This window comes from Equus caballus, chromosome 20 (genome assembly GCF_041296265.1).
Source record: "Equus caballus isolate H_3958 breed thoroughbred chromosome 20, TB-T2T, whole genome shotgun sequence".
Lineage (NCBI taxonomy): Eukaryota > Metazoa > Chordata > Mammalia > Perissodactyla > Equidae > Equus > Equus caballus.
Genome location: NC_091703.1, coordinates 52,110,742 through 52,182,584, shown reverse-complemented (window position 1 = coordinate 52,182,584; position 71,843 = coordinate 52,110,742). Strand labels below are relative to the sequence as shown.

The window sequence follows — 71,843 nt, the reverse complement described above, 5'->3', positions numbered from 1 at the left end:
TGTCAGTATTTCCACGGATTCCTTGGAAGGTTATACTTTGGTTGTACAATCTCATTTTAGGATAAGACCTTAACAGGAAAACATCGCACATGAGTGCACACGTGTGTGCGTGTACACACACACACAATCTTTGATTATTCAATGCAGAGGAGAACATAAAAATATACAAAAAAATCTAAGATTTTAGAGCCAAGATGGGTCATAACAAATTATCTAGAATGCTCTTTTTAAGAACATTATTAGCCCTATTTTACAAAAGAGGTTTTGAGGCTTGTCCCAGTTTACAGATCTCTAGGATATTTATAAGTAAATATACTTATTTTCTTTTATTTACATTATGAATATATTTAATACTTTGAAGAATTTTTCACTATTTATACTTACCATATACTTATAAAAGTTAAAATGGCTCAGGGACCAGCCCCGGGGCCAAGTGATTAAGTTCGCACTGTCTGATTCGGCGGCCCAGGGTTTCCACTGGTTTGGATCCTGGGCACAGACATGGCACCACTCATCAGGTCATGTTGAGGCAGCGTGCCACATAGCACAACCAGAGGCACTCACAACTAGAATATACAACTATGTACTGTGGTGCTTTGGGGAGAAGAAGAAGGAAAAAGGAAAAGAAGAACAAGATTGGCAACAGACGTTAGCTCAGGTGTCAATCTTAAAGAATAAAATAAAATGGTTCAGGCATAATTTTTGTCAACCTACTTTTTCTTTTACTTTCATAACTATTTCCCTCCTGTTTCTCTCTAAATATGGAACTACTCGTTTCTCACATGACTTCTGAATTCAAATAAATTCAATGTAGCCAATATTTAATGAATAATTATGTTAAGCCTTAAAAAATGCTCATTCTATAGATTTTAAATCCCTCGGTCTAAAAGATTCTGGGGAATAAAGAGTTGATGATTTGTAACTGAAAGTAAAGATGCATATAGTCATTCTGAATGGTGCAGGGCATGGCTCTACTTACCAGCTGGTCTGAGATCCATGCATTAATAATGATTAATGCATTAAGAGTGCTTTTGAAGATTGTACAATATGTAGGCATTACCAAAGAAATATAAACATAGATGGCCCCAACCCCTCTGATCACTACACTCTGGAAACTTACATTCCACTTATGGAGACAAGATCAAATTACTTTAAATAGCAGCAAATAGTAATAGACAGATATAATTAAATATAACATTGAGGGCTACAGACTGTCAAGGGTTACATCAATACAGAAAGAATGACATGGATAAGGTCTTGGGCTTCTCAGAAGGCTTCAAGGAGTCAAGGGGACTGGAGTTTAATGCCAGAGTGGACAGAAGGAAGAGTAACACGCAAGAAAAACTACGTGGCTGAAATGAGGAAGTTTGAGAGGCTACATTTCTATGCACAGTCCCATCTGAGGAGGCTACTTTTCCATGGATAGTCCCTGGATCCAAGCATGTTTCAAATTCCAGAATTTCTCTTTAGAAAAAAATAATTGCTTCAGTGCTTTATTTATCCTAAAGGGTCATAACTAAAGTATCTATGGAGCTCTCCATGGACTTAAAATCTAAATTAGGGTGAGAATCTTTAAAAAAGAGAGAGAGAGCACCACAATGGGAAGCTCAATATAGACTCCATAGGCTTTAAAGATTTTTAAAGGGGTTCTTTTAGGAAAGTGGAATTATTCTGTATGATGCTGTAATGGTGGATACATGTCATCATACTTGTGTCAAAATCCATAGAATATACAATACAAACAGGGAACCGTAATGTAAACTATAGACTTTTGTTAATTATATTGTATCAATATTGGATCATCAGTGGTAACAATTGTACCACACTAATGTACGATGTTAACAGGGGATACTGTGTATGTGTGGAGGGGTGAGGGGCTATATAAGAACTCTCTGTACATTCCACTCAATTTTTCTCTAAATGTAAAACTGCTTTAAAAAATAAAGTCTATTGATAGACTCTTTTACTATTTCATCATCAATACTCACTAGTCAAAATTTTGGACTCCTTTCATCCCCATGCCTAATGTCTGAAGAAGCAGAAATCCCCTGGCTTTTTCCTAGAGTCTTCTAGTCTTTCAAACAGAGTGTTCCTGACAGCAAACAGAAGTCATTCTTACAAAGAGTTTGCACTAAAATGTTTGTCCATTATTACACTGCTTATATTCAAGAGGTAAATAATTGTCCCGACTTAGTTAACTTAGCAGTAAGTGATGCCGTGAATAGGGCAGTGGGCTCACAAACGTTAACATGCACAGTCTAGCTGCATCTCTCCCATCCATAGGAAATGTGTAACTATAGCAAAGCTTTTTTCTAATTGTTCATTATTCTATGTTTTGATATATTACCTTCTAGAATTTCTTCCTATGTATTTTAATATATTAATATTTTTAAATATTATTAATATATTTGTGATCATGATTGGCAGAGTTGTGATTTTTTTAACTTACAATAATCCAAATAAATTGCTTAAATTTCCATTTTTCCTGATCTTGTCTCCAGTTTCCCTGACACTGTGTCCAAGTTTCACTTATGAGTAAAACAGCACAAGGCAAATCACAAGATATTCTACGATTAAAAAGCTTTTTGCAAATATGACATTTATCCAGAACTGCTAATGCCAGCTTTTCAGCAATATACAAAGTCTACAGCTGAAACCACACCTGTATTACAAGGAACTGGCTTCTTGTACAGCTGAAAAATACTGTTTTGTGACTAAAACATTTCTTTAATATATAAAAGCCGTTTGGACCAGAGCACAAATTGGGAACATGTCATTATTTCATTATTAGCTGTTACCATATATTTTAAACCTCTAACAAAGTATATAACCAGCATATTAAATATGATACAGTGAACACATTTCAAAGGAGCCAGTAGTGTCATGCTGCAGAAACTGAAATGGAAATGCAGCAAGAGCACGAGGTGCCACAGGTTCAGGTTCCAGAACAATTCTTGCCAAACTGCCTGCACTGAAGGCCACTGGTGAGGACTCAGCCAGGAGCAAAATTCTCCCCCAGTTAGGCCAGTTTTGACTCAGGTGGAGGCCTAAAAAGCGAAGCTCATAAGCATATAAGAAACAAAAGATTCCAATGATCAAAAATGTTAAATAATATAAAAGGCCATGGAAGACAAAAAAAAAAAAAAGTGAATTCTGTCCACACAGCCCAAATATTCCCTTCTGAATGGGCTTTGTCTGCAGAACATTCCCTCAGAAGGCTACTACTTAGGAAAATGTGGAAAAATGCCCTTTCCCCATGGAGTCTCTGGGTGAAGGAATGAAAGGAGCCAGACTCTTTGCCGGCCTTTCTCTCTCATTAGTGCCGGTAAAGAGGCACGATGGCTCGGAAGTGTGGCATGGTGTGAGCTCAGTGAAGCAGGCAAGGGACAGAGAAGCACCTTGTTCTAGCTGTACTGCATTATGGGAAAGCGATGCAAACTCTTTGAGGCTCCATTTCTTAATTTTCAGAGTACGTGTTGTGTCCCATTTTCCTCCATTCCTCTCGTCAACTGCCTTCACTTTTCTCCCAGCCCTAGTGAACTACCTGTAGTTCCCAAAGAGCACCATGCTCCATTTTTTGCTTCTGCATCTCCTCTCCCCATTGCCAGAGACGCTTTCTGGACCCTGCCCACTCCTCCTCACCCGCTTAGCTAATGCCTCTCTATGATTCATGTCTCGCATTAGACATTACTTCACCCAGGAAGACATCCCTGATGCCCTGACATGACCCACATGCACCTCCTATGCATCCCCATCACAGTATTCCCTGTACTAAAACCCTACCTCGTCCTCCACAGAAAGCCCCTGTGAGTTTGACACAGACTAACCACTCAAAAAAATACAGGAGAGGAAATAAAAACAAAGGGAAGGAAGGGACAAAGAGCAAGGAAGGGAACGGAAGCCAGGGGAAAGGTGAACTGCCCTTTTTTCTTCACAAGGTTCTTCTCACAATCAAAGGAGACAATGTTTATGAAAGCACTACAAGAACTCTATGTATCAGGATATTAAATGGGACTTTTCCAGTTCTCCAGGAATTTGGAAATTTCTGCTGAGGCTCTAAGCCGAAGACAATGGATGACCTAATTGCCCATGAATCATTCTTTCATTGTATCAACTCTCTTATATGTGAAGCACTATTCCAGACACTTGGGACACATCAGTGAACAAGACCACCGCCGCAGCCCTTGCAGAGCCTCCATTCATAAGAAGAAGACAAACAATAAAAATAAACATGATTAATAGGACAATTACATAGTTCATGAAATGGGATAAGAGTGTTGGGGAAAAATAAAAGAAGAGGAAAATAAGAGCAGCATTAAGACTAACAGGAGTGACAGGAGTCCGTAAGTTTGTAATTTTAAGGGATGACCAGGGCAGTCTTCAATGGGAAGACAGCCTTTGAGAAAAAGCCTGAAGAAGAAAAGAGAGTTGACCACATGAATAACTGGGGGGAAGATCACTCCTGGCAGAGAAAATAGCCAGTGCAAAGGTCCTAAGGAGGCTACTTGGCTGTCACGATTGAAGAACAGCAAGGAGGCCGCTGGGGCTGGTTCAGGGGACTGAAGGCTTACAGAAGTAAGAGATGAAGTCAGACGGGCAAGAGGAAGAAACGCAATCTTTGTAATGATTTGCAAGCCATTGTAAGAATTTCCTCTTTTACTGTGAAATAGAGAACCATTCCAGAGTTTAGAGCAGAGAAGGATCATTTTCTGAGGTATATTTCAAAAGGGCCACTCTGATCACTCTATTGACAATAGACCCTAGAAGGGCAAGGGCAGAAGCAGGCAGCCAGAGGAGGCCATTGCAGTAATTTAGGTAAAAGATGGTGGTGACTTGGATCAAAGTGACAGCAGCAGTGGTGGTGACAAGGTTAGATTCTAAATATATTTGGAGGGTGGAGCTAACAAGATTTCTTGATCTAGTCAGAGTCTTTAATGCTGCTGAGTGTGAAAGACCTGAAACATCTTGAAAGGAGTCTACCCAAGATGGCTACCTGGCAGACTGCAGAGTTATGTAGCTAGAGGGCAAGGGGTCAGTCTTAAAATGGTACCTCCAGAGTCCTCCAGCAGGGGACTCTTCAAAGAACCCACAAGGCCCCTGTATGAGAGCAACAGCATTAGACTCCTGAAGTGACAGAGGGTATACAGAAGCCCAGAGAATCTATAAATAGCACAGGTGAATTAAAAGGCATTTGCCCCTTTCCTATCACCTCTTCTTGCTGCTCTGCAAAAGTCAGAAGCAGCTTAATGACAGGGGGAAGAGAAATGGATAGTAAGGTGGAGCAACAGTGGAAGAAAACTCAATTTCTGGTCTGCAAACTCAAGGATCAGCCCTGAATTGGGAAGCAGGGAAAAGTGTGAATTGGATGAGAGACTGATGTTTTAGATGGGACTGAACTTTTCAATACCTGAAAATTAGATGCTTTAGTACATATGAAAGACTGGGAAAGGAAATGAATCTACCCAAGATACAGACAAGGTGTAAAGAAGGGAAATTCATCAGAGCATGTTTGAAAACAATGGTGGAAGGAGAAAACATTTTCTATTTATACTTCTATTAAGTCAACCTGGTTTACTAAATGAATTGGATATATACATACAAATGAAAACCAGTAACAATGAACACATACTGAAAAATTACTATGTGCCATCATGTCCTTTTCTAAGCACTTTTATGTACTTTCGTTTTTTTACCCTATCAGGCGGGTACTATTGTTTTTCCTAGTTTATAAATAAGAAAACTGAGGAACTGATAAATTAAGTAATTTACCCAAGGTCACACAGCTAGTAAGTTACATTCTCTAGGTAGATGCCTCTGGTTGATGCCTGTCCTAATCAGCTTGAGCTGCTACAACAGAATACCCTTAAATAGGTTCTGGGACCAATTGCAATGGTGGGGGCTTCCCCCACACCAACAAGTAATTCTCAGTACATTAGCAAAGTGTCCTATAATTCAACTCAATCCAACTCAATTCTGGCACTATCTACTGGGAGATAGCATCAGATTCCACAGGTTAAGGCCTCAGTCCTACAAGACTGCTCCCCAACCCCTCACTTCAGATAACAATCACAAACCCAGGTTGTTATCTGTGCTTCTGACCAACGAGCTACAGACTGGAGGTTCCTAAGACCTCCTCTTTGGGTTCGACTAATTTGCTAGAGTGGCTCACAGAACTAGGAAAGAGTCTAATTACTAGAACAGCTGTTCATTATAAAAGGCGATAACTCAGGAACAGTCAAGTAGAAGAGCAGCGTAGAACAAGGTATGCAGAAAGACTCCTTTCCCCACATCTCCACGTGTTCCCCAACATGGAAGCTGTCTGAACCCAGTCCTTTTGGATTTTTACGGAGGTTTCATTACACAGGCATGACTGATTAAATCATTGGCCACTGACAACTGATTGAACCTCCAACCCCTCAGAGGTCAGGGGGTGGGACTGAAAGATTCAACCCTCTATCACTTAGTTAGCTCCCCTGGCAACCAACCCCCATCCTTAGGTTACCTAAAGGCTTTCCAAAACTAGCTTCATTAACATAACAAAAGACACCTTTACCATTCTTATCGAAGGAAATTACAAGGGTTTTCGGAGCTGTGAGCCAAGATGGCCATTTCTTGCTGTAACCTCACATGGCAGAAGGGGACAAGAGAGTACCCTGGGATCTCTTTTATAAGGGTACTAATCCTATTCATGAGGGCTCCACCCTCATGATCTAATCACCTCCCAAAGGCCCACCTCCAAATATCATCACACTGGGATTAGGTTTTAACATATGAATTTGGGGGGAGAGGGGCACAAATTTTCATTCTATAACAGTGCCCCCAGTATATTTTGTTTGGCTCAAACAGTGTTTTCTGTCTGTCTGTTTTAATTTGAGTAACACTAAACTGAGTACAACTCTTCAGGTCAGCACAGCCCCACCACTCCTAACTCCTTAGATGCCTGCCAGCTTCACTAACTCACAGCACCTGCCTAGCTCTTACAGACAATAGAGCTTGCAACTCCTGCCAATCAGGCTAATCTCATTCCTGTCCCTTACCCTTGCTCTTTACCCACCTGCCTAGACTCATCCTTCTCAATCTGGAACATTCTCCATAGCCTCTTTTCCAGATCAATTACCATTCCCAAATCTAGCTCAAGACCTAATTCGAACCCTTCCCAGATGAACTTCAGTAAACAAGAACGTTTCAAATCTTTTGAATTCCAAAGCATTTGTTTGTTGTGGATTATCCTTTTGCTAAACAGCTTCATTAATGCATACTTTATCTTACCCCGCCCTCCAAATCAAAATGTAAATATACTGTGATTACTTTTTTGGTGTGTCAATTTTGCTAGGCTACAGTCCCCAGTTATTCAATCAAACACTAATCCACGTGTTTCTGTAAAGGGATTCTGCAGATGTTTTTGGTACCCCAATCAGTTGAGTTCAAGTAAAGGCAACTATCCTGGATAACCTAAATGGGCCTGAGTTAATCAGTTGGGGGTCCTTAAAAGAAGAGCTGAAGATTCAGAGAGAGAGAGTCAGAGACAGAGAGATCCTACCTGTGGACAACAGTGGCCTGTTCCATCCTGCCCATGATCTTCCCTTCCCGACTGCCTGCCTGCCCTGCAGATTTTGAATTTGCTTAAGCCAACCCTCCCATTCACGTCAGCCAATTCTTTGTTTTACACACACACACATTTCCATCCTACTGATTCTACTTCTCTGGTTGAACCCTGAGCAATAAACACAGTAAGTGGAAGGAACCATCTCTTCTTTTCGATGCTCCCATCATAGATAACATACATACACACAGACACATAAACTCACATTTGGATACCTAGTTAATACCACTGAATAAACCTAAGGCATTAAAATCATGACAAAGTATTATATGCACAGGAAAACATGCAGGATAAACAAATGCTGAGTAACAGAAAAAATCATAAAAGTAAGCCAGGATAAATCATGGACCTTGCAGAAAGAAAAAATTTTGAAATGAAGTCACTGAGTAAGTTTTGAATGTAGACTGGTAGTGATAACGATGGAGAACAAAATGAGAAAAATACTTCTGAAACAGTGGCAGTGCAAGTCAACTATGAACCATATGTATATCCACATATTTATTTTAACCCACTTCCAAATAATTAAAATGCAACAAAATATGCATTTTATCTGTCTAGATCCCCAGTTTTTTAGTTCATTCTAACAAGCTGTCATGATAATAGCAATAATTGATGTTTACCATTTTAATATTAAAGATTTCTCACTAACGGTATTAGATATAAATGACTTTGATTTGTGATTTCCCCCAACACTGTGCTTTTAGAATGCATGACATGATTATGTATGAAATGGGAATTGAAAATTCCCTTAATATCCGTGAGCACGTATTTATGAACTCTTTAAAATTTAGAATTATGTAGGTTGCCTAAGCACTAGATTCGAACATTCAAATATAAACGATTACATATATATGGTAATCGCCCCGTATATGAAGGAATTGCAAGGAGCAGAGAAGGAGGACTGAGTACCGAAGTTCAAGGTTATAACCCTCTGGACATCCCACTATCTACGGAGCATGCACATTTTTAAAATACTCTAAAGCTTCTAGTTAGCCATGCAATGACTCAGAATTGGCATTCAACGTCACAAAAACCAAAGGATATGTTTTTGGTTTGAAAATTGGTTTCTCGTGTCAGTTTAAATTCAGAAACATATTTGCTACTCCATGCCAACCTCATTCTACTCCCCCCACTATTATATAAAATTAGTTTAATCAAATGAAACTATGTAGATCAAGCTTAACTTTTCACCAAGTTATAAACCCTGAATGTGAAATGTTATAGAATGGAAATGTTGATATTCCATCAGGGAAAGTGTTATTTTAGGAGAAAAAGAAAGAACTGCCCCAAAAATATTAAATTTAGTTAAAATTCAATTTAGCAGACACATACGAAGTGCCTACTATTTACTTGGTGTTGAGTTGACAAATGTGAATAAAACACAGTTGTTGCCCTCAAAATGATCAGTGTGTAATGGAAACAACAGCCATGAAACAATGTGATAAGCATAATAAGAGACTTATACAGAACATTATAGGACAGAAAAGAGGATATCCTAAGCTTCTGGAAAGGACAGGAGTGTCAGGACAGGATAACCACTTCTCAAGTGGTTATCCCTGAGCTGAGTCTTAAAGGATGAGCTGGAGACCGTCAAGCAAGAGAAGGGAGGAGGACTTACAAGGGGGGCTGCCCAAGTACTGCAAAGAGCAGAGCCAGCACTTTGGGTTTAGTTTACCATAGATAATTCAGGGGTGGTGGAGCATAAGAGGTGAGACAAGGGGGCACACTGATTTTTAAGTCGAGACTGAACTATAAATAAGATGGATAACAAAGCCTTTCTTTATAGATAGCATCTGAGAGTAGGGAGAAAGAGAAAACCAGTACCAAAAGAAGCTTAAGACATTAAAGACAGACGTTGCGCCTTTGTAATTTTGGTTAGGCGGATCCTAAGCAGTTGTAGAGACAGATAAACAATTTCCCCACTAACATCAAAAAACACCATCCACAGAGGATTAAGCTTGCCTACAACCTAAACAATGAAGCCACAAATACACTCTTAGACATTCTCAAAAATATCAGCAGTTATGACTAACCAAAATATTATTTTGACGGCTGTATTCATTTTCATTACAGACAAATTGTCCAAGGTGTATAATATCTCATATAGTCTTAAGTCATTATAGTGACATATCTCCCTAGGCATTAGATTCCCTAATTGTTTTGCATGTAAACAAATGAAAACAAATGACAGTACATGTAACGAGTAATGTTTTCCTTCAAGAGACCTTAACTGGTACATTTGATGTTTACTAGTCTGGGAATCACCAGTGGCAGGAAAAATCTATTTGTTATCATCTCAAATTCTGGTAACGGTCTGATGATATATAGAACTGAATAGACATAATGATCAATCTTTACAAAAGATTCTATTGGAGACCAAATCTTTTCCTGATCATTGAGAATGTACGATAACTTGGCTCTTACCTACCTTCTAACTATCTTTCAGAAAGGTGGGTTTTGAATACGCTTGAGATTATCATAAGGAGAATATGCAATACAGGCCAGCATTATAGCCTGGTAGTTAAGCAGAAGTCTCACAGACCTGGATTAAAATCCATCCTCTGCCACTATTAGCCCTGTGACCTAAACTGTACTTAACTTCTCTAAGCCTGGGGGACAATGAAAGAGACACATTTCATAAGGCTGCTCAAAAGTTCCGGCAGGATCAAGACCCAGCCGCCCCTGAGGTGACCAAACAATAATGCATCCTAACCTATCTTTGAATTCGCTCTCCTGTTCCCCGTATCAATTCCCTCTTCTGAACTCCAGCCCTCTGAGATGAAAATGTCCAAATAAACTACTACCTCCAGCCAAATTTTCGTCGCAGGCTCTGCCCTCGGGTGAACCCAGCAAAGGCAGCATCCTAAAGTAGATGTAGCCTGTGGACCTTAACTGTAGAATGAAAAGTCTCCCGTTTCTCACCAAACTAGACAGGTCCCCAAGGAAACCAGGTCCTTCTTCAACTGGCTGGAAGGGAAAGAGCACTTCTGGATTAGATACTTCTGCCTTTTGGGACATTTTGTTTCCTCCAGATGTTCCGTAGGTGGCCAGGAAGAGCGGCTTCCAGCTGCACCCGGAAACATCCTCTCTCCGTGCCCTCTCCCACAAGGGGTGCACACGCAGCCACTCCCACACATGCACATACCGGGAAACACAAGGCAATAAATGCTCCGTAGGCAACTCAAGATCCATGGGGTCAGGACCTAGAGGGTGCGCTCTCCTTTCTTTTGTCTAGATTGTGCACAGTTGTGATTCGTTCCATAATGCACCTTTTGATTGGCTTTCACTTCTTTCTGGTTTTGCACCACACAGTCCCTTGCTCCTTTTTCTTGGGTTCATTTCCCAAGACAAATGACCAGCATCAAACCTTTTTCTCAGCCTCTCTAAGGGGGACCTGGGCTAAGAAAATGCCTGTCAGCAGATTACAGAGTACAACAAACACTCCCTGGAAGTAGGTCGTGCCTCAGGCTGTCCCATAGGGTTGGCCTGTTAGTCAACTGGATGGAGCCCTAAGATGGCCAGGCCCATGAAGTGTCACTATCCCTTTAACGTATATAGCAAAAAGCCACATATAAGCAAAACTCACACTTATATTTCAAGCATAGCTTTGGAATCATATTCAAACTGTTGTGTTTTATAATTAAGTTATATAAGCCAGATTTATATTGAAGGCCTCTATTCTCCAACTATGTTAGGGGCACTCTGTTGACCAAAGTAAAAAAGTCACAGCATAAGTGGCATTAGTTTGGAGACTCTCATCCTCAGTGATGTGTTATCCCTCCCACCTATCACCAAGTCAAATGCCTACCCGGGGGCCTATGTTTAAACAGAGCAAACAAGAAACATAACTAAAAAAAAAAAAAAAAAATTGATACCAATATAATTCTACAGGTATTATAGTTTGCATGGAGTTTTATATATTTATAATTATTATCGAAAATATACAAAGGACTAATAAAATCTTCAATTAAATGAGTTAGACAACAGAGTGGAACACTAATATTGAAGTTTAAGTACAAAAAAGGGTATGGTTTAGCAGATAGTGTGTTCTATGTTATCCCTCTTAACTACTAATTGAAGGCCACTTGGAAAGAGTACTCCATGGTCATTTATAAGCCATAACCAACAGAAGTTGAATTAGTTTACACACCTCAGGACAGAGATCTGTGGTTCTGAGGAAGAAAACTAGAAGAGGAAGGTGCTAATAAGAAAAAAAAAAGGCGGGAGAAGTTAGAGGCTCTGCCCACCAAGATGGGAACGCCCAACACAACTACACAACACAACTACATTGCTAATTCACTACTTGATTCAACAATTGGTGAGGCACATAACTCTTAGAACACATTTCCTTTAAAGTGAGTGCAGTGTTTTTTTGGGGGGTGGGGGGGACGGTTAGAGTAGGAGCGATTTGCTAAATTAATATTGATTTGAATTCTGTACTTTGCCAAGCATGTGCTAAGTGACTTACACTGCCTGCTCATTTAACCATTTGGAATATTCCTCCAAGTAAATATTATAAACCCATTTTACAGGTGAGAAAGCTGAAGCTTTGGTTTTAAGCAACTTTCCCCAAGAACAATTATTAAATGGTAGAGCCAGATAGGTCAGAGTTGCTGGGTTTTTTGTTGTTTTTTTTTTTTTTTCACTACACAAAGCTGCTCATCTTTGCTTTTGTTTGAGTCAGGGCAAATTATTGCTAAACTTATTTACATCACAATTTTCATCCATGGATACGTACAGTGTTTTCTCTACAAGGATGCCACAAGTGTTATATGTAGCATCCTTCTAGCTTAGTAACAAGAAGAACAATTTTCCTATCTTCCAATATTAACACCTACATTTAGAAATAGGTTTCAGCCCCATGGCCAAGTCCTTAAGTTGGCGCACTCCACTTCAGTGGCCCAGGGTTTCACCGGCTTGGATCCTGGGTACAGACATGGCATGCTCATCAGGCCATGCTGAGGTGTTGTCCCACATGCCACAACTAGAAGGACCAGCAGCTAGAATACGCAACTGTATACTGGGGGAATTTGGGGAGAAAAAGCAGAAAAAAAAAAGAGGAGAGAAGATTGGCAGCAGTTGTTAGCTCAGGTGCCAATCTTAAAAAAAAAAAAAAAGAAGAAATGTAGCTGTGTTTCTGATTTGAATTGAATTACAGAGAAATTGACTGGAATAGGCCTGACAATGACTTTTGAATACAAAGAATTTGGAATTAAAGAATTACCGAAAGGAATATAGGGGCACATGTGTACGGTGACTGATAAACACTAAATTATTGGTGGTGAACATAATGCAGTCTATACAGAAACTGAAATATAATAATGTACACCTGAAATTTATATGATATTATGACCTCAATAAAATAATAAATAAATTTTAAAAGAATTAGAATTTTTTTAAGATTTTTTTTATTTTCCCTTTATTTTTAATTTTTCCTTCCCCAAAGACCCCCGATACATAGTTGTGTACTTTTAGTTGTGGGTCCTTCTAGTTGTGGCATGTGAGATGCCACCTCAACGTGGCCTGATAAGCGGTGCCATGTCCGTGCCCAGGATCCAAACCAGTGAAACCCTGGGCCGCCGCAGCAGAGCACACAGACTTAACTAACCACTTGGCCACCGGGCCTGCCCCAGAATTAGAATTTTTAATTTTATAAATTAAAGAAACTCTTTGAAGAGGAATAAATGGCCAGGGCTTATATCTTTCCTTAAAAAAGAGAAAGCAAACATAGAAAAGAGAAGTGCCGTTGCCAGACAGAGACCGAGCAGGGAATGAAATTTTAAGCTCCAGGTCTTCAATGATTCTTTCTAACTCTAAGACCGCTCTCCAGAGAATGATCTGGAGGGCTCTCTGCTCTGAGCAAATCTCTTTGGAGACAGGTCTGCATCTTCCAGCTCAGCTTCTTCCCTTACTAAAAATGTCTCAGCTTGTCTTTGAAATATTTGTGACATTAAAATGCAATTCTGTCTTTCCTCCTGCCTTTTCTCTGAACAGCAGTCCATAATTACTCCCTCTACCACCACCCATAAACCCCTAGAATGTCTACATGTATAATGTATCATGCGTGTGCTCAACAGAATGTTTTTTCTGCACAAAGCCTTAGAAATCTGACAAAGTCTTTAAGTTTCTATAACAGAATTTTAAGTACAGTATCTTTTTTTCTGCATTTAATATTGACCCCAGGCATTGTCTGTGGCTTTAAAGTCTTCAAAATTATCATTCAATTTACATTCTTAGGGTTAGATGAATGCCAGTTCCTCACAGGCACTGTGGTTGGCTTGTCCTGGGACACTTAAGTTGCCTTATCCCCATTTCTCTTGCAAATTTAGTCAAGACTTTTAAAGTTCACAATTTTTATTAGCCTTTTGGATGTTATATTTCACGGTGTGCCTCATCCATAGTCTGGAGCTCCAAAGAGTGTGCATAGTCGCCTGCATCATTGACAGAAGCAACTTTGCTTAGGGTGTTATACCACTTGGGAAAGCTCCAGATAGAGGAGAATTTATCACAATAATAACACAACATAAAGTTATTTGCAAAGAAATCTATTACCAGATAAATACCCAGCGTGGATATCAGGGTGGATTAGCCCTGCATGCCATTTAAAGAAAGAAAACTACTTTGTAATGGGAAAATTATTTTTATATCTCTGATCTCACCTGCCGCATTTCCCTTCCATTCTGCTGATAATTTCACACACTTTTATGAAGAGCAATCCCAGACTCCATTATTGTTCCAAGCTCTGACATTCTCATAGAAAATGAAAAACCGCCATAACCTTCCCTCCTGCTCATAAAGTCTGAGAAAAGGTGGATCAGACCAGAGAATCTTCTGACTTAGGGTGAAATTTTTATTCTTTTACATAAATCCCCCAGGCAGGAATAAGGAAGAAGTATTTCAAACCTAATTCCAAATATTTCACTTGGAATGGCTCCCTGAGAAGAATGGAGCAGCTGCCAATTAGCATATCTGTAGATCTTCTGAACAAACTCCGTAATATTTTCATTAATAAGTTGACTGAACACAGCCCCCAGCTGTCACCTGGGTACATACCCCAACAGGAGAATTTTAAAAAAATAATATAAAGAAAGCCAGATGATTGTTATTTCTTCAAATGCCTTTATAAGGCATGGAGTCACAGAACTGAAAGGGTTCACAAAGTCCAGCTGGTCTACCCTAGCTCTCTCATTTTCCAGGTGAAGAAACTAAGGTTCGGGGAGGTTAGGAGAGCTGCACAAGGTCATGCAGCTACTCGGTGACAGAGCCAGCACTGGTGCCCAAGTATCTTGACCACTCATCTAGGGTTCTTCTCACACTGATAAAAATAATCTCTAATATGCTATTTCATTATTTTCATAGCGAGGAGATTTAACATAGGGATGTGTTTTTTCTCAAGAGCTTAATTACACCTAGTAATCACATATCATTTTTCTTTCAGATATCTACTGATACAACGGTAATGTCTCTCAAATATAAATACTGTGGCCCCATTCTCTTTTCGTCTTTTTTATCCACAAGGTGTTTATTGGTATGGTTTCCCGCTCATCTTGATTCAGGGGGCTTTTAGTGCTGCTTCTGTTTGAAGGAGCATCCTTCTCTAAGCCTTGCTTTCCTCCTGTGGGCTGGCAGACAACAGTGGAGCAGCCGACAGACAAAACTGCCATTTGTGCATGGCTACAGACAGTGGTGATTTTACAGCATCCTGGGCATTTCACATCCAGAAAGTAGGAATTGGGGCTCTGCACCAGGCACTTCTCGTGTTTCCTCTTCTCCTTTTCTGGAGAATGATGAAGGAGATCCTTTGCAAGAGGCATGTTCTCACAAGGAGGTCTTTACTGTTGGAAAGGGAGTGGTCCCATTTTCTTGATGAGGAGATGTTGACATCATAATCATAAGGCTTAGTCTATACTCACTCCAAAATTCTCACATAAAGGAAATAAAACTACAAATTGGACCATAACAGTATCTAGTTTTCATTGCTCTCTGATTATTTCATGGATGCAGTGTATCCCCTCTTTTATCAAGTCTTCATAATCCTTGACCTGTAACAGGAAATCTTTTCCTACAAAATAAATTGAATTCTTATATGACTTCCTTGGAGAGCAACAAAAAAATAAAGTCTTGTATTCAGGAATGTTTGAACATCCCTTGAATGTTTGAACATCAGAATAGATCAGAAGGGGCAAGCACCAGGCCATGAAAGTCCTAGCAGCAGCCATGAGTTCAGCAGCCTAGACATCAAATTTCAGAGCAGCCCAATTTGTAAAGCCCATTTCACATGAACTAGGAACAAAACCAAAATGAAGATGGCTAAATAAAAGAAAAATACTAATTAAGACGAGTTACACTGTTTTGCACTACCATTGAAAGCCTTTGGGAAAAAAAGGGCCAGCAGCCAAATCAACGTAGGATGCACCTAAACTTAAGTCAAAAACAGCCTTTTACCCTAGATAGTCACAAGATGGCTCTCTATCCAGAGTCGCCCAAGACACACTGAGTGGCCATTATTCCCCCCCTCCAGAATTCCTGTGACAAGAGAGGGAAGCCAACCAACCTCAGTATTCACCTGGCTTTAAATTCCAGTACTCCTAGGACATCTGAAACTCAGGTTGAGATCAAAATAGGCCAATACCAGAGGTGGTCTTTCTGAGTCCCGCAAATGAGCAGGAGAGTTAGGTAGGGGCTGGTGAGATACAAGGTACTAGGTACAAATTTGCCAATACTAGAAGGAAACATCAATTTTGGCCGAGGTCTAAAAATAATGAGGGCAGGGAACTGGCCCCATGGCCAAGTGGTTAAGTTTGTGCACTCCACTTCAGCAGCCCAGGCTTACCCCGGTTTGGATCCTGGGTGCGGACATGGCACCACTCATCAGGCCATGCTGAGGTGGAGTCCCACACAGCACAACCAGAGGCACTCACAACTAGAATGCACAACTACATGCTGGGGGGCTTGGGGAGAAAAAAAAGGAAAAAAAAAAAGGAAGCTTGGCAACAGATGTTAGCTCAGGTGCCAATCTTTAGAAAAAAAACAAGTAAAGGGGGTAATTGCAGGGAGCATCTTAGCTTGGCCTGCTATAACTAAAATACCATAGACTTGTGACTTATGAACAACAGATATTTATTTCTCACAGTTCTGGAGGGTGGAAGGCCAAGATTAGGGTGCCAGCATGGTCACGTTCTGGGGAGGCTGTCTTCTGGGTTGCAGACTGCTGACCTCTCCTTGCTGCCTCACATGGCACTAATCCTGTTCGTAAGGGCTCCACCCTCATGATCTCATCTAATTCTAATTACCTCCCAAAGACCCTACCTCCACATAATATCATGTAGGGGATAGAGTTTCAACATGTGAATTTGGGGGGGACACATTCAGCCCAAAACAGGTAGTGTTCATTCAATTATGTCTAGATAATATGAAGTTTAAAGTACTTCAAATGAACTTAACTTTATTAGCCACTTGAGTTCTTTGGGGGAAACGGGGAAATCTCAGGAATTAAATTATCACTCTTCAGGAAGAAAATGTACTATTTAGTGTTTCCTTGGATTTCATTACATTTCTGTTTGTACTTTGTACTTTAGTTTTAAAACATGGCCAGAGACATCTTATTAGCCACTTCAATCTTCTGATTCTTTAGATGCTGCCCATCATCTGCTCCAATTTGAAATGCTCTTACCTGTACATATAAGTATAGACAGAACTCTTTATTGATAGAAGGTGTTCTTTCTTTTTTGTTTTAATACATTTGTACCTCTAGGACAGAAAATCTAAACTATTCTATGAATACAATAGAAAAATAATAAAATTAAAACATGATATGGCTAATATATCACTAAAACCTAGAGAAAGGAAATATGTTGTAAAAAATTTTACCATTCAACCATTTTACCATGACATATATTTTTAGATTAAAAAAAAGGTGTATCTATGAATTCTAATAGTTTCCAAATTACCCTTTAATGACAGACTTCAGAGACTGAATCAATTGGATTTTAGTAGCAGTAGGTACTGAGATGCTGTGTTAATAGGAACAGTAAAGTGGTCCCTTCTTTTAACAACATCCTCTCCTTTTAACTTAGTGCCAAATAAACACAACTCCTGGAATGAAGATTTAATAGGAAGAAAAGGGAAAATTTCCAACAAATAACAACAGCAGCACTTAAAGCACATGAGGAATTAAGATACATCTCTGCCACCAGATTAGTAATGAATAAATAGAGCCCACTAATTTTTATTGTGCTCGCAGTAAAACAGACCACACAGGCCTTCTCCTCTGGAATCTGTAAGTAGTGCTTTAAAATCCTTACATGACTTTAGCACCTGTAATGACTTAGGATGTTCAGGGATGTCTAAAGGAAAAGGCACTCAGCATTTTCTTACACACAGTTAAAAATAATTTCCTGACTGTTAGCTACAGTGACCCAGAGGACAGCTCCAGGCCTAAACACCAGGGGTGTTATTCTCTACTCACCTATCATCTACCTTAGCTTTTTTTAATGTGACTCATCAATTACCCCTATACAAATTCATCCTCCAGCCCTAATGATTGATATAAATGTTCCCCATCCATGATAACATAATTTACAGTACTCACTTCCTTTCATGCACAATTCTGCATAGGTATTTGACTTGTAGTAAGATCCCACATCACTTTAATTTTTCATATTGAATTCATTTCAAGAGCTGCACCCCAGGATCCCCTCACATGACATCTCATTTTCAGGACAATCTGTAAACACTATGGCAATCTGTAAGCCGGCCTGATAGGAGCTATGTTTATAGAGACCCCAAGGAGCTGTTGCTGCCGAAGGGGGAGTCTCTCTTCCCATGTGGCCGCTCCCACATTTGTGACAGTTCCTGCTAATGGCTGTGTTCTGACTGATGCTGGTGAAGAGCTAACTCAGATATGGCAGAAACTGCTCTCGGATGGACGCTTGGATAGTTGTGCAAGCTTTAGTTCTCCAGGAACGAGGCAGGAATCAGAACGTTTATACACAGGCAGAAGAACCCCCACAATCCCCCTTCCCAACCCTAAAATTCCCACTGTCATTGTACTATGCAGCTGTGTCTGTGTTATGGGGGAGACTTGACAGTAAAAGAATTTCAGGAAAGCCCCATGGATTCTGTGCATTTGCCACTTTTTTCCTATAGCTCAATTCCAAGCCTGCTAGTTTTAAAAACAGGTGTGTCTTTAAAGAATATAATTTGCATCTAGGACTATGACATGGGAAAACCCAACAAAATCACTGGGAGGCATGTATATATGACACATTTAAGTGGGCATGAAACAGTTAAACAGCAAAAGCCTGTCAAGGCAGCCAGTGAACAGCTTTTAACCAAGGGCTGCTGATGTCATGGGGGGTCGTTGATAGCAAAACACAGGAAGTAACAATAAAGTAAATTACTTCTGAGTAGTGAGGGAGACTTTTTTTTAACTAGTGCTCAGCCTGAAGTTTATTCTATTTGCCATCTTTACAATCCAAGAGAATTTTCAAAACCTCTCTGTTGCTACTGCAAAGGAAAGATATTTACTTCTGGGCAGCTACAGAATAACTGTTAAACAAGTACCAACTAGGAGGTTAATCACATTTCCAGCATTAACAGGAATCTATATAGTAGGAGATAGGAAGCAAATAGCTAAAGCCATGGAAATCAGTAAATAAGGAGTTTGCACTTCAAATGCTAAACTTTGTTGTGGCAGATAACCTAAGAATTCTCCATAATTCGTACATCAGCCCTGACACTAGTAAGGGACAGACCTATGGGCCTCTCTGACATGGGGCATGGATGAATGGGACAACAGGTGATAATAAAAAAAAACAAGTGCCAGACCATGGCAGAGACATTTTCTTAGCCAAGGCTGCTGCTTCCCATGGATTTGGTGAGAAGAAACTGAGACAATACAGAACTACAATATCATTTTTTCCAAACACTACTTAGAGTTTGTTTTATCTATAGTTGTGCTTAATTTCATGATTTAGTAAACACATCTATTTCTTTCTGTTATGAGCATTTAATTGTTCTTAATTTTTAAAATCTTTATAAAGAATCTTTATAAAGATTTTAAATAACCCCACTTGATCATTTTCAGAGAGAGGAAATTCTACCAAAATGTCCCAAATTAGATTTTCAAACAAGATCTTTATGTCCAGATATGCACGTTAAACAAAATGATGTCTGGTGGAGGTCTCACACCGTGTGGATATATCTTACATTATACCTTTATGCTGAGGACATATTATTATCTCATATATCACAAATGTGTGAGCTATGCTCTCTGACCAAACTGAACCTTCAAAATTGACTAGCTATTTGCGTTTAATGTAAAGAAAATGACATTATCTAAACCTGTTACTCTTATTCACCAGTGAGAGCTGCTAAGTTACCAGTTGGAGAAACACAGCCCAAATGCGTAACTCAATTTTCCTCCCTTCAGCAGAAGGAAATCCTCTCTGAAAAGAAAACGCTTTCTTCACTTTTACAAAACTTTTTATGGAGAACTATTATCAAACTTAAGCAAGCATTGCAAGATTAGAACAAAGAATTTCCATATTCACCCAGATTCATAATTTTGACACATTTTTTACCTTTCTCCCCACCCCTCCTTCTTTCCTGAACTATTTGAGAATAGATTGCAACATCACACTCTTATATCATAGGACAATTATCAAATCACAAAACTTAGCATTGATGCAAAACTATTTTCTAATAAAACTAGCCATATTTAAATTTCACCAATTTCACCAATAAATCCTTATAGCAAATTTTTCTTTGATCTAGGTTCTAATACAGGATCATAAATTGCATTTAGTTGAATGTCTCTTAGTCTTCTCTAATCTGAAACAGTTCCTCAGCCATTCTTTCTCTTTCAAAACACTGATATTTTTGAAGAATACGGACACTTGTTTTGTAATAGGTCCCTAAATTTGGGTTTATATGATGTTTCCTTGTGATCGAATTCAGATTATACATTTTTTTTGTGAGATGTCAAACTGCATAGTGACAAGGCAAGTGACATCTTCTTCTTCTCAGGGTATCACAGCAGGGGCACCTGACACTGGTTAAGACAATGGCAGTCAGGCTTCTCCACTGATATGTTAAGAGTCTCCACTGAGTTTCTCCATTAATTTTCCTTTCTGTAGAACTCCATCCCATTTTCCAAGGCACAAAGAATAGTTTATTATAACCATTTCACCTATATCCCAACAGGAAATAAGTTGAAATCATTTGCTATACTTTCACTGAAAATCATTTATACCATGTACTGTTTTACCTCTATATTTGTATGTGTGTGTGTTTGTTTTTATTTATTTTTTGGTGAGGAAGATTGTCCCTGAGCTAACATCTGTGCCAATCTTCCTCCACTTTGTATGTGGGACACTGCCACAGCACGGCTTGATGAGCACCATGTAGGTCTGTGCCCAGGATCTGAACTCACGAATCCCGGGCCGCTGAAGTGGAGCACGTGAACCTAACCACTATGCCACTGGGCCAGCGCCCCGTATATTTGTGTTTTAACATCCTTAATTTATAATAGAGACCTGAAAAAGTTTACCTGATGTCAAAGAAATTTCTGGCACCGAAAAGCAAGTAGAAAAGGGGCCAGCCCAGTTGCACAGTGCTTAAGTTCATACATTCTGCTTTGGAGGCCCAGGGTTCGCCAGTTCAGATCCTGGGTGTGGACCTATGCACTGCTTGTCAAGCCACGCTGGGGCAAGCATCCCACGTAGAGGAAGATGGGCATGGATGTTGGCTCAGGGCCAGTCTTCCTCAGCAAGAAAAAAGAGGAGGATTGGAAGCAGATGCTAGCTCAGGGCTAATCTCCCTCAAAAAAAAAAAAAATCAAGTAGAAAAGGGGCCGGGCTCATAGCTGACTGGTTAAAGTTCTGCATGCTCTGCTTCGGTGGCCCAGGTTCGAATCCCAGGCACAGACCTACTCCACTCATCAGCCACACTGTGAAGGTATCCCACATACAAAATAGAAGAAAATTGGCACAGATGTTAGCTCTGGGTGAAACTTCCTCACCAAAAAAAAAAAAAAAAGTCAAGTAGAAGAGAGATTTAGAAGGAAAGAAGATTGTCCTTGTCTCAGAGACTTATTAAGTCTGGCTGACTCTAATTTAAACATAATATTTTAGGGTCCTAAATATCAGGCTTTCAGTGAGAAAGAACAATGATATTACTAGGCATTTCACTCACTTGCCCATTCCTTAATCCATTCTTTCCTTTATTTCTTCTTTCTATCATTCTGTCTTACGTTCCTTTCTATCTTTATATTTCCTTCATTCCTTTCTTACTTGGATAATCGTCTAACCTACTCTTTCTCTTCCTGTGCTTCAAAGTCCTGATGGTTAGATGCCAAAAAGCAGCGATATTTCTCAAAAATAAGTGCCCTCCCTTTCTCCTGCACCACCACTCTTGACCAGGACATACAGCCCCTCCTTGAGCACTAGATGACTGGAAACACACACACACACACACACACACACTTAAACACACCTAATTCATGTTTTCATTATCCACCTAAGCAGTTGTAGTCAAATTGATAAGTGTGTATTTTCTGTTATAATTTAGAGGACTCCGGGTGGCAGGATATCCACTGCCAATTAGAAGACTTTCAGAAAATCAGCTGAAAATCTCTTCATTGCTTGTCACAGGACAAGCCCATTAACTCTCCCCAGCCTCCCTTTACTCAACCAAGTCTGTGAGGTCCATAATATTCCAGAGAACCTGTGTGGGATTAAATGAAACAAAACACGGGAAGGCACACTTTAAACTGTACAAAGCTGAACAAATATAAACTACTGTTTTCCTTATACTTTTCAACAAAAGATTTTCCTTTGAGTTTGCTTAAGACCCTAATCTAACACGAATGCTTATGTACTGGTTCTGAAGACACCAATTAGAAGAAAAAGACATAGTGTCTCAACCGGAATGATGACATTTCAAGATACTAAAAGGACATTAGATTTCCTGTATGTATATCCTGGGAGCCCTACATCTGAAAAGGAAGATTTGGTTAACTCAGAGATGTATTTAAAGGAGAAGAAGAGGAAGAAGGAAATGGAGAAGAGCATTTTATATGTCTATATCTGTCTATCTATCTTTATTCATACAGGTGTATGTGTATATATACATAGAGAGAGAGAAAGGGAGATGGAGAAAGAGAGTGCACATCTTAGCTTCACTTATTAAATCTCCCTCAAAAAAAAAAGAAGAGGAAGAAGACGACGACTATACAGCAGAATATCACTGGGTCTGGCAGTTCTGGCTAAACACTGAGGATTTCTTACTCAACGGACCCCACTCTAACGCTACTTGTCCAGTACACTTGATGACCCAGCATCTTTTGAAGACTGTTAAGTGTTAAGTTGCTTGTTTTTCTTCCCTAAACAAAGAGCCAAGTGCACTGCCTGTGCTTTGCTTTCCTTAATGCCACTATTGTGCAGGGATTCGCTCAGCAAGCTAGGGGCATAGAGTGTGGATATTGAATACAAAGAGGCAGCAGGTTCCAAACATAGCCTCCAAAAGACGAGGCTGCCCTGCACCCCGCATGGGATGGAATGAAACTGTGTTTTGTCCAAAATTAAAAAGCCTGACCCGCGGGTCCTCAGAGGAGAAAAAGATTTCCTGCAAAGGTGACATCTGGATTTGGTTCTTGCTTCTGCTTCTACTGCTGTTTTTACCACCATCTACTATATCCCCATTTCTTTGCTGCAACTGTCAAAATTTAAGTTTGAAAATATTTTATCCTCCCCTCTTGCACTAAACAGTTTGAGTGAGGGGGAAGCTTATGATTTCTCAAGCGGATATATTTTAAAAGGGTTTAAAGGCCCCACTATTTCTTCCAGAAATTTTAATAAGCATATAGAAATAGCCAGCTGACTAATCCTGGGAATATCCCTCCTCCTTGTTCATTTTATAGAAAGATCCTGTGGTCAGGAAATATAAAGCTTTCAACACATTGACCACAGCTAGGATTATAGCCTCATATGGTAGAGCTTTTTCCCACTGTCTTTTTCTGGGTGTTGGCAATATCCAGCAGTCCTCTCCCGGGTGTCGAAGTCACCTTCACCCTTCACTCACCAGGGAGAACTTCGAGATTGACTGCACTAATGAGGGAGTCTAGAATTGAGACGTCACATGTAAATCCATCAGCGTGATTAAACTTAGCATGCACACTGTGTGTGCTTGGTGCTTTCAAAGAGCCTGGCTATTAAATGGCTTCATATTTTTATACCTTTTGGCACCCTCATAAAAAGACTTAAGGAAACAGAATTTTTCCTTCACTGCTACAGATGGACTAAGGCAAATCTATGCTAAGACGCTATAAAATAATTTGAAACGTCTCAGGTTCATTGATAAATCAAGTCAGTAGCTCTGCTGAATATTTTTAAATGTATAAAAACATATATTAATAAGGTTATATGCGTATGTAAAAGCAGATATATGGTGCAAACCCTATTAAGTTGCAAATAAAGTAAAACCTCATTAATTCAGACTCACTTAAATCAGAATTTCTGATCTAACAAAAGGTCTGGCTGAGCAGAAGTTTGCCTTTACCATATCAATGGAGAAAAGACTTGCCGAACAAATTGCTGGTGTAAATAAAGATTACAGGGGAAGTATATAAACTGTTTAAGAGAATACACTGTTTTTAGTGTCCTCAAGCACTTGAGGAGCACCCATTTACATACAAATAATTGAGAGTATAATTACAAAGCAATCTTATGTATTAATCAAAGCAGGCCTCTAAGGACTTCTAAAAGGAATCTTAATTATTGCAGGTCCACATCTTTTATACACTTGAAAGAGGTACAGCTACATCCTTTTAAAACATTCTATAGTTCAAACTTCTCACACATGTATGCACATCTTTGTCCAGTTGATGTAAACTATCAACTATGATACATTAACATGCTAGCCTCCTTGTTTTTGCATTTCAAATACTGTAACAAAACACTATTTGCCCATTGCTGTGGTATGTATGGCTACATACTTACATTAAGTATGGCAGTATGGAATGACAGAAGGAGCGTAGAACTTATCTGCTCTGCCCCTCTGCTGCTAGATGAGCTTGGGTCCCAACCTGAGCCCAGGTTTCCTCACCTGTAAAATCAAGAGAGGTGCCTTAGTACCCACCTTACATCTCAAACTTATTGCAAGGATCATTAAATAATGTTACTTAATGAAAGTACTTCATAAAGTGAAATGCAAATATGTTTTAATTATCTTATCTATATAATGGATACTTATCTTTGATTTAGAAGGAAACGTTGATGAGGCATACTATACTAAAATATCTACATATAAATTTCAAATTCATTATTACCTGGAAAATATACTACGTCCTAGCTTGGGATGAAACGAGAGTAAAGGAAATTGAAGCAATCTATAAACACCTACTCATTCTCTTTACCATCTAGAGTGCAGTGTTAGGGATTGAAACCATAAGGTATTTTAGCAATTGAAGAAATCTCTTAGATATTAAAAATCCGACATTCATGTTTAAATGAAAATCTCACAAACGTACAGGGTTTAAGAAACACAGGATGGGCCAATTCAAAGGGCAGATAAAACAGTACACCCAAAGCAAGAGCCCTTGTATCCGGTTCATCCGCCCTAAGGTAGCCAGGACCAAGCACAATGGCTAGCATTTAGGAGGCACTTGATGACTATGTGTTTTACTAAGATGCCTCTTGGCCAGCTATCAGCTAACCCTAGATAGATCCAAAACTGGAGGATCAACATACTTGCCTTCAGGACAAAAGACTGTGCATTTCACAAGGTAAAAGACCAGGTCTGTCTTGTTACTGATGTATCCCCAGATTCTACAACTTAGTTCTGCTCAGGAAGCATGTGTTGAAGGAATGAGCAACTACTATATGCCACGTTTTATGTAAGTTGATTAAGACATCGTCTATACATTTAAAATTTATAAAAGGAGGTGGACAGAGAGAGACTTTTATAATAGGACGGGGGGGAGTGCCATGTTATCAAGAAAGTGCTCTGAGAACATAAAGCATTGATTTGTTAGCCCAGCTGTACATCAGAAACACCTGGGGATGTTTTGAAGCAATATCAGTGTCTCAGACCAAATAAATCAGGGGATTGGGCTTGGACAACAGTATTTTTTTTTTAACTGTAGGTAATTTTAACATGCAGCCAGGGTGGACAACCATGAGAAGAGAAGTTAAAAAGAGTAATTATAACAAGAGGTAAAAGAGTTAAAGAAATTTTTCTTAAATGAGGTGATATTTATACTGTGCCTGTTTGTCCCTATGACACATCAAGCCTAGAAAAATGCTAAGTTTTCTTCCCCTTCCAAATTTCCAAACAAGTGTCTCTTCTCTAGGCACTGTGAAGACCAACTCCTCCCACACACTGCTCTTTCAGACCCTTTGAAGTTCTAAATCCCAAGGACTCAGAGGAGCATCAGAGAGTCCTAAGAGTCCTACATCACACCTCACTGGAGAGTAAGATTCAGTACCTCAATCTGGAGCAAGGATGGAAGAAAAGGAAGAACAGGTAGCTCATGATGTTCCAGAAGATGAATTGCCTAAGATTGTCTAGTTTTCTTCACTTTAGGGCTTCTGCACATGTGATCATACTCAAGGGTGTGTGGTTTCATGATTTAATGAGGGCTGGCATGATCTGTGAGCGGAGAAGTCAAGGCATCACCTTTATCTGTCATACGTTTCAATCATGTTCACACTTAGTTAACTCAGACACTTTTATTTATAATAACTGAACAACCTAGTCCACCATATTAGGAAGAAAAACAAGAGTTCTTTATCTTATTATCCTGATCTTCCAATCCCAGATAAATTGGAAGAAGAATTTTCACTCTCTCCTTATAATTAATGCCAAAAACTGTGATGCCAAAAGAGTATCCATTGTGAGGGATCTATTTTTAAAAATACTGTCCTGTGGGATCAGAATCCTTTTAAGGCCTCTTCTTCAAAACTGTTGAAAGATATGTAGAAAAAATTCAACACTAATATCTAGAATAAAAACCAAAATCCTAAGATCTTCTATAGAGGAAAGAGCACTTTGGACTAAACTTCTAATTGCAGTTCCACCATGAGTTACATGCACAAGGTTGGACGAGCCATTCTCTAAGCTTCTGTGAAATGAAGTGTCTAGGTTAATGATGTTAAAAGAAACTTTTTTGTGCTGCCATTCTGTCCTACTTTAAATTCAACATATTAACACTTCCCAAATGCACCCAAGGCAGGCAAGAGAATATCCTATGGTAAGAAAAAGCCAAGTGTCCCCCTGTGCTTTCAAATTCTCTTTACTGATTCCAACCTTAAAAATCATTTGAAGTTGATCTCACCACACCACCTTCGGATAGGGCCTTTTACGGTCACCAAGGCAGCTCTACTCTGACCAAGTTTTGAAGAATCCTGAAAGATTATATATATATTACTTTTGATAAGTATAGGCAGTCCATGTGGATTTTATTGGTTACTGGAAACTTTTTCCTACACGGCTATTGCTCAACTAAATGAAAGAGCCATAGTTCGTGTGCTCTATTTATCTGCATCAGGCTGTGTGTGGATAAAATGAAGCGCTAGGCAGTAGAAGGTAACATACACAAGGTACTGTTATCATTACTGTTTTAGGTCTCACCATACTTATTCAAGACTATAAATCAATGAATAAAAATGATATATGAGGGGCTGGCCCCGTGGCCGAGTGGTTGGGTTCGCGCGCTCTGCTACAGGCGGCCCAGTGTTTCGTTGGTTCGAGTCCTGGGCACGGACATGGCACCGCTCATCAAACCACGCTGAGGCAGCGTCCCACATGCCACAACTAGAAGGACCCACAACAAAGAATATACAACTATGTACCGGGGGGCTTTGGGGAGAAAAAGGAAAAAAATAAAATCTTTAAAAAAAAAAAAATGATATATGAATAGAATGACAGGACAGGTACTAAAGACAGTCCTACTTTCAGGCCCACCACCAATGGAGCCAACAAGCCCACTATTATGCAGGCAATAGTCACACACACTATTGCCTGCATAAACTCAAAAAAGGTTCTTTTGGGGGAGCATAAACTTCTCCTTTCATCCCTATGTATTTCATAGGTCCTTCTCTCATATTAATGAGTTTCAATATTACCTACAGGAACTCGAAAACCATTGCTATGTGTATTTTGTGGCCAGGTGCTTGTGGACCCAAAGACTTCTCAAGGAACCACTTGGAGAGAAAAGGAACTTAACATGCATTTGGTCAGCATCATGAATTATATTATTAAACCAACCCAGGGTATGAATGATGGCAGGTCCAAAGGAGAATTGAAACCACCCAAATCTTCCCCATAGCTGAGAAGGGCCACAAAGGACCTAACTGACTATAAGGTTAGAAATTATGTTTTCAAGTTCCCATCTGGAGGCATGTTTGTTTCTTGCTGTGTAAGTTTGCTCCTGAGTTCTTCAATGGTCTGTTTTGAAAGGGTGAGACTGACTGAAACAACTGCCTCTTTCTTAAGGACTTAAAAAAAATCACTGAAAACAATGTAGGGATATAAATGTCTGTGCCCACAGCCAGGATAAAAAATGCAAAGTCTGGGCCACCTTGCCTTTAATTTTCTAACTGCTGTTTTGTAAGGCTGTGTCATGCTTCTCAGTTCAAACACGCTTTGGCTCTTTATTATTCATGGACCTTTTTCTCAGTCAGTGGTGTTGAATAATAAAACAGCCCAGGATCAAATGGGCCAATTCTCCACGCCTGACACCAACTGCTACTGTTCGCTGGGCTCTGCCAAGCGTTGCCTCTGATAATGAGTGGGATTTGGTTAAACAGTAAATTAATGAATAATGAAATATCCAGGTTGATCAGTTAGAGAGCACGCTTGCTTTGCCCTGGGCTAAATGCTTGGGGCAGAAATTACTCTCAAACGGCACTTGCCTGGCTGCTGGTCTGGATAACTATTTTACAGCCTATTGCTTGACAGAATGCTGGGAGGGGGGAGCCAGTGGGGGAGAGGAAAGGAAGAAGGACAGAGTTATTAACAGTCAAAAAAGAGAGAGGAAGAATAACCTAGTTATCACCTTGTAGGTTTCTAAACTGCATGTGTAAGAACAAAGTCACAAATATGATCTGGAGAAGTCAGAGTTCCAAAATTCCCAACACATGTTTAACATCAAGGAGAAATGAATGAAAACAGTCTTCTGAGTGTGCCTGTGCACATTTGTGATTAAACGTACAACCATTCAACTGCAAACTCATGTTTCTGTGTACACATTAGAGTGATGACATGCAGGGAAGCCATCCAGTGTCCAGTTGACAGGAAAACTCTACCCTCACTTTAAGGTTTCATGCTCTGGTTCTCAGACACATCCCCTTCCATAAATTTTAGAACATTAAAAATAGGATGGCTTTTCCAAATGACCTCCATTAGGAAAAAAGTTTCACTACAACTGAGAGTCCAGGAGACAGACAGATATATACTGATATATCTGTATAAATACATATATAGTCACTTTTCAACCAAGTTTTAAATTGTTATGTAGTTTCATGCATACATATGTAATAGGTTTGCTCATTGAAGATCAGATATATGTCCTTTATGAGAAACAAGTACGGATCATCAAAAATCCAAAATAGAGTGCCATGAGGAAAACCTGTACTAAGAAAACGTGTTCTTTCACTCCTGACATTTGTTTTGGAGATAAATTTCTCCAACTGGTTATTTCTGGAATATCTTATTATTTCAGAATTTTGACCCTTTCAAATGGTCTCAAGATTGGTGGGTTTCGCAGATGTGCACACTGAAAGCTGAAATACTTTTCAATAGATTGATTGACATGTGGTGGGTGTATTTTGTCAAGTTGTTTGGGGTTGGTTTGGTGTTAGCTGGTTCTTAGGTGGAAGACAGAAGAGCCTTCACAAAAGTGGTGGGAGAGTGAGAATTCAGGAACCTAACTGAGGAACCTAATTTAACAGTCCTCGCAGCCAGAAGTAAACTCAGAACAAGGCTAGAGAGAGATGGACATGATTTTCTTTTCCTGGTATAGAGATGACAAATGATAGGATTGTAAAAAAAAAAAAAAAAAATGCCCGCAGACTAGTAAAGAAAGGAGCAATATGAATTACGTATATCTTCAGTGTACATGATAACTACACTCAATTCCTCAGGGCCTACAATGCAGCAAGGCCTAGTGGGCGTCATTCCCCTAGTTTCATCCTGCAAAGCAGTGTCATAGACAAAGTTTTTACCTCTCCACACTGGCACCCAAACCCCTCTTCCCAAAGAAAAAATAAAAAGCTCTAATTGTCTTTATTACTTTCAGACATTGGCCACCGAACACAGATGTTCACTATTGAGAATTAAAGGAAGGGTAAAAGGTCACAGGGACCCGGATCAGCTTTATCCTTCTTTGGATTATTTGGTCCCATTGTCTTGAATGGCCCTTATCTTTGAAGAAGAAAAGAATATTTAGATTGAACATAAAAGTGATTGAATCACTCAGTGGGCCCATTTTGTCGGTAGGGCTCAAGCCTGTGAACCACCCCACCTTCCTAAAACCAGCAGAAAGGAAAGTGTGTGAAACAACCCATAAAAAGAGTAAACTGTGCTTTTGCCTTAAATGTTGGAAGTTTCCTATCTCTAAGAATCTCTGGCCAAAAGAATTCTGTCTTGAAAGCAAGAGCCCTAAATCCTAAGAAACGAAAAAAAGTCTTCCTTTGGTTCCTTAACACAGGGGACTCTCACGGCAAAAAAAAAAAAAAAAATCACATTGGAAATGTTGCTTTGTTGTGGTTGTTTTTTGTTTAGGAATTGAGGAGTTCCCATGCTGTGATACTGTGTGTCTGTGTGTGTGGGTAAATAACCCTCACTACAATCCCCCCCCAAAAGTTCTCTCATCTAGTTTCTGGTAGGATCATTTATCAAGGAGGACAACATATACACAAAAGTCATCCTGGTCCAAGATTAATATCTTGATCCTGAAGTTAGCGCTGGCACATTTGGTTTAGTGTGGTTTTGGTGAGAGCAGGCTAATGGAGCACTAAGGTTTTGTGTGGTTTTATACTTTTCTTTGGATTGATTGGGATTTTCCCAGCCATTTTGTACACCGCCCCGCCCCCCGCCCCTTTCCAAACCTAGAACGGTCGACAGTTTAGGAGTAAAATCCACTGCCGTGTAGAAACCACCTAAAATCCTGTTTCTTTGGAAACTCGGACCACGGCTGTACTCACTCTGGCCACTCGAACTGCCACCTGCCTTTCCGGTTATCAGGTGTTTCCGAGCTGCCCCGCTTCTAACTGTGCATCTAGACGCTGGTTCTAGCGCTCAGCACCCGATGGTTCACGCGGTCAGCGCTGGAACTCACTGGGTTGACTCGATCCTCCAACCTCTATACCGGTCTGATTTGGGTCCGTATTCCCAACCCGAGAAAACTTGCATGCCCAGTCCCAGAGACCCTCCCCTTCCCCCCGCTCTGTACCCTGCCGCTCATGTACCAGCTTCTTTTCTCCAGCCATTTGATAAATGTCTGCACAGGTAGGGACATGTGGCTGTGTCAGAGGGCAGACTCTGACCTCCCCAAAATATTCTACGCGTATTTGCCCTGTCCGTGCCCTCCTTCCAGTTAAGTGCGTCGGCTAATGACGTCTGACAGCCACATCCTTGAAACGTTCGCTAATATCTCCGCGAACCGGCACGTCCAGGACGTTAACTGGTGGTCGAGTCACAGATGACTGCCAGAGCTGCCCTCCGTGCGGCCTGGGCAAGTCACGCTTTGCTAAGTCCATTGGCTATTATGCTTCTTTTTAAAATTTTTAAAAAGCATTTTTATGCAGGGGCCTCTCCCGGCAGCAGGTGTGACCCCTATTTGGGTCTGGCTGCCTCTCGCCTGAGTCATCTCCAAAAGGCTGCAGCCCGTTCGTTCGGAGAGAAGAGAAAAGGCGAAAAGAAACAGGAGGGGCAGGAACCAATACGTTTCGAACAAGTGGGCAAAAAAATCGCCGCCTGACCTTGCTCGCTTGTGAGCAGCGCAGGACGTGTTGAACTTGTGTGATAAAAGTGCTCTTAATATGAGCATAAATAGCTTTCAGGAAAAAAACAAGGTTGCCCACGCTGCGCACGTTTGCGAACTCAGCGCCTCCATACTGACCGCGCGCCGCAGGAACCCTCCTAGGCGGGCCGCGCCCTGGGCCGTCGCGGGGGCTGGAGTTACGCCCCGGGGGGCCGTGGCGCGTGCGTGCGCTTGCGTGGGCGTCCGCGCGTGCGCGCTTGGTGACACCCTGCGCCGCAACCCAGAGAGCGTGCCTAGACGAGGGCAGCGGCGCTCTGTGCGTGCGCTCGGCGCAGGCGGGGGCGGCGCACGCGTGGTACGTGCGCACGCTGGCTGTCCCCGGGCTGTGAGTGTCTCCGCGTTCGTGCGCGGTCTTCACGTTGCTGTCCGCTGGTGCATCCTGGAAAGAGGGGCGCAAAGCGCCGGGAGCGCACCAACCTGTGACCTGGGAGGGGCGGCGGCGGCGGGGAGGGAGCCACGCCGAGAAAGTGGACCCGGGGAGACGTTTGACGGACCTCTTCCTAAGGGAGCGATGTGGTTATTTATGGGGCCTGATTTCAAAGTAGTGGCTGCCAGGGAAGTGAAAAAGGAGCTTACCCCAAGCTATGAGAGAAGCTATAGTCGCAAGAATGCTGTTTATGACGATATAAATCAACATGGAGCTTGTGATGGGAAATATGGAAAGTGTGAGTTTGGGATAAAAACAAGGAAACAAAGTCAAGAAGGAAAAATGCTTTCGCCCTCCGTTTTCTGCCCCCCGCGTGATTCCTTCCTCCCCCAGGATGCCAGGACTCCAGCAGGAAGCTGGGGAGGGTTTGAGCACACCCCGTCGAGGGTCGGTGTGCCCGGGTCTTCCCCCAGTTTAAAGGAGGCTCGTTAGAGGGCGAGGGAATACATGTAAATAAACAACTTGGAAAATTTATGGGAAGGAGTTCAATTTTATAGGACTGTATTTATAGAGCCAGCGCTGGCTCACTTATAAATAGATTAATGGGAAGCTAAAATTAATGGACTTGTGAGCTGCACGTTTAATTTCTGAGGCTTCAACATGACAGACAACCGCCCTCCAAGTCCAAGCATGGAAGGCAGCTTAGGTCGGGAAATCGTGAGCGCCCTCGAGAAGGGACAGGTCTAGTAGGGCCAGCATCTCTCTGATGGCTCTCTGCTCTGGCTCCCCAGGGTTCCTGGGACGGGGACGGAGGATCCCACGGGGGCTGTTATTTGCAAATGAAGAAAAAGACTGAAGCTTCATAAAAGAATAATCGGATCTTCCTCCTAGCATTATTTTTGATCAGGGCCCTTAAACGGCTAATACGGGTGAGCAGGGGGTCTTCTCGGGCACTGTAAGCCGCTCACCCAGGCTGGCTGCCCCCTGGCAGGCAGAGGTGGTTGCGACACCTCCTCTAAGATCACTTAGGGTTCCTGCGCTGGGCCTGTGGTCGGGGTCCACGGCCTAGCGGTTCCAGCTGCGGTTCTTTCCTTACTCCCTCTGCAGCCTGGTAAGACAGTAACAAAGGGGCTGAGGAGCTGTGACAAGCTGCCAAAGGCCATTTTCTTACGCAAGGCTGTCTTCAGGCTTCCTGCCTCTTTCCTTCCTTTCCAGTTCCTCCTTCCAGGTCTTTCTTCCAGTTCTTTTCCCACATTGGGGCCCATCAGGACCTTGGGTTTTACCTAGTAAAGTAGATTGTCTCAGATCCTCTCCCTGTTAACGGTGGTGGGAAGGGGGCAAGTGGTCAGAATTTACCTATGAGATAATAGATGGCGTGTCTGTTTCTCCAGAGCTGGAGCTAACCTTTCTGTAGGAAAATCTGCCATAGGAAATGGAAGTTACTCACCACCCCCTTTGTACAATCCCAGGGGTAACCAACCCCTCACCCTCCGAAAAGCAAATGAAGCTCAACATAATACAGTTGAGCCAGAGATAAGGCATATACCTGTTTTCTTTCTAGATAAATGGATTGCATGCCCTGTTAATCACACTTCCCTTGATTTTCCTTCCTTCCTTCTACTTCCCTTTCCTTTTTGAGGGGAACGGGGGAGGCTTTTCTTTGATTCGGTCATTTATAGTTCTAGTCATGATACCCTCCCCCCTTTTATAATTAATAAAGAAGCCAAGAAGTGGAAAATCTCACATAAAGCAGATTCCATTGTCCCTTCTGTGTTTCCCTATGGGGAAGTCCAACTTCACCTGAAAAACAGAAAATTGATATGGGAGGTATATTGTTACTAACTGAGCACCAACTATATGCTAAGTACTCTCATAATCTGGGGTTATCAAGATTTAACTTGCCCATCATCCTTAAATGTATATAAATATTGCTGTTTCTGCTTTTTATATTTAAACTAGGCAATGGCGATGTTGGGAAGGACCTTAGAAGACCCACATTTCACAGATAAAGACCTTGATGTCTAAAGAGAAATAATGACTCATCCACACTGTGTGACATCTTGGATGACTTTACTTTCCTGGTCTCAGGGAAGACACTCAAGCCTAGGGATGAAATACAGATTGAGAAGATGTTTGATCACTGCAGCCCATTAACCCAAATGAGAAAAGCTCTGCCTTCTCTAGGCAACCTCTGAGCCTGAGGTAAGAAGCTACCTCCTCAGACCGCTATGCCTCTTTCCTTCTGTGGGTCAAGGGAACTTTTCCTCATTTGGTTATGGGTCACCTAGCTTTGCTGGTAAGGTCAGGGTTGCGTTCAATCCTGAAATGAGCCACCTAATTCCTCCGACTTGAAGGTGTGGGGTGCAGGAGCCCATACCTTGCCCTGTGGGCATCTCCCCTGCACCATGTCCTTCAGGGAACACCATGCCAGAACGCTAGCCCACTAGCAGTGGGAGGGGAGCTTTATCTTTGACTTGGACCCAGACTCCTTTACTTATTGGAACACAGAGTTACCTGGGAAGTCAATTTGATGCCTCATTTTTTTTAAAGGCAAAATAAACCAAGAGATGCAGTTAGCATGAACTTTTATTGCAAATCTGGTTAGAAATAGAGAAGAATGTCAGTTTGGAATTTAAAAAATTAAAAATGCCTCCTAGTGAAAACCAAAGTGTCCATTTTTCTGAGAAGCAAAAGTTATTGTATTTGTGCTGTTATTTATGCTGTAATGAAAACATTGCCTGCATTTCGGTAAGAGGGGACAAAAGGAAAAACTTCTTGGCTATACTTTTTTTCTGTCTGTAGAGTTAATAATCATATTCAAGAAACTGAAGATGAAAACACAACAAAAACACAACAATCTTTTTATTTATGTAAATCAGATCAACACTGGACAATAAACCAATTTCTACCTATTACCATAACAGCTTGTCTATAAAGAACAGAAAAATTCAGATAAGATTCTACCTAGGGTCAAGCGGGTTTTTTTTTTTTTTACCACCCATTCACAGAGGTTTAGATTCACAGATAAATAATCCCAAACTACTTGCTCGCCATATTTACACATTCCCATTAAATTAAGCATAAATAAATATATACAAACTTAACATGGATACCCTCCAGAACTCTTCTCGTGAAGAGTCAATAGATTGATATTTCTCGATTGTGTGGCAAAAAACAATGTTAGTGAATTAGAGACCAACTCAACAGAGAAGTCGATTTTGGCATTTAAAGAATAGTGTTCATTCCACTTTTTAAAAGAAAACAAAATGAATTTTGATATTTCTTTTTTTAACGCCGATAATTTAACATACATTGGCACAGGAGGGGAAACACTGTGGGCTCTTGAGGCAACATCAGATGGTTTAAGGTTATTATTTCCTTTCCACATAATGTATTACGCATACAGGATATCAGATGTGATGACAAATTCTCTATAAACACTCTAAGTAGGAATGAGTTGCCCTTTTAAGTAAGGCTTTGTACCGGAGGAACAGTGTGTAGATAAGTTCGGGGTTTCGGGTTTTCCATTCGACCAAAGTTTTCATAGGATATGAAATAATTGAGAGAAAGTGGTTTCCTTGGCCAAAGAAAATAAAACAGCCAGGTCTTTGAAAGCCTCTTCCGTTCTTTATGTGGGGATAGAGAAAGCTAAGGATGTGGAGTCAGAGAGAAGCAAAGACAACGCAAGATGCCTGGGGTAGGGAGAGGAAGTTACCTTCCCAGTTTTGGGGAGAAGTTAAAGATCACTTCGTAGATGGAATCCTCACCCAGAACAGCCTTTTTTTTTTTTTTTTTTTTTTTCTCCCCTGAGACCCACAATACATGTCGGAGGAGGCGGGGTTGGGCGGAAAATGGTCAGGAGACCTTTAGAGGCTCCAAAAGGACGTGCAACGTGGAAAGCGTGAGGGCAGCGCAGCCACATCCGGACTCCTCCTCTCTATCTTTAGCTATTTCGGTGTGGGACAGAGCATTTAGGAGAGGGCTCTCGGCATGGATAAAATGTGTAGAGTGCAGGCCTGGGGAGAGAGCTGCAACTCACCTGTTTGGTTTGAAAACAACGCTCAAAAGGGCTTGCTTTAAACGTTTCCTTTGACTTAAAAGGCAAACTCTTGCGTTAATCCTACTGTTTATTGATTTATGGGCCCAAGGAAACCAAATCTTTTAATAACTCAATTATCAGATAAACGTAGCGGGCCTGGCTAACGAAAGCAAGGGGCGGGGTGGTACATGAAAGGAGAAGGGAGGGCGGGCGAGGGGGCAGTGGGATCGCCCCGCGCGGGGGCCGGGAGGCGCGCAGGGGGCTCTGCTTGGCTGGGGCGCGGGAGGAAGGCGCGGGCGCGGGCGCGGGCGAAGGGAGGCTGCGGAGCCAAGCAAGACAATTCGTATCCCATCCCCCGCCTCTAGGAGCGTGAGGGCGGAGAGAGTTTTCGTCCTGGCACAGGCAGGGGAAGCTTCCGATTCCTTGGACATTTCTAGGCCACTCGCCCTCTGGGAGCAGACGCCCGCGGTGGCTGCTGCTAGCAAAGGGCCTCGGCGCCACTGAAACCCCTCCCCGCCTGCAGCCCGCGGGGCGCCGCCCCATTACCTACGGGAGAGTGGGGCTTTCTCGGTCGCCTTAGCCCTTAGGGTGAGACCGAGAGCGGGAAGGGCCCGGGCGGCCCGCGGCCCCTCCAGCGGCTGATTCTATGTCCTCAACACGACTGGGCGCGAGTGGCCCACAGGTTCTCAGGACCTGCACAGTAAGAGCAAGGCGCGTCCATCGCGTCTCTCGCACGTCACACGCGTGGGGCGCGTTGCCCTGCAAGGAAAGGAGACGATGGTTTTCAGTGTGGTTTCTCCTGGCCTTTTGCAATCAGAATACATCTAAGGCAAGCGGCCGGGCGCCCGGACAAAGGCTCAGGCTTCTGAGCTGCGGAGAGATGGCGTGTCTACACTCTCTGTAAGGTCTACTTCCTGACTTTTGCACGCATTCAACTCGTCTAGGGCCAAGCCCTGCACGCCGAGAGACGCCCAAAGGAGCTGGTGGTAGAGGGGCTGGCGTGTGACATTAACAGTTGCGTAGACCCTCCTGGTGAGCTGAAACCAGCTCCCTAACTCCCTCTCCCATAAAAAGGTCAGCACAAAGCTCTCAACAGGTTCCTAAACCCCAACCCTCCAACCTCCTCCCAAGGCCAAGGCCCATCCCAGGCAGCAGAACTGAGAGTGCTAGTGGGTCCTAACCGTAAATCTTGCAGAACAGACACCTGGATCTTTGTCTTGAGGGGATGTTGCAAAGGTCCTGATGTCTACTTTGTAAAAAGAGGTGGGTGTGTCGACGCTAAATTTAGAGACCTGTCTCACCCACCCCACCCCAGGGGATTTCTCGCAGCTTTTGGGAGGACAGGGACAACGGGTTCCAGATCTTATTTCATGATAATGCCCTGATGAAGCCCCAGAAAGGAGATGAGCTGCCAGAAGTGAGAGATTAAATGCATGAAACTGTATCCATTGGGAATAGTCCCAGTGTATCCAGACAGTAAAATTCAAAGCTGAAATAGATCCTTTCACTTTGCATCATTTTACCATTATCTGCCAAAACAAGTGCACGTCTGGGAGGGAAAAAAAAAAAAAACCTCATTCATAAAGCATCTTGTAAGAAAACAATTGCTGCTGAAAGACGGGAGCTTGCACTACCCTCTTCCCCAGGACCACTCGCAAAGCTGCTTCTTTCCCCGCTTTAACAGCGATCGCCAAAGAGCCCAAGGAAATGGAATCAATTTTAAAGGTAGGGCAATATTGTTAAAATATTGAGCTCCAACAACCCTTACCCTTTTCCCCTAAAATTCATTTTGCAGCTCCCTGCCTCCCCAGAATTCCGTGTTGAGGTATCTGTTAGCAACTAGACTCAAAGCTGCTTCAATCTCTTATTGGCCGCTTTCTAAATTATTCTCTTTGAGCTTCTTTAAAGAAGTGCACCTGCAGAATTCTGACACATAGGCTTTGATTAAAAAGGGATCGGATTTTTTTTTTCTCTGTACCTTATAGATTGTGTAGGAAGCCCAAGTCCTCTTTGAAGAAGCTCATAAACCATGCGGGCAAAGCTTTGGAAAACAGAAGAGAATGAAATGGTACATACCCCTCCGAAGGAATTACATACTAATCAACGTATTCATATTGGTTTTTTTTTACTATTGTTCTTAAAATTGGTAGATGACACATATTGTAACAAATGCAAGATTCTCTGATATGCAGATGCTGGCAAGGCTGGGAACTAGCAACATCTCTGAAAGGAATTGATGATGAGTCTGAATCGACTTATTGGTCCGGATTTTCCTCAGCCGAGGGAGCCTCTGCTAGGCCGGCTGGCACCCCAAGTTGCAGCTACCGCCTGCCTCTCCGCGGGCCTCCCGCCCGGCCCGCCCTCGCCCTCCCTAATTATGCAAACGGCCCGGGAGCTGGGCACCGGTAAGTTACGAACGCAGGGCGGGGTGGGGGCGGGGGCACCAAGGGGACTGAAACACCAGGCACAGGGGCCAACCACACTCATTTGCATCCCAGAAGATTCCCATGACAGCTTGAGGAAGGGAGGGCAATGTAGAAAAGGGTGGCTGGGGGAGGGGTCAGGTGAGGTGGAAAGGCGGGGACTGCGAAAGTTTCCTAAAAAAATATTAAAAATTAAAAAGTTCGTGCGTCTCAGTCAACCAGCTCTCAAAGCACTGACACCAACAATGTTTCTCCGATTTTCTTCCAATAAGTTAGCGTTTTCTCATGTTTAGTCTTATGTTTATTTTCCAAAGGGGGAAAAAAAAATCATGGTTTTCTTTTATTATCAGTATTACTAAGCTCGAAAGAACCGAAGTGGAAAATCCGGACGGTTGTCTCCAAGTGTATCTTGAAATAGACACTGAGAACCGATACTGTTGCTCCGTTGTACGCCTCAGTTTTTAAGTTATTTAGCTTTTTTAAAATTTTTTTGATTGTATGTGTATTCTACCTAATATAATTCTTCCAAAGCCAATCCAATATTTTAAAGCTAAAATTAAATTTTTTTCTGTTTTCCTTTTGTATTTAAAACATTTTTCCTTTTTTAAAAAATTTTTTCATTTCCTGTGTTTCTCCTCCTTGTCGCCAGTTTTACTACCTGGGCCTTCCCCAGACGTGTGCCTGTTAGTGGTGGTGTTGTTCAAGAACATCTTGTCCATGCCTTTGAGCGCCTCGGTGAGATAGTTCTGCAGGGCCGTGAGCGCGGCGCAAATGGCCGGGGCGCCGAAGCCGTGCGTGATGAGGCTGAAGTGCGTGAGGCAGCTCTGGATCCCCGGCTCCAGGATGGGGCTGGGCCGGCTGTTCCCGATTGGCGTCCGGTCCTGCGCCAGCAGATCCGTAAATTCTTTACAAAGTTGCCTGCAAAGGGTCGGGAAAAGAACAAAAAATCACCCTCAGTGCCCGTTGTCATTGGCATTAGATAGGAGACGCTCACACAAGCCCAGAGGCGCCCGGTCACCGGAGAGCCGAAGAGCGAGGCTAATGTGGGCGATTCCGCTCTGTTTCCTTTGCCAGCGCTCTCCCTTCTGGAGCAGCTGGGACTGGAAGAAAAGCCGGGGTGGGGAGGTTCTGTACCACTTCCATCCCAAAGCCTTGCCTTCCCCGCCCCCCACCCCTCCGGCTTCCAGTCTTCCCCACTTCATTCCAGGACCACAGAAACCTGCTCAGGGAAATCCGCTTGGCTTTAGTGTTTGATTTTGAATATTCAGTAATTTTGAGCTCTTACCTGGCAGTTCTTTTCTAAGCCCCTTCCCCCGCCTCTCCCCAGCCTCTCCAACCTCTTGGTGATCAGGCTCGAAAAGCCCTGAAAGAGTTAGGCCCTTGGGCCACAAGCCTGTCCCTGGCACAGAAGCAGATTGCCAGAGCCTTCCATGGCCCAGGGCAAGCCACTGTTTATTCCAGGAGAGAATGCTGATTCCATTCAAAGCAAAAATCTGTTTACCTGCAGTATTTGGGGAGGGAGGTATTCGCCCCCTTTTTTCTTTCTTTCTTTTAAGTGCAGGCTACCGAAAATCTTTGTACAACAGGACTGTTGTCAATATAAAAGGATTCCCACATTGTTTAAATAAAACCTAAAGGTAGATGGTTAAGACACTGGGGAGGATAGATTTTTTATTTGTTGAAGGTTTTTGTTTCCTCAAGGCACCTACGATTTAGAGGAATCTCCCAGCCTTAGAAATCCTGCGTGCCTATATATGGATTGAGGTTTTTGAAAAATTGTTAATATAGGAGGTGGACAGGAGGGTTTTCACCCGGAAGGTCCAATGGCTTGCTTCTGCTGGTGGCCAGAAGCATGACCGCCCAAAGCCACAACCCTTCACAGACTGGCAGACTTCTCCTGCCAACCTGCCTCCACCCAGGCTGTGAGGAAAAAACTACAGAACTCCAGTCCTGGGCCCCCCTGGGATGGCCTGACACTTGGTGACACCTGGCCTGGCCAACAAGTAAACAGGGCAGGTACCTGGAGGCCAATATGAGGGACCCAGGGGATTCCTACCAGGAGGAGTAGTGGCTAAATTAGACGGAGAATACCTCCTACCTCCTCCCCCCTCACCCGCAGCAGCTCAGAGGGTTTTCGTTTTAAGACTGGTGGGTACAGCACATTGACAGACATCCTCTCTCTACCATCTCTCTACTAGTTTCTCCATTCGAAATGTACACATATCTCTTCACAGTTGGGAAGAAACAGGTAACACTTCTGACCTAAAAAGGGCAGCTCTTTAAGCCTGAAGTACCTCAAAATCACCTGTGGGGTTCAAGTGCACACATCCAGGACTCCATCCCTGCGGAGTCCAATTCAGGGGAGTTGGGGCTAGGTCCACAAATAAATATCTTGAAAAAGCTCCCCAGGTGATTCTGATACTCACCCCAGGTTAATAAGTGTTGGCCTAAGAGAAGCCACAAGGCTTCAAGGGGGGAAGTTACAAGCATTCCTTAGGGGAAGGACTGAGTCATTTGTGGAATCTTGTTATTTAATTTATATGCTTTGGCTTTATTTTTCCTCCAAAGTACCTTTACCCTTTTATTTTTTTTATTTTTATTTATTTATTTATTTTTGAGGAAGATTAGCCCTGAGCTAACTGCTGCCAATCCTCCTCTTTTTGCTGGGGAAGACTGGCCCTGAGCTAACATCCATGCCCATCTTCCTCCACTTTATATGTAGGACACCTACTACAGCATGGCGTGCCAAGCGGTGCCATGTCTGCACCCGGGATCCGAACAGGAACCCCAGGCCACTGAAGCAGAACGTGCGCACTCAACCGCCGTGCCACTGGCCGGCCCCCTTTACTCCTTTATAAAGCACCAACAGCTCCTCTGCTGCCAGACATCAGGGCAAGGGATGGGAGGGCAATTTACTGACAAAGATATATTATATTGCTAGTTGGTACATCAGAGGGAAACCTTCTAAAAAGAGGTGAGTGCCAGGTTTTAATCATTGGAAGAGATGCTTAAAGTCTTTCCTTAAGTTTGTACTCATTACCAAAGTGCCAAAAAGGAAATTCTGAACTGGGGAGAACAAATGCTTAGAGTCAAACATTTTAAATCTTCAAAGCCCAAACCAGGGTCTGCAAGCAATTAAAGTTCTGGGACATTAATATTTTTTGACCCTGTGGAAAGGGGCAATCAAATTCCAATCACGTCTCAAAAACATCTGGACAAATTTGAGCAAATGATTTTTCAGCCTTCCATATATTTCTTTAAATTACGCTGTCAACGGAACAAACCCGTCCTCAAGCGCTAAATAAATGAGCGCCGCTGTTTGGGCCGCGCCTGCCTGCGAGAGAAACGTGCGGGCGCGCGCAGCGCCGCCCACTGCAGGCCTGAGCCGGCCATAAAACACCAACAATATGACATCGAAGCCAAAGACAGGAGTAAATCAAATAAATAGAAAACCCACTGTAAAAGTTCAAATGAGCTCTGGACCTAAATTTAGCCAAAGATTTACTATTTTCCCCTCTGGAGTTGTAGTAAATTTTTCGTCTGTGGAAGATGCCAAACAGCAACGTTGGAAAGAGAGTAATTAGAGCTGCGGGTAAAGATGGGTACACGTGGGTGACATATAGACACCCTGAGCGAGCACACGTGGGCGTGTGGATACGACAGGGAGATGTGAAACCTGGGCAGAAATATGCACTTAGGGATCCAGGGAAGGAATCGAACAAGGACCCACCCGAAAAGGTCTTCCTGACATCCGCAGGGTTGGGGAAGAGAACTTTAAAAACTCTGGATTCAGATTAATAAAGACATCCTCCCCAGAAACTTGGAAATAGAGCAGAGGAGACAGAGACAAACCCATAGCCCATAATCAACTCTGGGGAGGGGTGGAAAGAGGAGTGGCAGCGGCGGGAGCTGGGAGGGCTTCCTAGCCAGCAGAGGACAAGCTGCATACGCTGCTTCTACCGCTGAGCTCCTCCCCTGACCCACAGAGCAGGTCGGCATAGCTGCTCCCCACCCCCACCGCCTCCTCCCCAGCCAGGTGGCTCAGCGGGCTAAGAGTCAGGGATGATGGCCGAGGGTCTGGGACACTCACTTGGTGGCCAGTAGCATATTCTTTCGGGAGTGCAGGTCACTGGGGTCCGTGTGCTGCCGGTTCAAATACTCAGAAACAGCTTTGGCTGGAAACTCCGTTTCACAAATGTACCCAAAATCCCGAGCTAAGTGAACAGCTTCTCCTGAAAAGACAGCAGCAGAGGTAATACTCAGCACCCAGTTCCTAATGATCCCAGAGCAGGATGATGCTCCCTAGTCAACTCTGTCATTATTTACAGAAAAGGCCAGCGTTTAGAGGCAAAAGCAAAGTTGAGACAGATGTCCAAAGTAAAAATGATTCTCAGGCCATAATTAAAGTTGATGGAACAAACTTTGCTCCTGCCACTCTTTCCAGCCTCTCCTTGATCATCCTTCCAGCCAAGTCCTAGCTAGACATCACCTGAATAGCTTTGTGTCTCCCACACTCATGCTTTGTCTTAAGGGAAAGGTGGGTTGATATAGTCAGGAGCCACCTTGCAAGCACATAGACAGTTGGCTGGATATTCAAGCCACATTCTCCCCTTCTTTTTAAAGCATCTGTTAGACCTGCTTTAAATAAAATTTAAAAGTCTTCCTATCTTTTGTGTTATCTTTTGTACCTTCCTATAATTGTATTAGGAAAAATCTCTTTTTAATAACTAGTATGTGCAAACATAAATCCATGTGTCTATGTCCACATATATTAAACGTATATGTAAAACATGTATTTGGAACTCACATATGAATATTCATATATGGAACTAGTATTTCTATCCAGCATTGAAATATTTATTCTTCTTGTTAGTTTCCTGCTAGTTAGGTTTCAGGTTTCTCCTGTTCAGAGGTTCCTGTCATCAGCCTCCTACTTAAGGACTTTCTACTACGCAAAGATGACACAGCAGCTACAGAAAACCTGGACATCTGAGAGATTTCCCAGCTTATGTGGAAGCCCCTTTCGAACAAAGCACTATTACCCTTAAAGCGCAGCCTTAGGGCTCAAGGGAAGATCCTGAACATAAAAAAGGGATATGTTGATTTATCCCATAGCTACATTATTTTAAGCATGACTTACTTTTAATCATCATCATAGTAACAACAACAGACTTCAGGCATGGTGCTTAGAACAATTCACAAAACTGGAAACTGCCAACCAAATATTGGACTTTCAGTGGATTTTCCAGTTTCCTCCCTTCTCCACCCAAATCCCTGTCTTGGGCTGAGATTACCTTGACTGCTTTTCCAAATGAGGGATTGTGATATTAGCAATTCCCTGAAGGGCAAAAAGCAAAACCTCCAAGAAGAGAATCAACCGCTAATAAGTGTGGTCTGGAAATTTGGTGACTGCGGTCCCTGAAGGGTGAGTTTGGGCCAGGGAACTCTACCTTAAAGATGGCAAAGTGCAATACCTATAAATGTGATGACTTCCCAGTTGCTGCTTAAATATTCTAAGATCCTCTCCTTCAAAAACCAACTCCCCACAGGAGTGTCATAATATCACATCCACAAAAATAGAATAGAAAACCAAGACCTACACGTTAGAGTTTTCTACAGAAAACTCTACAACTTCCTTCATTAGGACCGCTACCTAAGCGTATTTCCTCTCCCTTCTCCATCCCACAGATTCAACCGCAGATCCTCTTATTCTAGATTGTGTAGAAGATCCTGTTTATTACATACCATAAATATCATCGCCAGCCCCCAAATGATGAGAAAATTAGATTTTGCTTGTTATAATTATGGCCCTTTAATTCACAATTGACCAATCTACGTTGAAGGTCATATGTGACTCCTTTCATGTTTCCTCACACCACCCCCAGTTTTCTCCTAGGCATCATTGGCCTTATTAAACTATATTTCAATAACAATAAGTCCCAGGTAATCAGCAGAAGATAGGGCCCTGGGTGTGACAGGAGTTTTAAAATAACCAATAGGGGTCATCAACGCAATAACAGTTTCATAAATCCACAATGCATTTCCCACTACTGATGATTCAGAGGTAAAATCTGGGAAGGAGAAGGGTATAGAATGGATTGCTGCTTACAGAGTGACTGTTGCAGGAGGGTGTTTCAGACACTGTGCCCTACACCTGGCGGCAGAGGTGACCCCTGAACTGGCTTGGAGGCTGGACCTGAGCACTCTTCAGAGCAAAGGGACTCTCACACAAGTCCCTTGGCCTCTCTACAATTGCCAGCTCCCCCTAAGTAAAACGACCTTTGAACTTCTCTCAAGCAGCTGCTTGACATCCAGCTCATAAGGGCACAACAATTGCAATGATTTCCAGTTAATCATGAAACGTGTAAAATGTCAGCCTTCAGCCGACAGTTAAGCTCAGCCACTTCGTGAAATGGCCACACGTCTTGCTTACCTTCCACCAGGGAGGTGAGTAACGTGACATTTGCTGCTTTGCGCCTGCCCGCGGGTAAATTCAAACCGATTTTTTCTAGCCTTTCTCGCAAAGATCTCCCCCCATTTTTCGATTTGGCTCTGAAATTGCAAGAATTAACATTCTGATTAACCTCAGAGTGTTCCTGAAACAAAGTTTAGACTTAGCAATCTAAAGCCCAGTGGAGCTTGAAGAGGTTTTAACTTGAGGTTAGCACATTTTCCCCCCTTCCTTTTGGTTATTTGCTGATAGTTTGCTGAGGTTTGCTTAATTTCTGCAATACAGAGCATAAAAAAAAAAAATCTCAGTTGTTTTCTTTTTTTATCTCATGAGAAAAAAAAATGATACCAGATGGGAATAATTAGGGTGTAGGTTGTGGGTCCAGAGAAGGCAGAAGTTGCACATGCACACACACAAGCCCTCTTCTTGTCATGGAGCCAGTTAGGTGAGCAGAAGCTGCAAGCACAACCTTGCTGAAAAGAGGGAAAGAACTGGATGGTTCCAAAAGGAGAAAGCACTAGCTGGAATAGGTGGGCTTTTCGAGGAAGGGGTCAAGAGTCACTATAAAATGGAGTTGGGTTAAAAGGGGAAAGGGAGACTGAAACATGAAACCAGTAATGACGGTAATCATAATAACAGGAAAACTAACACTTTAGGGACTTTAGTTATGTGATAAGCACTTTATACTATCTCACTTAATCTCATTGCAAGTTTTATACACACACACACACACACACATATACCCTCAGTGCCCAGGGGTGACTGAAAGAAACTTCCGCACTCTGGGGCTCGAAGGACTCACTTGAAAACTGACCCAAGGTAGAGCAGAGCAAGAGGATTCCAAGTGAGAAAAGTCCCTGGTCACACCCTTACTTCCTCCCAAGGCTCTCCCTGTAGGTGCTAAGGTCTGGGCAAAAATATAAGAAAAAACCCCGTTACTATGACCTCTTGCTGTACTGTTCACACAGCCACTTTTAGGAAAGAAAGGCATTTTCAACCCCGAAATAGGCTAACTGGAAAAGTTCATCTCATACAATGTCACCTTCATATCAAGGACACTACCAAAGGGTTCAGGCAGTGGCAGGGACCTGGGAGGAGGCTGTGTATGTTAAGCTAAAAGCCACTTCCTTCTTCCCATTTTCCACGAGGAGTCTCGGATTGTCTTCTTCCAATCCTGGGTAGCATATGAACGGTCCCAAGGAATAACTATTCATATTTCTAAAGTAGTATCATTGTTATTGGTAGTACCGAAGGAAGGAGGTCATTAGTCTAAATAGTTATTTTCAAACTGCGGGGCACAAGGCATTAGTGTGTCGTGACCAACTTAGTCGGCCGCCAACTATATTTTAAAACAAAATAAATATCAGAGTACACTGCAGGTACGAAGGGAGATGCTCCATGAAAATTCAGCTGTAGATAAGTGTGTAGATTCTGGGTCTCACTCAGGTTTGAGCATGCCCTCGAAGTGTCCTGTGGGTGGGAGGGCGCGGGGCGCCGGGCGCAGGGCAGGGGAAGTGGAAGGGTCCCAGGGCAGCAGGGCGGGCGGGACAGCGAGGGCGCGGGGGTCCCCGCCGTTCGCCTGCGCCGCCTGGAGCACGTGGGGAACCGGGATTTCCCCATCGCCCCATCGCTGCGCTGGGGCAGCGCTCCGGCAGCCTGGTTGCTAGGCAACCGCGTCCGGCTAGGCGTTGGTGTCCGTGCGAGCCTCTCCTCTCACCCCATAAAAAATGGTGTGCGGGGTTTTACCTTCTGAGGACGCCGCCGAGGAGAGACGCGTTGAGGCATTCAGGGGGCGAAAGCCGTCTCTGAACTTCCCCCACAGTTACTTTGTACTTTGACGTGGAACTGAGCAGAGACAAACGGCCCGGGACTGAGCAAAACACTTCGCCGGTGTTGACGGACATGCCTCCCAGGAAGCCATCTTTATTCATCATCAGGGAAGTCACAGATTTGGGAGGAACCGGAACTAGAGAGAGAAAAAAATATGCCATAAAGGTGACCGGGCTTCGAGCCTGGTGACCGGCTGATAGAATGTATCGGTGCGTGCGCAGGGCCGAGATCACAGGACAGGCGCCAAGTGGAAAGCTGCAGGAGGAAGTGTTTGTTCCACTGGGGTTGTGGTGCGTTCAAAGCACCGTGTACAAACAAATGGAAAAGCCATCGCTCCTCTGGAAACTTACCCCAAGTGTGTAGACATATGAGTATCGCTTGCCACCGTCCCGCTCACTACACAAATCAAGAAAACGCACGACCCGGAGTTTCGAGTGTGCTGTGAAACCAGGCAAATCCTATTCCATCACGTGCTTGCTGTGTGACCTTAGACATCTCACTGAACCTCTCTGATTCTCAGTTTCCTCATCTGTCTCCTGAGAATAATGATATTTGGTACTGAAGCCTGAAGGTGATTATCACTATCAATGATATCAAATGGTGATACCAATGGTCTTTATGGGAACCCTTTCCTCCTCTCCTATTGTACCCAAATCTACGGGCATGACCAGGATTAGGAGGGTGGGGCCCATCAGACATTGTGCCCAAGAACAGCCAAGTAATACCATTAAGCTGGGGAGTTGAGCCCAAAAGAGCTGCTCACTTCTGTAAAGCGGATCCCATTCTTTCCTTCATCATAACAACAGATTAATTTAGAAATGAACCCAAATGCTCCTCTCCACTGAAAGCAATTCCGCAGTGATATGAATTTTGTTTACAAATTAACGTAAAGCACCGGCTGGTGATTGTTTGGAGCAGTTATGATTTACAACAGGTGCCCTGATCAATCAACCAATCACTCTAATTCATGTGAGCGGTGGTCTTGCCTTGCCCCAGTTGTTTCATTTCAGCAAGTAATTGATAACAAACCGCACTCAAGGTATGTTTTATGCAGAAGTTAATAAGAGCTGACAGCTGGTTGCCACTGCTACCCAGGCATATTCAGTCTCTCCAGCCTGTATTTCTGTTTAATTGTGTTTCAGTATCATCTGCACCTCAGGAAGAGGCGGGGCTCAGTAGAACCAGAAGGCAGGGAATGAGAACAGTGAATGGTCAACCTCCCAGCCCCCTGGCACTCTCGCTTCCTTGGACTTCTACACTGCTGAAGCCCATTTTCTTTCTGCAGGCTCCAGAAGCCACTGGGCAGGTGACTTCTCCTCCTGACTTGCCCTACACCTTAGCTTCTTCCACTGGGATATGGAGCCCCCAAATCTTCAAACAGTATTTGTCAATCCTCATTCCAGAGGATTTATTGGAACATGCATCCGGCATGAAGAAGGAGGCTTCCGTTCTTCCTCTTTAATAAAGACTGTGTCTCACCCTAGAATTCTGGTGGGGGAAAGAAATGCTATTTCTACCATCCGGACCCTGGAACTCTATATGTCAAATGAGTTGCATAACCTTGTTAAACAAGTTGTATAACCTCTATACAGAACAGACTAACCGACACTGAGTATTTTTGTAACATCTTATTCCCTCTACCAGATTCCAGCATTCAGACCTCCACAATCAGTTAGAGACTCCTAAAAGCCGGGTAGGTCCCAAATCTTTTATTTACTATCCATCGCATTTGGCCCTTTACAAACACCTTGTGGAAAAAGGGCTCTCCTTGGGGAGTGGAGGGCAGGACTGAAGCATTCCCTTTTGCTACTTCTTAGTGGACATTTTAGGATTTCTGGATCCATCTAGGGAGTCCAAGACCTTGTCTCAGGGCAGATGAAAGCAACTTCTCATTTGAGAGAAAACCAATGAAAAGCTGAAGTGTGAATATTAATTAAATGTGAGTAAAATATGGAGTTAAAGTCACTTAGCAGACAGTGGTTGGCGTTGGAACACCCTGTCATTTAATTCTCTTACACATCATCCATTCTATTTTAATCTATCTTATTCTTCACAGCAGTCCTGATTTCCATATTTCAGATTCATATTCAAGCTCTATAAACAAATAATTTATGCTCATGGGAATTGGCATTAGATAACCTTGGAAAAGCTTTCCCCCAAAATATAGATGGCCCTTTGTAGTTTTAACATGGTATGAACTATAGAAATTGATAAAAAGCTAATCTTTGATACTCAGCAACATTTTTATATTTAAATACTACTTAGAAATAATATTTTAACAGGAAAAAAAAAGCCCACTAAGCTGAAAATAATAAGTTCAGATCCTATTTGCAGTCCTGCATAACCGAATATCTCCTGAGGATTGGAATTTCACCTGCTTCTCACAGTCCCAGATGCCAAATCTCTTGAAAAGCCAGGCCCTTAGAGACGCCTTATAACCTGCCCTCTAATTTCACTATTGTTAATTGCCTGACTTACCCAACAAGAGTTGTTTCCTTTGGGGAATGTATATTGCTCCCTCCCATGGGCTGTACCTTTCTGCATATACATTATCACCTAAATATCACCAATCCAGTCAGCTGCTGTCAGCACACTGCTGTCTGAGGAGAGTTCCTCCCCCCCCCCCACCCAAAGACGCAGACTATTTGAGCAGACTGGCTTCAGATTTTATTCCCATTTTCTAATTGAAATATCAATCGCGTACCCACTCGCTACTCTCTCATCCTCAGGTTCTAAACCTATCTCCCATTCTGGCCTTGGTAGTGGTCCCCTGGACAAGACCCTACACATTTCTTGTCCCGACTTTCCTTTACGTCCACAGCACTGTTCTCATTCACCTTCCCGTCTGCTCTCACACCTGCTTAGCTCAGCTGATTAACCCCATATTTTATTCTCTTTGTCTTTTCCCTTCTGCTTTCCTCCAGCTTATCAATAAACCCAGAGAGCAACAGGGCCCGGTTGATTTGTTAGTAATTATGAGCGCACTGTTCCTGCTCACAGAACCCAGAGATGACTAAGATAGGTTGAAAGCGACAGCAGGAAATGGTAAGGAAATGGAGCATGGCAAAACTCAGCGTGAAGCTTTCAGTTCTTTACATGTTTACAATTTTCTGTGCATACATTAAAACTGGGTGGGTTTTTTCTTCTCTTCCGTTCTCACTTGGATGGCATGGGCCAACTTCTGGATATAACACTCGAAAAACTTGCTGCCTTCCACTTTTCCGTGCATTTCATTGGGGAGAAGAAAAAAGGTTTAAAAACCGATCAATATTTCATTACAGTGACTGGAGTGTTATTTAAGAGAGAGGAAGGAAAAGTGATTAGAGAAAATATTATTCATTAGTGGAATATGTAGAGCTACAGTGTTAATAGGCCAGTTCTTAATCTGTACTCTTTTTATGTGGGAAACTGTAGCTTTGAGATCCTGTGTTTGACTGGAAACAGACCCTCTGTGGGTCTGATCTGCTGCTGGGGGAGAAGGGAAGACATGAATGCATCTAACAGATTCAAGGGTAAGTCCCTCTGACAGGTACTCGGACTTAAATATGTAAACTACAGCGGGAAACCAACAGGAGGTTGAGCATTGCTTGAAATAATTCTCACCAGCAGAGCACCCCTTTCCTCCTACTTGCACTGTTTGTCATCTAACTGAGGGCTAAATGTTATTCCACATGTATATATAGCACATGCATAAGTGTGAGCACTGAAAGTCTGGAAAGAAAAATAAAAGTATTCCACAAAGGATGCTAGAACATAAAAACTACAAACATCCAGTGTTGGTATCCTTTAGGGGCAAACTCTAAGAGACTGGACACTGAGTTGGGACCCATCACTTACTGGACATGTAGGGTCTTGAGAAAGTCACTTATCTTCTGTCTCGGTTTCTACACTGGAGGGTGGGGGTGGGCGCTGGAGAAGAGTGTCTACCCTTCCCAGCTTCGAAATTCTGTGAACTCTGATTACTCCCTGGGTGGCTGGAATGTATCTCAGAGTCTCTAGTTGAAGACATACCTATTGGAATCCAAGTCAGTTCTAGAAATGTGAACCTCTTCCTTTGAGAGGAAACTTATACCCTTTCAGAGGCTCTGACAAGACGCGATGCTTTTAACCTTCTAGGTCAGAAGGAAGAATCCCAACAGAACCCATTGTCATTGAAATTGGCAATTTATTTACCCCCCACCCCCCAAAAGAATCCACACCAATCAAAGCGTTTCTGTGGGGAGGGGGCCAGAACTAACACAAAAAAAGTGGGAGAGAATGGAGGCTGAACTGAAACTAACCCAACAGGATATCCCTAAGACCAATGAAAATGCCCCACAGTCACAACATTTGAACCTGGGACTCCAGCCACGCTAGCCTTTCCAAGAAATCTCAGCATGTTTTCTGCTGTGTTAGGTGTCAAACCAACTGCACGTTGGCCTCTGATTGCACCAAAAACAACTTCTTCAAGCCTAGGTGAGCCTTTTTTCAGTTAGGCTGTAGGATGGTGGCAGTGATCATTATTAGCTGGGCACCACCCCACCCCCTCCCGGCCTAGATTCCTAATCTTAATGGAACTGAGAGTTCAGAATGATTTTTTAATGTCTCGTTGGATTTTTACACTGTTAATGTACCGAATCCTTCTCATTATTACTTTATTGATTGCTCATTGACCAGCCCCCTTCAAATCGTATTAACCACCCTCTGCCGGTTTAGATTAGGAGAGTTTAAAAAGCACCTTTCATTACTCCCCCCACTCCCGCCATGGAGTTGAGACCGGGAGGCTTAATGGGAGCTCTAATGGGGCAGCTAAGAGGAGAGGGGCCACGGTCCCTGCCGATTGCATTAATAGCTCAAAGGGGGCCAATACAGAAAATTAGCCGTAAACGAGCTCTGGAGATCTTCAAATGAAAGAGCCATTTATCACGCTGGCTACCTTCACTCCACTCGTTTGCTCTCTCTACTGGGAACAACTCATTTCCTCTTAACTAAATTACTTCAGAAATGTCAGCTAAGCCCAGATAGCAAACATAACAAGAGAGCTAGCCTATAATCTATGGGTGATAACAACACGGGTGAAAAATTGGACTGGTTAAATTTTAGGAGGGAGCCCTTCCATAATTAGAGAGAGAGAGAGAGACATAAAGACATAGATCCTTTATGCCAGACTCTTTTGGCTTCAATCTATGGAGAGGCAGACACACCTGAACTGAGTCCAGTTGCTGCACTTTTATTAATGAGGTAGAATTTTAAAAATCTCTCTAAAGCCCCGTAGAAAATACATTAAGCAATTGAGTCCCCTGCCAGTTGTTGAAATTTAGAGTATTTAGTTCAGAAAACTTTCTCACCTCCTCTTTTACGAAATTAATCTCTTAGAGACACTCCTCATAAAGGTGGGGGAGGAGACAAAGATGGGAGACCAGGGGGCAGCGAAGGAGCTAATGAACCCATGGCCTTATTTTAAGTGGTTCATAGTGATCTAGAAAAATAAAGCCACTACTTATTCCCATTTTGCCCATGGCCCTCTAAAGATAGAAGTAGGGTATTAGGATCTTTTCTTCATGTAATAAAACAAATAACTGAAATATTAAATAATGGAATTGACCTAACACTTCATATTCATAGCCACGCCCCCTAAATCGATAAAGTGACTGGGATACCACATAGATGTTTTAAGCCACACATTTTTTTAAAAAGTTTGGGGACCATAAAAAGTACTCCATGTTTCCAAAACAGAACCAGCAACTTTAATCAATATTCTCTTTTTCTTCTTCCTGGAGAATCCCTTACACAGAAATATTCAGATTTCGCTACAAACATATACAAGCCCTGAAACCAAAGCATCTCACATCTAAGAATATTTCAGCTCCATTTGTTAGGCAAACTAAGTTTCAAATATTTTTACTGGCCTTGCTGCTAAGAGCATTTCTGATTGGTCATCTGTTGGCTATGCCCCACTGCCAGCCCAAATGCTGTTTCTAGAATACAGAACTCTGAGCTGAGGGGTTCTAGCTTTCCATGAAAAGGGAGGGGGAACTAAAACAAAAAAGAAACAAAAAAAGCCAATGGAGGAGCACCTCCCTTTTACCCCCCCTCACCACCTCCATCAGCCAGCAATTAACTAAAAGAGAAGACCCAAGAGGAAATGGTGAAAGTGAGCTGTCAGCACAGTTGCAAATCTAAACCAGGAGCCCGGGTATCTGAGGAAACCCAAAAGCCGGCATAAAAACCAAAATGATACTATCTAAAGAAGAGAGGGAGAGACATTTGGCGCAACACTGAAAATAAATAGTTTTGCCCCAAACCTCACTATTCTTCTTCAGGATATTACATTACAAAGCCAAATGGCATCATTTCAAGGGCAGCTTCCCCCTCCCACTTTCTACCTCTCAAAACTACTTTTTCTGCATTTGTAAAAGAAGAAAATTTAGAACACGTCACGTCACCCTGTTTGGAATCCTTACTTCAGTCTTCCTACTTGACAGCTTGACTCTGGATTACTTTCCAAAGCATCTTTTTCTTTTAATTGTTTTTGAGAATGTCGTGGCTCAAACAAACCATAAATGACATAAGTGACACCAAACATAAGGACATGCCTTTTGCCAGAATCGATAAGAAAGGGTTACAGTAGTTAAAACTGTATCTCCAAATACCAGTTCTTGCAATAATTAAAGGTTGCGCTGTTTACGTTTAAGCTCCTAAATTTGTGGCATGTGAGTGACATTCGGGCCTTTCAGCAGCCACACTAATCGCCAGACATTCTCCCAGTGACTGTCGGAGAAGAGGGGGAAAAATTAAGCAGCTGCAATACGCCCGAAATGAGTTATTGTAATTACATTTAATTAGTTTAATTAGTTAATTATTTTGCTTACAGCTGTACAAGAGACTGCAAACATTTGTTAATATCACATGCCCTTTAACAGTATGGGGTGATTCCTCAGTCCTACTAAATCACGAATGCGTATGTAGGAAGATTTAGAAATGTGCATAGGCTGCCTCAGCTTCTCAGGATGCGCATATTTAGCAACACATTTGGCACAATTTAAAAAAATAACCAGAAACAACTCATAAAACATAGAGAACTGGGAACAAAATTACCACCAAAAAATCAAATACAAAAACAAGGAGAGACGGAGCAGTCTCAATGACTAGGCTTTAGCTCAGCAAACTCCAGTTATCAATGAAATAATTATAGCGCATTTTTGGGAGCAGTGTTGCCCAGCCAGTTCCATACATGATGGTAGTTCAATTATTTAAGATGTCTCTAGAATCACTACCAAACGTACCATGAGAAAAAAATGGCAATAGTCTCCCTCTGTCTCTCTCATCCGGGGTTCTGCCTATGGTCCTCCCCCCTCTGCCCCCATTTTCTTCTTCCCCGCATGCCTGTTCACCCAGACAGCCACTGTCCTGCGATTGCAAACAAACATTTGTGTTCTGTAAAATAATAAATAACCCAAAGTGAAAACTCATCATCAAGACATGAATGCATAGGAAAACTTTGCTTACTTTTGGGGGGAATAATCCATACCTTTTTTTATGACAGACTGGTCCAATAGATTCATGCCGCTGTTATTGGCATCTTCAACTGACTGTGAATATAAAAACATCACTATTCAAATTGACTGGATATTAAAGAATCACACACATAAATCATGTCATTCCAAACTGGAGTTTCTGTTATTTCCATTTATATTAATTCACAAAGGGAGGTTTTATTATTATCATTATTACCTCCAAATCAACATAGAAATGAAATTCACCCAAATTATAAATTCTTCCAATGGAAGAAGAGGAAAAAGGAAACTGTGACAGACATCTTGGATGCAGTATTGGTTTAGTTATTATATTAAACATAGATATTACATAGACATATAAATTTTATATTATTTGCTCTTATGAATTGTGAAGATCTGGCATGAGCTGAAAGAATTTCACCAATATTAGTAAGAGCAATTTCTGTTTTCTATCCCAGTGCATCTTAACCCCAGAGTCATTTTACAAATACATAATAGTTTACATTATAGGATTTTAATTAAAGTCTGAGCAATTTGGGATGGAATGCAAACAGCAACACACAGGAACCCGTTTGCATGCCACCAGGATTGCACACCCACTGTAGTCTATACACATCCCTGTGTGCTATGTACTTCTTGATACGCAGCCACAATCCCTCGGAGGAACCTGCACAGTTTGCTCCCCCTCCCAACCCTGCTGCTGCTGCTTCCCAGCAAGGAGCACACCTGTTAGGAAAGCAGTCACTACAGACACACAGACAGACATAGAGGCCTGGATCCTCCCAGTCAGCACCTAGGTAATGGGGAGGAGCATTCAGTCTTCTGTGCCGCAGTTTCATCCCAGAGAAGGAAAGTCTCAACCCTGGGTTTTGGCAGCACTTCTGAAGGAAAGAGCTGTTGGAATGAGTTGCTTACTGTCAGGATGCAGAGAACAGAGTTCTGGCTGTGCATCCCAGGGCATCCCAAAGCAGTGGATTTCCTCCCACTCCCTCCCAAGGAAAAGAAAGGCCAGGTCTTTCTGAAATGTACAGCTGGGTTCCTTGATCCTTAGAAATGTAAGTTTGGACCAATTTGTCACCCACTCTATAGGGACATCAAAAGCAAAGGGCTCCAGAGTGAGGTTGTGTTTTCACAGCACCTCCCTCCCACTCATGCTGTATCCTCAGACAGGGTGTGTGTTCATCACAGGGGAGAGACTGCCTCCCCCAAATGAGCAGCACATTAGAAATGAGATGATCTCATCATGGACGGAGGCACGTTAATTTGTTTCTTTTAGTTTTTAATAATCACTCTTCTGATCTCAGAAAGGTGAGGAAAATTGTTATTCTCCGTAAGAACCATTTTCCATATTGCAACATGCCATATACGTCTTAATAAATGGTAAAAAGCTTTTTTTAAAAAAGTACTTCATGTAACTTGTTCCAAACTCCTCAGGAGACCCCACCGCGCACACGCGCGCGCACACACTATTCACTCCTTTCTATGCTCACGTGTCTACAGTGGCGATGTGTCCACGCAGGACAGCATAATTCGCCCGTGTCTGTGGGCAAGCAGACCCGCGGTCTCGCGGGCCAGGACCGTGTGCCCCCACACCTCACCCTCACGTCGGTACGTAAATATGTATATACGCCTCATCAGCGACGTGGGGTAGTTGTGGTAGTTAATGAGAAGGCTCTTGTCTGATTTTCTATCTAATTACGGCCGCCTGCTGGGTTTTTGTACAGGATATTCACGCAGCATGCTGGCGCTTAATCGTCACAGGGAGGATCGTAAAGATTTAATTAGGACTGCATGCGGAAGCGCAGAAAAACAACTCAGACTCGTAATTACTAGACTTCTTTAGTTAAAAGTGATACCAGGGGTTGCTTTAAGACACTAGGGTGTGTTTGAGTGTGTGTGTGTTTCTGTGTGTGTGTGTTGGGGGGTTGACTTAACATCCTTCTATGTTTATACTCGTGGGTGGTAGAGGTGAGGAGAGGTTAGAGAGCAAAGATGGGAAGAAGAAAAGAGGTGTTCTCGGCAACTAAACAAACTCCAAACTAGGTGTCATTTCATTCTCTCTCTGATGCTGTTTTCCTGAGTTTTTAGCACTGCCCCCCGCGCGCTCTCTCTCTCTAGCTGTCTCTCTCTCTCTCTCTAGCTGTCTCTCTCTCTCTCTCTCTCTCTCACACACACACACACACAATGGGTGAAATGTAGCATACCCAGAACCCAAACAGCGATTTGCTAGTTTAATAGCCCCTGTGAGTAAATTGAAATAGAAATTGACAGGGTTTTATAGTTTCATTTAAAAAATATTAGAAGCATTTGGTTAATTAGCTCTCCTTCTCCTCTCTCACGGTCGGGGCGGTGGCCCCGCGTGTGTGTCTGGGTCACACACACCCACCCCCCCAACCCTCGGCCAGGTGAGTACCCCTCGCGTGAGACCCACCCGCCTGGCAGCGCCCTCTGGATCTGCCTCGTCCTCAGCTGGGGTGGGGATAGAGGGGATCTGGAACACACACTAGGCCCCTGAGATGGAACAAGTGACTGAGATCCAGGCCTAGGCACTCTCTGGTCCCTTTTAAAGACCGGTCGGGCGCCGCCAGCCCATTCCGTAGTGCAGGGCATGTTGAAACCCCGACCCGCTGCTCTAACTTTAGCCCCCGCGCTCCAGATCCCTAACTCGGAAGTGGATCCTCCCGGATGGAGCAGATGAGGCGCAGCCTCTGGTTTCGCAGATCTGGTCCTAGGTACACCTCCTCCCCTTGTCTTTCTTTGTCACTTGTCCTGTGTCACATCAAGCACACACCAGCCTCAGAGGCCTGTCATCACAGCAGAGACAGAGATCATCCCTGCCGCCGTTGTTTCCCTCCTGGGACAGGCGCGCCGTGTATCCTCCGCGACCCCTTGCACTGAGGGTCATCCAGAGAAGGTCCCGAAGGCTGGGATGGGTCTCGGGGAGGAATGGGGCCGAGGTGATGTGGGGGCAAGGAGCATGCGAGGACCAGGGCCTGCGCTTTCTCTCCTCTGGGCGCTCTGCTCCTCTGCCGTCTGTGTTCCCGGCAACAACTTGGCCGCCCGCACCACGCTTTGACAACGGTGTTTTCCCAAATGCACGCTAACCTGGCCCTGTTTTTCTCTCGCCCTTTGCGTCTGGCCAAACGTTCAAAACCCCTTACAATTCTATCTTTAAAAAAATTAAAAACCCAAGAAATCAGTTCCCTCTTTCGGGGGAATTTCTGGGCTCAGCCGCCTGAACCACTCGGCCTGCAGGGTGATGGTGACACAGCCGGTGTTAGCATTGCCAACCGCAATGGTGATGAGTCGATCCACTTTCATTATCTAGCACTTTGAACCGTACTCCGAAAGGTTAATTTAAAAACTCCCCCCTCAGACACATATTACCCCAATGCATTAAAAAAACAAATATTTCCTTTCTCTTATGATATTCTGAAATAAGCAATATCTCTAGACAGGGACAGTCAAGCTCGGTTAAATCAACAAAACCATCCTTCTTATTACTATGGGTAAATCCAGTCACAAATCAGGTGATTCCATCATTTTTGGAAATAACTAATAACTGAATTTTCTTTAAAACAACAAACCATCATAGACTACACACAGACAGCATTTGATGTTGTCACCACGTTTTAACTGTTCAAAATACATCTTTTTCCAGCAAGGTAAAGAAGAAGGACGCATACACCCTTTTCCCTTTCCCATTTCATTTTCCTTTGCTTCAGAGCCATGTCTAAAATGATGCCTGAAATATACAACTATGCCAATGAGACCAAAGTGTCAATTAAATATGCTTCAACTATATTTGTCTTTTCTGGAGCCTATTTAAATTAGGGAGCAAAAGGAGACCTGCTCAGAATCACCCAGACAGTTTTTAGAAATCATTTCTTTGATGTTTCTTTGTTTAGTTTAAACAAGTATTTTCAACCAAATCAGGCTCCATTGTGTAGGTTGCAGATGGGATAGTGGGTGGGTGGGGGAGTGTTTGGAGCCTTTTGTTTTAAGAAATAAACACGTCATGCCTCTTTAACTGGGGTGGTGGAGAGGAGAGGAGAGTATTAATGGAGGGGGAGGGATGTGGAGAATATCCACCATGGTCCTGTGATGGACCAAAAGGTGAAAAGAATCTCCAAGATGCTATGTGTCCTCAAGGACTCCCAAACAGAATTAGGACTTTCTGGGTCTCTCCCCACAAAAATTCCACATCTAGGGTGATGACTCTGGAACTCAATTATCTTGGGAAAGGGTTCTGCAGCGTATGAGACATTCAAAGTAAGATCTGACTTGGACAAACATAGTGGACACTTTTCTCCCAAGGTGCATTGTCATGCTTAAGGAAGTCATTGCAAATTCAGCAGGAACCTCTGGAGCCTACGGAGGACCCTGCGCCTCGTGCTGCAGCCCCAGACTCTAGGGCCGGGTCTTCACCTGCCCTGTCAGCCGGCCAGGCCCATTATGGGACATGCGCGGGGGTGGGTTGGGGAGGGTACCCAGCTTGCTCGCACAAAGCGCAAGAGAATAGGAAGGAGTCGGGTAGCTAAGGCAAGACAAAAACATCTAGCTTTGATTCTGATGATCCTAAACTATCGAAACACGCATATGTATTTTTCTCCTTCATGATTTCATTTCTAGTGGTTCTAGCCTTCGTAATTGGACCTCCAGAAATCGCCACTATAGGACCATACACGTATGCACATAAACAGTTATATACGTGGTGTCCAGCTGGTCCTGTTCTAAACATGGAAACTACCTCTCCCAAAGGAGACAGAGCTAGCCCTCCCCCACCCGTCCCCTCTCCCGGGACACTCGTTATTTATTTGTTGTCTTTTTCGTTTGTTTGTTTGTGGTTACCTGGACGTCTTCCATTCCGGGATGGCCGAGGCCGTGCAGCGAGAGGCTGTCACCCATGCCCGCATCCAGGCCGTGGTGCGCCGAATGCAGCAGCACGTCCGGCCGGCGGACCGAGTGGTAGTCCCTCCGGGGGTCCAGGCCCGAGAGCTGGGGCAAGGCGGCCCGAGGCTGGGGCAGGAGAGAGCCGGCTTCTGAACCCACTTCTTGCCGCTGCCGTTGTCCCCAGGGGTGCTGCTGGGGCTGGTGCAGTGGGTTCAGGGAGTAGGGGTCATTGACGTGGGAGTAGGGGTCCTGGCTCTGGTGGTAGGGGAGCGGTTGATAGGGGGGCGGGAAGTAGGGCGGCTGGAAGTCTGACGACGGGGTGTGGGACAGCGGCGGGGCGCTCGAGTAAGGTCCTTGCGACACCGAGCCCAGCTGGGAGAGCCGCGAGCTGTGGCTCGGGACGCCATCGTGCCGGTCCTGGGAGCGGAGACAGGAGAGAGACAGAGAGAGAGAAGGGGAAGAAAAAAAAAAACACAAGCGACAAATGGAGAAGCCCGGCTTCCGTACGTTCCTCCCGGGACAGGGGAAGCAAGAGGCTGAAACTCAGCCTGCAAGTTCACTCAGAGGGCACATGATTTCGGCAATTCCAAACGCGAGGCTTTGGGGGGAAAATGGGGAGAATCACCCACTTAACCAACATCTGAGCTCTGTTGAGAGTGCAAAGCGGCAGAAGGAGTGAGGGTAAAGTAGCTGTGTTTGCAGGGACATTCTAGATTCCTTACTCAAAAATACAGGAGTCATACAGATGGCATTTGCTCTTCTGGGGGCTTTAAACTATTTTTTTCTAACTCTTCCAGACGTCCAAAGCATAACAAATAAAACTTCACACTATTTGCTGTGCTGCTCCTCCTGTTTCAAACCAAATTCTGCCTTCACTGGCAAGCCAGCGGCCAACCAGGACCTCCCCACACAACCTGGTAATTCCAGGAGCTCCGAGGAATCGGCCTGATACGAGTTCCCAGTCCCCCTCCCTCCCCAAGAGGAATTAAATAATTTAAATAGTGTTTGATTGAAATGCATCTCATTTGAAATCATATCCTGAGCCCACATTAAATTAAGTTGAGTTGTGGTCCACAGGAGTTATTTCTAAGCTTTCTTTTCTATATCTAATGCTATTATACTCCAGAGTGTGAAAATGAAGGACTGGGGTCGAGAGAGAGAAAAAAGCCCAGAGAACTTATTGTTGGTCCTATCTGGAGTGGTAAACCAACTGAAAGGAGAAGGGGGAGGTGTGTGGATGAGAGGGGTGTTTAAGTTTCTCCCTGTCCTCTGTGGAAATGCCATGGTAAAGTCCCCAAGGTTCTTTTTGGAGAAATAGTCACCTAAATTTCCAAACTGCAATGGCAAATAAAAAGTTTTCCTGTTCGGCCTCCCCCCTCCCCAGCTGACTCATGGAGCTCAGAGGGAGAACACACAATGCAGAGAGAAGCAGCTGCAGCCTCGTCCAATTATGGTGCTAAATTACCAAGCCAAAGGCGCTCAAAGGAAGACAGAGACAGAGTGAGACACACACACAGAGACAGAGAGACAGAGAGACAGTGAGAGGAGGGAGCATGCAATTCTGGTACAACGTGAATCCAAACTCACCATGGATGAATAGGTGTGGACTAACATCTGGAAAAAAAAGCCTGGTTACTGCTCAAAATCAAACAATGATTAAAAAAAAACAATCAAGGAGTCCAGCTGAGCAACGAGCTGGACACAGGAGCCGAGCTTGAGGTGTTTCCAGGACAAGCCATCAAAAAAAAAAATTTACCCCCCCCCCCCTCCCAAACAAGATTGGCGATGCCTGTCACACACAGACAGAGCTGTTTCTCCGTCTCTTGCTGTCTTTTTGGCCTTTTTTCTTCTGCCGTTCTTCGGGGCTCCAGACGCAGTCCTCTTCCACCCGAAGCTGGGCTCAGACTGCTCAGGCGCCCCTTCCTCCCTCCGCTTGCCTACACCGCCTCATAATAATTGATATTCATGACTATTAATATTACACGAGTACTTTAAAGGGAGAATGGAGGACAAATGGAGCGTGAAGCAGCAGCGAGCGCAGAGCTCCCCTACTATTGTAAATGACGTTCATTCAGTGGAGAATTACTAGATGTAATCAGACCAGGGGGCTGGCAAAGGCAGACTGGGGAAAAAGTTTAGCAGGAAAGAGGCAGAACTTCAATTAACTGAGCCGGGGACACGCGTAAAGCAGCCCCTGCTCCCCGGGACAAGGCAGGGAGGGAGAGCATCGCTGGGGGCTGGTAGAGAACGTAGGTGTCCTTGTTCCTGGAGAGGGACTTTGCTAATGGGAAGAGTCGATCGCCCTAGGTGCTTTGTGTGCAGATTAAGAACAAAATAAAAAGGCGTTCCCTCATCATTTGGAGGAGAGAGAAAAGTAACCCGGTGGGCCCGGTTGTTTACAGTGACGTCTGCGGACTTTCACTGAATATCGGAGATTATGCTTATTTATTAAAGGACAGAGGCGAGCCGGGGTTTTTCATCCGTGTGCCGCCTTTCCCTCTTTAGTGCTCATACAGTCTGATTTTTACCTCAATTTACAATACATGCAATCAATCTTCAAGTACACTAAACTTATCCTTTCCAGGCAAAGCCAGGGGCAACAGAAAACCTTTTTGGATGTTTCAGGAACCCGTTCGACTGGCCTGACTGCCATTTCTGTTAAAGTTCAACCTTCCTCCGGACTTAAATAGGCTCCTTCCACCGGGCTGCGGGTTCTCCTATATTTTTGAGCAGAAAATTTAGGCAGCTAGGAATACCTGCAATATTCTCAGTCTTTCTCTCTCTGTGTCTCTCTCTCCTCTCTCCCTCCCTCTTTATTCTCTCCTCTCTTTCCCTCTTCCACTCCACCCCTCCCTCTTCCTCTCTCCCTCCCTCCTTTCCCATTTAGCCAGTTTACTTTTCATCATCAAAGAACAAGTTTTATCCCGCTTGCTTTTGGAGCCCCCTGAAATCCCTCTAAGTACACCCCGAGCTGTCTACACCGTGGCCCCATCCCTGCCAGTGTCATGCCCACTTCAGGCGCTCACATTCTTCAGGATAGTTCTAGTGCCTCGGACTGTGCTATTATCCCGCCTGTTAGAGAAAGAAAAGGAGGCCGAACCGAAACAAACCCCACCAGGCGGAGGCGCGGCTCTTCGTTACAGTCAGTACACAACCACAAAGAGGAAAGGAAAACCCCAGTCCTCATTCGCAGAAAGACGAATCTCCTCTCCCTCTGCGTGTCTCTCTACCTGTCTCTCAGTTTCTCTCTTTCGCCCCCGCCCCCCGCCCCTCGCCCCTCCGTTAGGATTCAGAGCGGGCCGGAGCTGGGGGCCCTGGGCGCGAGCGCTGCGCGCTGCCTTCGGGACGCGGCCAGGCGGCGGCGGGGCCCGCGCGGGCCGGCTGCTCGGAGCCCCATCCGTCCCGTAGGACCCGGGCTGCGGCCTCGGTGGGAGCCTGCCGGCCGCTTCAGTGCGTTGCCAGTTCCCAACATCCGCCAGGTGGCTCCCCCCGGGGCTTTCGGAGTCATGCGGGACGGCGGGGTCGCGTTCTTCCGCCACTGGTTTGGGGAGGCTCTGCGCGTCCCACCGCCACGGCTTCGTCCGACCGCGCGCTGCCCGCTCTCCCCGCCCGGGACTTGGTTTCCCTTCCTCCTTCCTCTCGCAACTTTTCCCCTTTACAGCCTCCGCTGCCGCCTCGCCAGCTTCGTCGCCCCTTCCCTAACTCCTCTCCGCCTTTCCTTGCGCCTTCCTCGAGGCTTTCCTTTCTTCCTGCCCTCTCTCGACGTCTCCTCCGAGTCTTCGCTTCCTCCCTTCCCCCTGCGTCCAAGTCGAGGTCTCCGGCCGCTCCGCTGGGAGCGCGGTGCAGCGGACCTCCGCCGCCGTCCGCTCCCCGCCCGGCCTCTTGCCTCGCCCGGAGCCGCCCTCCGCCGCGGCAGTCGTCGCCCGGGACCCGCGCGGCCCCGGTCCCGGCCCCGCAGGCGGCAGGCGCCCGCCCGGCTGCCGCGACTTCTCCAGCCCCAGGACGAGTTGCGCTGGCCTCAGCGCTGGAGAACCGGGAGCCCTGAACAGGGCAGAAAATTTCTTTAAAAATGCCAAAACATGGGGTGGTTTGGGCGCACTGACCCTCAAAGAAGCAAAACACAAGGAAAAAAGAAAATAAAAAATTGTCTGCTACGGCTCCTTGGACTGTGCTCTTTCGACATCCATCTATCCATCTGTCTATCTATCTACCTCCCTCCTTCTAATTTTCCGTCCTCTACTCGGATCCGTTTGTAATCGGTTTCAGAAATTTTATTGAAGGTAAAATTTAAAAGCCCGAGCTTGTTACGAATGAGGCTTGAAACCCTAATTCTCTCCCACACTCAAAACGAGGAAGAGCCTCTGCCTTTATCCGTCTCTGTTTTCTCTGCCCACATTCAGTGGAACCACATTCCCCATCAGAGCCTAAAGGGAGGGGGTGAGGAAGAGAGAAAGAAAAATAAAAGAAGAAAAAGAAATCTCCTAAGTTAACGTAGTCAGATTTCAACCTTAAAGTCCGTTTGCAGAATAGCGAAGTCTCCCCAAGCCAGCTTTTCTAAAAGTTAGAGAAAGCTGATAAAACCGACCGGAAATCTACGAGTAAATAGCTTAAAAATATGTATCAGTTGGGGTGTCAAGAAGCTCAAATTCTCTATCTGCAAAGCTCTAAGATGCATCTGGGGGTGTCGGCTCACCTCATAGATATCTTCGTACTTGACATTCTCCACGAGCTTCCAGAGCATGATGGCAGCCTGATCTCTAGGAGGTGAGTGCATTCATGTGAGGAGCAGATGTCTGGCTTCTCAGGACTCCGCTGTCTGTAATGATCCATCTATAATTGGAAATGGGGGATACACACCAAATCCGACGCTCCTCTCCCATCGCAACTTATATCTGTTGTCTCAAACAATAGGCTGGAGAAGTAAGCCTCAGCAGAGGGAAAAACATTATTCCACACACAGGAGTTAGATACAACCCACAGACATATATATTATAAAAATCATAAACACGTATTTACACTCAGACACCCACATTTAGTTATATAAGCACCCCTGGGTCACACAGAGTCGACAGACTCTAAACATGCATTTAAAGGAGAGAGAGTTATTCACTGTGATTAATATAAATATATACATTTTAAAACCTCTAGATTGAAAACGATGAATCATTGTAGCCACTGACTAAAGTCTTTATAACTCATAATGAGAAACCAGGGGGCCAACAGTCCCCCATTTTCTATGTAGATTTTAAAAGGGGGACCATTACTGAGATTTTTAAACACAAAAGCTCCTATTCATGTCGTTCAGCAGGAGGGTATTTTGAAAGCTGAATTTTGGGATTTTAAGGGCGATCTCTCTGTGTTGATGTCTACATAACTTTTTTTTTTTTGAACTGTACCTCTGTCACTGTGGAACAGGAAAGCCAGCTCAGCACAGTGACCATTCCTAATATTTTCTGGTCGTTTTGCCCAACACATTTGGAAACTTAAATACTGTATGGACACCTCAACCTGTACTGTTTGTCGTTTTAGAGGTGGTTTGTGTGTATTTTCAACGGATTCCATGTGCCATTCTTTTCTTGGCTGAAGTCTCCATTTTATGAAGTTTTTTTTTGAGATGTTGAGAGCAACACAGGCACACATTCACATAATGTGAATTCCGAGCCTTCTTTGCAGAGGCTTAGAACATTTTATATCACCATCTGTTGTCTATAACTTTTAACTGATTTTAATCATAGAGAACCAAGAAATGGTCACCTGAACCTTTGGAAGATTTAAGCAGAATGTTCTTCAAAGAGATAGTGAAAAATATTTTAGGGACGTGTGTGTGTGTTTGTTTTGAGTGTATTTTTTCTTAGGTGATTAGTATAGTTTAACGGAAACATAAACAACAAGAACAAAGTTAACCAAACCTCGAAAATGGGTGCCTTTAAGGCACAGGGTTTGCGAATTTCATCGCGAAGTGAATACTCACCTTTTCCCCACTCCATTTATTTTTCTACTCCCTTTCAGGTTGCGGAAGGATCCTCACTGCCGGAAGGGGAGTCCAGTGGAGGATCTCTGCCCCTGGGGCAGAAAATAAATGACGGGAGGGAATGAGGAGGGACCGGGGCAATTTGAGGTGGAAGTTATTAAACCTGGTAACAGTTAATCTGCAAAGGCCGATCGTCTGTGAAGCTCACGGATGCTGAGCGCTGCCGTTCGGGAGCAGCGGCCGACGGGCTTGGAGGACGGGGCTCCGGACAACCGCGCTGGATATCGATTTGATGAAAACCAAGGAGGCGCTTCATATAATGCAGAATAAAGAACAATTCAGCAGATTTTTAATTTAATTTTTTAAACCATAAATCAAATGAAAGGAACTCAAAGAAGGTGCTTTAGGAGGAACTTCAGAAATAAACCCCTTCTTCATTTCCAGTTCTAATTTTTGTGTTTTGCCTTTCCCTCCCTCCTCCCCTCCTTCCTTTCTTCCCTCCATCCTGTTTTCCTTCCTTCCCTCTACTTTAAATATTAACACCTTAAATCGTACAAAACCTATACAGATTTTCCACTGGGAGCACGAGCAAAGATTTTCTTCTTTGCCCCCAGAGCTGGTTTGGACATGGAAAGACATTCTTCCTAATTTTATTATGTGGTAGGACTTGAAACGGGTTTACCCTCCGTTTTCACCCTTCTCGGAACTAAAATCAGTCCCTGATCAATACTTTGCAAGATGAATATGACACACTTGGAAATTCAGATTCTCTAGACACAAATTTATTAATGGGAATAATGGTCTTCTCTCAAGTCAATAACTCCATTATCGTTTTTATCTAAAGACAATTCTATCCCCAATAAAAAGCATTACATTTTTCCTCTAAATGCTTTTAATATCTTGTCCATCTCTTTTTGGTATATCTTTGATTAGTCTAAAATAAATTCTAAAGCTTAACAAAAAACACCTGAGAAAGATACGTTTATACATAAAACTATTTTAAGATATATAATATGTTGTTAGTATAACTATTTTATAGCCTTAAATACGTATAATTTCAAATTTTGCCTGCGTAATTTTATTTTATGCTAATATTAGGCATTTTAAAATTAGGAATGTCTTTAAATATTTGGTTAATTTATATACATTTTTAAGGAAAACAAAAATAAATTTGGTTTTATTAAGAATGAAGCATAAATTTAAAAATATACAAATAATAGATACTGAAAGAAATACACAGCAATAATTAAAACCCAAGTCAATTTTTCAACGTGGGCATTATTAAAAGAAAAAATCCTAGAAATTGCGAGAGGAATCTTTCCCAGGGAACCTTCCTTAAGTCATTGAACGGGCAACAGCGCCCTCTGTCGGGATTTAATATAAGCGAACCCTGCACCGCCGCTAGATTTGTTTTCAGCGATTTCTTTCGGTTCTTGAAAACCCTGTTGCTCCTGAGAGCATTTTAAAAGTTCAGTTCTTATTATATCTACTAATTTTAGAAACGACTGTTTCAGCATCTAGAAAGTTCAAACGCCTCAGAAAATGTATAAATAAAAGCTCAATCTCTACTGAGAAAATTTGCCTAACTTGAGCCTGCCTCTCTCTTGCTCTTAACTTTCTGCTGCGTTTAGCTTTAACCTCCAATCATGGGATGTGGGAAAAGATTCCCGCAAGGTCTAAGTAAATGAAAACTCATGAGTTAAACAAACTCTGATTTCAAAGGAAAGTTAGACGAGTAAAAGATGCATTTTCATCATCATTTCGTTTTTCATTGCGTCTTGCCTTGTGCACGTATTTCATTTTCAGAGCACACACATGCTCGCCTAGATAGAAGCGCGCTGGAGACATCCCAGATATTTCTATTCGTATTTTCCCCTTACGCTTATATTTATTTCCTCTTATAACAGCAAAGAGGAGAGTTAATAATCCCCTCCATTCCTCAACCTCAGACAGAAGAAACATGTTCCGATAAATGTGGGCGCCACTAATCAATCGAAAGCGAAGGCACCGAGCATGGAGCCCTCTGCTGGCGGTTTTTGGAGTAGGTTTATAACTCCTTTAAAAAAAATCTTACCGAAAGATATCACTACGTTAAATCAAGGTCAACTATTAGCACTCTCATGTCTCATTACTTCTTTCTTTTAAAAATCTAATTATGAGTGATTTAAATTTCTCAGACTTCCCTCTGTCTATTCCTCACCTTGGCACGTAGGATTTAAGGCTTCATAATTGACTACCTTTCCCTCTCACATTATACGGTCCGCTTGGATTTCTCTTTTCCATATTCCCCAAACACAAAAACAATAAAATGGGAAAACACAGGATTTAGAATTAGGATTATTATGTCAAGTTGGGACCCTGGCCTTTCCCGTTCTGGGTGATGGGGCAAACCATTTAAAAGCCTGAAGTTCAGTGTCCTGAGCTGTGAAATGGGAATGATCGTGAGGTTTCATTAAAATAACACTTGTGAAGGAATATACTCAATACTATCGCTTTGTAAAACAATTTAATTTCACATCTTGACTCAAGAAGCGGAGCTGGGTGTCAGGAAAGTGAAGTCTTCCATCCTCGAGGGACTTACGTAAGCTCCTGTTGAGAAAGCGGAGATGGGAATCCCAACTTGGACTATGTACTCAGCACTTACCCCAGGCGCCATGATGCCATCTTCCTTCCTTCTGAAATTAAGAAGACAGTATTTTTGAACTATTAATGTTTTCCAGAGTTATTTTTGTCCTGGATTTATAAGCAAGCAAAAGAAGAAAGGAAAGAGAGCACTGACTTTTCTTTGACAAACCCGGATACCACCCCAGCCTCTCACCCATCAGAAGTATCATTGTCCACCACGTTGATTAACAAGACATGACAGCTGCACTTTTCGTTGTGACATTCTGATTCTATTTTTCTACCATGTTTCTATCTTGAAGCTTTCTCATGATCGTATCTTTTGGTAATCTTGATTGTGTATTTTTAACATCGATTTGGAAAAGTTACTGTTGAATGTGCTAGACAACAATTCAAGCTCCTGCCCTTAGATTTATAGGGTTTTGCTGCCATATAGGTTTCAGTGATCTGGGTATGAGGAAACAAAATAGGAGCAACTAAGGTTTGTGTAAGAGTGTTGAAAAAATTAACTGAGGGTGGAATTATCTCTAGATTGCCACTTCGTGATTATACAGATTGAGGCAAACATTGAAAAGGAAATAAATATCTTACTTTAACCATAATACTTAATCAGTGGTACATTTGTGAATTTGTAAAGTGATATTTAGTTGAAATCACTTGTGAGAATGAAAAGCTCTGTGACTGTGGAAACTCCTACTTTCTCTTGGACTATTGATGGGCAGCAGTAATTTTATTACATATTTTAGATGTTCTGAAGTCCTTAGGCTTTCCTATTTAATTGTAGGGGTATGAAGTTGCCAAAGGGACAGGTTTTGAAATTTCTGTTTCCTGGAGATAAAGCGGTTAAGGAACCAAAGATGGAGGGTTTGAGTAAATGATGCAAACAGCCACAGAACAATTGTTTCCAATACCAATGGGTATTTCACACAAAATGTGAGAGATGCGTGTCTTCCCGGGCGTGACTAATGCGGGGGGACAGGTATTTCCATCATTGTGGACATTTTCCATATTATTGCTTTAAGAAGGAGCAATCTCAAAGGGTGAGAACACTAAACAATTTGGTTTCAAAATGCAAGCAATAGACCAATACATATCTGTGAGGAAAAATTTGCAAATAAAGATGTGGAAAGATGTAGAGCAGAAATATAACCTTTAAAGCATGAATAAACACATACAACGTATAACGTTAGAGCTGTAGTGTCTCTTTAGTACAGGGGGCATTTAGGAGAAATTAACATTACATTGGAACTACTTCCTAAAATTCACGTTTATGCATTTTGATGAAAATAGAAAATGATATTCATTTTATGACTTTTTATTTCTTTGACATAAGATGATCCTTTCGCTTACCAGCTATGTCACCTTGGGCATGTCCTTTGACCATTCCAGATCTCGGTTTTCTCATCTATGAAGAGAGGTGAATTTAATAATGATAAACACATTTCTTCCTTAGAAATAGACTTTACAAGATTTGTAAAAATACCAAATAGTAAATAACGAAAAGTTTAAAATGAAAGTGTTCCTTTCTGAACATGTTGTAGCAGAATCTCAGCTCTCTGAGACCCTCTGGGGGAGAGTTTAGAAGAACGGACCCCAGCCTTTTGATAAAGACTAATTACACATACACAAATTTTTTTTTAGGAATGTCATCTTAGAAGAAAGCAAGCAAAGAAAGGATAAGAATACAGCTTGAGGGAAGAAGATATCATTTTAATAGTTAGTACCCAATAGGCACTATGAAAGAGTTCAAGCATCAAAGTCCAGAAGAATGACATCCTAATGCACTAAAAGAGTTTGCAGTTTTGATCTTGAAATTATGGTCTGTAACCTTTGATAAAGTATGCAAAAGGGAAGCAATGGCTACTAGCAGAGCCTGGAGGACACTTCATTTTTCAGAAAGAGGGAAAAAGATGGGTCCTAGAAACTACAAATTGGATTTGTGCTATTGTGTCCCCAGAAAAATGATAGTTCAGGTTGTCAAAGTGCAGTTAGTCATGCGTTCTGGAAGGGGAAGAGAAGACCCCTAGGAACTAGACTGGATTCAGGAAAAACAGACCCTCCCACGTTCTCATTTCCTTTTGTGATATTAGACTGAGTATCGAGGACATAATCTATCTGGAACTCACAGAGACATTTCAAAAATTTCTCATTGGCAACCCAATCTGGGCTGAGTGACGCCATGGTATCTGGAGGCAGTCTGCCTTTTGAGTAAGGACAGGAGCTTGGGACTGGGAAGATGTGTGTGAATTCCAGATCTGCCACTTACTCTCTTGGATGTTAGGAAAATTACTTAATCTCCCCTAGTCTCAATTTCCTCATTTGAATCATTTGAAACATAGTTCTATATATGAGACGTATTCATTATATGAAACAAGTACATAGCAATAACCATTGCATGGGGTGATCCTGATGATTAAATAAGGTCTTACATATAAAATGCTTGTCATGGCCTCCAGCATAAGGAAACCACCCAGTATTTTGCATGTACTGTTTCCATCACAGATTCGCAGCTATTTGAATAATTTTCTCCCAAAGAGATTGATTGATTAATGAAAACCAACTTGAGGCAATCAATTTAATAGTTGGCCGTGAGACTTTGCCTTTAGTTTTATTCTTTCTAATATTTTTTAGAAAATTGATGACTCAGAAACATTGGGGAGAATAGTCGGTGTGTTGATTAACAGGATGAGGTTTCAAAGATATTTTGACAAGCTAATACTCTGGAACAAATACCAAAAGCTATAATTTAACAAAGATAAAAGTAACCAAAACATAAGTGTGACAGGGAGGATCAGAGACTGACAGAGGAAGACGTAAAAATACCTTCAGTTTTCCGCCGATCAGGGTCCTCCTGGTTTTTGGAGCACCGTGACCATGACAGCATCATACCCAGAACCTTATTGAGCCTGAAAACACAGTGAGCGAGTGAAATCCAAGGTTGCATTAGTAAAGACATGTGTTCAGGCCCAGAGAAGTTGCAATCCCACAATCCCTAGGCTGGTCAACCTGCATTTCGGGCGTTGTGTCCAATCGGGGTGGCCTGCTTTAAGACTGTCTTTGATAAACTAAAAATTCTTGAAAAGAAAGCAACCAGATTAAAGAAAGTCCTGGAAGCCATGTCAAGGGAGAAAGAGTTGAGAAAACTGGAATAGTCATCCTAGAACAGAGGAAAGTTAGGAATGTGAACTCCATCTTCCAGTGTTTGGGGTTGGTCTTGGGGAAAACGGAGTAGACTGATGAAAAAGTCGGCATTTGTCTTGTTCACTGCTATATTGCCAGCATATAACAAAGTGGCTGGCCCACATGTGCTAAAAATATTTTAGGTGAAATAAGTCTCTTTCCCTATAAAGATACAGGGTAAAGATCAAGAGAGAGATGTTACCAGGAGGCTGATTTAACTCAGTGTGAGAAAAAAATTTTTCTAAAAATTTGAAGTACTGGACCAGGTAGCTTTGATTGTGGTGAACTGCCAGCCCCTGCAGGTTGCAAGCAGAGCCTGGATGCCCTCTGTCAGGGATGGGGTAACACCGGGTGGGAGGTCCTCTACAAAGCCACGATATCGTGCTTCGGTTCCACATGCTCAGCTTGATATCACATTGCGAGTTTAGCAGATTAATCATGGTAAAGGACTGGCGTTGAGAGATATATGCGGAAGATTCCATTATTTCTGCATCTGTATAAGTACTATCTGACTGGGGAGTTGTACACATTTACTGAGCCCATTTTTCCGTGTAATGCGTGTGTTATCTGATTTCTACTAGTAGAAATAACATCACAGTAATTATACTCAACAGCCTTATTGGTCTGTCAGTCTCATTGTTTTGCTTCTGTCGTTATCATTTTTTTCCATATGTAATAGGATTTCTGTCGGTGGCTTTATAGAATGCAAAAAAGCAAATTTATTTAGGGTATGGATGAAGGCCTTTTAGATTTTCATTTGCAATCATTTTTTTTGTTGTGTTTTGTTTATTTGGAGGAAGATTAGCCCTCAGCTAACTACTGCCAGTCCTCCTCTTTTTGCTGAGGAAGCCTGGCTCTGAGCTGACATCCGTGCCCATCTTCCTCTCTGAGCTGACATCCGTGCCCATCTTCCTCTAAGTTT

The 71,843-nt window shown here is 43.0% G+C and overlaps 1 protein-coding gene, 2 long non-coding RNA genes and 1 pseudogene across 19 annotated transcripts; 2 read left to right on the top strand and 2 right to left on the bottom strand.

Moving 5' to 3' along the window:
* Window positions 1–15,166: 15,166 nt before the first annotated feature.
* On the bottom strand, window positions 15,167–15,417 carry LOC106782308 (small ribosomal subunit protein eS27-like; annotated as a pseudogene).
* Window positions 15,418–31,922: 16,505 nt separating this feature from the next.
* Window positions 31,923–34,931, top strand: LOC138919560 (uncharacterized). Of its 2 annotated transcripts, none has more exons than XR_011429806.1 (2): window positions 31,923–32,314; window positions 33,976–34,931. It is a non-coding gene; the product is annotated as an uncharacterized lncRNA (long non-coding RNA). The 2 variants fall into 2 exon arrangements; XR_011429805.1 differs by lacking the exon at window positions 31,923–32,314 and adding an exon at window positions 32,808–32,945.
* Window positions 32,547–65,200, bottom strand: TFAP2B (transcription factor AP-2 beta). Of its 16 annotated transcripts, none has more exons than XM_070244713.1 (11): window positions 64,281–64,295; window positions 63,842–63,978; window positions 60,736–60,762; window positions 59,107–59,565; window positions 54,270–54,330; window positions 46,676–46,895; window positions 44,912–45,030; window positions 42,569–42,710; window positions 39,137–39,396; window positions 33,761–33,816; window positions 32,547–33,299 (listed from the first exon to the last, which is right to left on the bottom strand). In XM_070244713.1, exons 2-11 carry the CDS (start codon window positions 63,920–63,922, stop codon window positions 33,042–33,044), a joined length of 1,683 nt encoding a protein of 560 aa, XP_070100814.1. In that variant the 5' UTR covers window positions 63,923–63,978; window positions 64,281–64,295; the 3' UTR covers window positions 32,547–33,041. The 16 variants fall into 16 exon arrangements, with proteins under 16 accessions (XP_070100814.1, XP_070100817.1, XP_070100821.1 ...); XM_070244716.1 differs by lacking the exon at window positions 64,281–64,295 and adding an exon at window positions 33,373–33,436 and having other exon boundaries at window positions 63,842–64,051; XM_070244720.1 differs by lacking the exons at window positions 60,736–60,762; window positions 64,281–64,295 and adding an exon at window positions 33,373–33,436 and having other exon boundaries at window positions 63,842–64,106.
* On the top strand, window positions 63,541–65,465 carry LOC138919559 (uncharacterized). The gene is made up of 2 exons (XR_011429804.1): window positions 63,541–63,912; window positions 65,158–65,465. It is a non-coding gene; the product is annotated as an uncharacterized lncRNA (long non-coding RNA).
* Window positions 65,466–71,843: the final 6,378 nt, after the last annotated feature.

Coding starts and splice junctions, on each gene's coding strand:
- TFAP2B (XM_070244713.1), bottom strand. CDS start 63,922: ATGCACTCACCTCCTAGAGATCAGGCTGCCATCATGCTCTGGAAGCTC. Junction 60,763..63,841: donor AGTACGAAGATATCTATGAG/GTGAGCCGACAC, acceptor TTTTTTTTCCAG/ATGTTAGTCCACACCTATTC. Junction 45,031..46,675: donor CTCGGCGGCGTCCTCAGAAG/GTAAAACCCCGC, acceptor TTGCAATTTCAG/AGCCAAATCGAAAAATGGGG.